At 35.9% G+C, this 72089-nt stretch overlaps 4 protein-coding genes across 4 annotated transcripts; 2 read left to right on the top strand and 2 right to left on the bottom strand.

The window, feature by feature from the left end:
• Positions 1 to 1278: 1278 nt before the first annotated feature.
• LOC133335456 (SWI/SNF complex subunit SMARCC2) lies at positions 1279 to 5595 on the bottom strand. The gene is made up of 6 exons (XM_061543734.1): positions 5394 to 5595; positions 5126 to 5251; positions 4102 to 5020; positions 2686 to 4050; positions 1574 to 2269; positions 1279 to 1511 (listed from the first exon to the last, which is right to left on the bottom strand). Exons 1-6 carry the CDS (start codon positions 5508 to 5510, stop codon positions 1279 to 1281), a joined length of 3456 nt encoding a protein of 1151 aa, XP_061399718.1. The 5' UTR covers positions 5511 to 5595.
• A 4888-nt stretch (positions 5596 to 10483) lies between these two features.
• LOC133335477 (TATA-binding protein-associated factor 172) lies at positions 10484 to 17786 on the top strand. The gene is made up of 10 exons (XM_061543753.1): positions 10484 to 10496; positions 10564 to 11474; positions 11537 to 11730; positions 11800 to 12344; positions 12409 to 13344; positions 13453 to 13946; positions 14016 to 14614; positions 14681 to 16155; positions 17024 to 17264; positions 17340 to 17786. Exons 1-10 carry the CDS (start codon positions 10486 to 10488, stop codon positions 17784 to 17786), a joined length of 5853 nt encoding a protein of 1950 aa, XP_061399737.1. The 5' UTR covers positions 10484 to 10485.
• A 3820-nt stretch (positions 17787 to 21606) lies between these two features.
• On the top strand, positions 21607 to 22384 carry LOC133335447 (uncharacterized). Its single transcript, XM_061543724.1, has 2 exons — positions 21607 to 21783; positions 21851 to 22384. Exons 1-2 carry the CDS (start codon positions 21607 to 21609, stop codon positions 22382 to 22384), a joined length of 711 nt encoding a protein of 236 aa, XP_061399708.1.
• A 12740-nt stretch (positions 22385 to 35124) lies between these two features.
• Positions 35125 to 55347, bottom strand: LOC133335488 (putative transcription factor capicua; the record flags this gene model as incomplete). The annotated part of the gene is made up of 21 exons (XM_061543764.1): positions 35125 to 35198; positions 35988 to 36192; positions 36316 to 36500; positions 36574 to 36669; positions 36761 to 36936; positions 37030 to 37390; positions 37829 to 38056; positions 38124 to 38286; positions 38421 to 40474; positions 40926 to 41246; positions 41913 to 42090; positions 42257 to 42490; positions 43357 to 43691; positions 43746 to 44014; positions 44168 to 45968; positions 47348 to 47478; positions 47559 to 48541; positions 48641 to 48811; positions 49575 to 49721; positions 49818 to 50571; positions 54596 to 55347. Coding segments are annotated over 21 exons (9618 nt in total), but the record flags the coding sequence as incomplete, so codon positions are not given.
• Positions 55348 to 72089: the final 16742 nt, after the last annotated feature.

The following is a 72089-nucleotide window of genomic DNA, read 5'->3' as shown; positions in this document are numbered from 1 at the left end:
AAATAGTTTTTTTGAGTAGCGCCGTTAAAACCCCAATACACGCCTACAAGTATGCCTTGAGAATAATTTATAAAATAATTATTACATTTAAAAAATAATTAATTACAAGTTTCTTGTAAGTTTTTTTTTTGTTCAAAATTAAAAATTTCACGAAACATTTGAAGTAAAGATGAATAAGTTTTTGCAAGAAATTCAATTTACAAAAATTATGATCCATGTGTACATAATTGAAATGACCAACCACAACTTAGCAAATACAAGAACCCAATGTTCGATTGGACCTTACAAGCAATGTTCAACAATGTAACGGAAGACATGAAGGGACATTAGCAACTACAAGAACCAAATATTTTGGTGCTCTGCGATGTAGCGAAATTGACAGAGGATCAATTGAGTTTTACTATCAATTGGGCAATAACATCTTCCCAACTATTTTATTTATACTGCCGAATTTGTCTATTTATATTTTACATTTTCAACAATTCGTATCACATATTCCCAATATTTATTTGGTTATTCGAAATGGAGCACACTAAATGTGGAACATGTTTCACATTCGAACAAACTCGAAATACAGAACATGGGCGATAGTCTGCGATGTAATGAAATTGACAGAGGGTCAATTGAGTTTTACTATCAATTCCCATCTACTTTAGCTGTTCTGTCGCATTTGTCGGTTTATATTTTCCTTTTTTCGCATAACAGGATGCCGTCACATAAGGTGATGCCCCGGTTCGGACCATTGTGAAATCAATCTTTCCTCCCATTTGATTCATCTTACCAATTTTTTCGTTTCATTTCAGTTTTCATAAAAAAATAAATAGAAATTTTGTTATTTTACTTACGTACAAGTAGACAAATACGTTTATTTAAAAGAATATTTTTTTTTTGAATGGTGTTCCATAGGTATTTGTTGTTGTTCTTGTTTTCGTATATGAACGTATCATTAGCGAATGTATGATTTTTGCGCTTATCATTATATGTTGATAAATGTTTATGGTAAATCGCATCAATAGTTTCAATTTTTTTACGGCTGTCTGTCACAGCATATAATTATCATCATTATTATTGTTGTTGTTTTTGCAATACCGTCGTTGGATGTAGGAAACGAAAATAAACCAATTTACTCAAATATTTATAAAAAATAAGAACCCAGATTAAAAAAAAAATCTATACAAATCTAATGGGGGGTGGAGTAAATCTAGAATTAAATACTAAATATCTAATGTTAATTAAAAGAGATGTGAGAGAAAAAATGTGTTAGCAATGTGTAGAGATTTAGGCAGGTGGTATTCCAGGGGCACCTGGTCCGACTGTGGCTGGTGGTCCAGCTGTTGGAGTGGTAGTGAGTGATGGAGCAGCAACATTTGGAGGTACAACTGAACCGGAGGCGTTTGTTCCAGCGGCTAGAGGTGGTTGACCTGTGGGGGGTGTGCTAACAGCTGTCGCTTCTGAAGCTCCACTGGCAGGAGGAATAGAGGTTGGCGGTACTGCGGGTGCTGGAGTTGTATCTACAAAAATAGGTAATATTTATTACAAATTTTAATTATTATATATGGTAAATGGTTATTACCCATTGGTGTAGCAGCTGGCGCGCTTGGAGGAGCACCTGCTGCTATAGCAGCATTTGCATTGGAGGGTCCTCCCACGGCTGCATTTGTTGAAGATGGTGCCCCTGGTGTCGCTCCCGATGCATTAGGTGCTAAGGGCCCACCTGCTGATGTTCCCGTTGTCGCACCTGGTGCATGAGGTGCTGTACTGGGTCCACTTGCCCCACCTGGTGCTGCTGCATTTGGTGGTGCTGTTGCCGAACCTGGAGCCCCTGTTCCTTGCCATTGCTGCTCCTGCTGCAAACGATGATGAGCCTGTTGACGTGCTCTAAACTCGGCTGCTTTTAATTGCTCCAAATGGAATTGTTGTCGTTCAGCAATAAGTTGCTGCCTCTGATACTCTAAACCTTCACGTTCTCGTTCCATTGTTGTCTCCAGCTCTTCAAAATGACGTAATTTTATTTCCAACTTCTTCATTTGTGTTTCAACCAACAGGGCTACTAAAGATTTTATTTTTCGTTCTTCTAAGGCCGCCAAATGTTTGGCCTTTACAGCGGCCGATGCCAAAGCTGCTGCTGCCGCTGTCTGAACATTGACTTCATTGAAAACTTGTTTTGAAGAATCATTTGCATCTTTGTTGGCTGAACCATCACCAGATGTGGTACCATCTCCACTATTCTCTTCGGTTTTTATATCCTTAGGATCCATTGCAGAAGTATCTAAACAATGGTGAAAAGAAAATAAGTTCAACGTTAAAAATTGTATACATAAATACTTGAGTAAGGGTTTATATTACTATCATCTTTTTTATCGCTATCATTCTCTGTTTTGTCTTTTTCTTTATCATCTGTTTTATCTTTGTCTTTAGTACTATCCTCAGTAGTAGCAGAGGTGTTGGTTTTGGTAGGATCTTTTTCTGCATGCGGGAGGGATTTTTAAAAATTTTGGTGTGGCAGCGGTAAGGAGGATAGCAACAAAATATTTAACGAAACCGAAAAAATAAACAAAAAAACAAGCATATAAGGGAATGGGTAAAATAAAAATATGTTGCAAAAAATATAAAATAATGCATAGAATACTGATGCAGGATTCAAATGTATTGCAGAGTGGACGAGAAGAAAATATCAGGACTTACCATCTTTCTTGGAAATGTCTTTCATTTCTTCATCCACCGTTCCTGGTGTAGGCTGTTGTGTACCTCCAACTGTGGGATTATTTGGATCTTCGTCTTCTTTATCAGTACCAGTACCAGCAATACCACTGCTAGCCAAACCATAACTGGGATTAAACTTACCCCCAGCTGAGGCCTTTTCAACGTTCTTCATGTGATTGTCCATAATTGATGCCGGTACTTCATCCTTGATGGCGGCGAATTCTTCCATGGCCGCCTTAGCTGCAGCCGCTGCCACTCGAGGATCTACCACCGAAGCCAAAAATGCCACTGTTGACATTATGGGATTGCCAGACTTACTAAATGGTATAGGCTGGCATCCTAGGGGACCCAAAAATCCACCATCATCCTCAAGATAGGGATCTTCAATCGGCAAACGTAGGAAATGTAGAATACATTCATCTTGTGTACGTGTACCCACATGTTCACACACTTTATTCCAATCATCCTTATACAATTCCAAACCTTCGAGCAAGAGTAAAGTCTCTTGATCGGTCCATTCTCTTGACATACTGGCAGCAGTACGATTTCTCATGGCGGCTGGCTTTTTGGCATATTGATCCAATTTCAAGCCAAATTGTCCGGTTGCGGGAGGAGGAATGCTTGCTCCATTCTCAGTGGGTTCTGTTTTAATACCAACTGTGGGTGCCTTATCCAACGAATCCTCCTTAATATCCTTGCTGGCACCGGTAGCAGCGGTTGCGGCCGCGGCAGCTCCACCTGATGGTTTCTTATCCAAATCTAAAAGAGTTTTTGCTGCAGATGGTTGTGGTGTCTTTTGTGGATTCAAAGACTGTATGCCTGAAGGAGTATCCGACAGAATGTGGAAGTGTGATGTTGGTGGTGGTCCCATGGGTGTGGGACGCAACTCAGCATCAATTTGATAGTTAATTAAACCCCATTGTTCAAGAAATGCATGGACCCTCATAATGGCGCAAACATCACCGGCCAAATTACGCCGACAAGCAGTACTTGTAAGATATTCTGTTGGATTCAGGCGATAAGTGTCAATCATGAAATTCCTATAGGCCATATAAATCTCGGGGGTCTTTGATTTATTCTTAGAATTGAAGAACTCAGGCATTGCACGCTTTTCAATAACATGAATGGAATTGTAATCGAACCATGCCGAATAAGATGGTACAATAATGTGATGTGTCTGCTCGGTGACATTGTCCTCCATATCTTCTTTGGCCGAAGAAGAAAATTCTTGGGTATTGCTATTGTCACTTGTTTTGCCAGTTTGAGAATTTTCACCATCACAGGCGGACAAGGCTTGGGTACCACTGCCACCGGTCATTTCATCATCCAAATCTGTTAGGGTGCCACCTGAAAATTAATTTTATAACAAATGGCAAGAGAATATATAATGGCACTTACCTTTAATGGGAACCATATCATTATCGGCCCTGGATTTACTACCCGGTGCTGGACTTGCAGTCGACTGCAAAGTGTTGCTCTTAATAACCTCTTGGAGATTTGTTTCAGCCGGTGGATCTTCCATATCACGAGTCAAATCCTCATCCTCCTCATCGTTACGTGATTTCTTATGTAAAACGGCCGGCGAACGCTTACGTTTACCCGGCTTGGATGAGCTGGGCGATGGAGAACGTCTACGTTTTTGTTTAGCCCCTGCTGGTGTAGCACCACCAGCTGCTTTTTTCTTGTCGTCAACACCACCCGACATAATATCATCTATGGACAATCGTAATTTATGAGTTTTCTTTTTACCCATTTCATCAACTTCGTAATCCTCTTCGGCCATCCATTCATTATATTGTTCCAAATCAATAATCCAGGTGGCCGAAACACGCCAACGTTCAACTGGTGATTCCGGATTTTCAAAAAGATTATCCGGCAAATCTAATGTATTCACGGTCCATGTATCATATGATTCGGGAAAATAATACCAATGCATCATGACATGGTTGCCACGTCTAAATACTGGACGGGCATATTCGTCGGGATGAGGATCCACTTCGGGATAAATTATATGCGTTGCGTCTTCCTCATCGGCGACAATTTCTACGCGACGTATTGCCAAAATTTCCTTCAAGCGTGTAGCCAGTTGTTTGTCTACCTCGGGGCGAATGTAAATATACGGAATACGATAGTGATCGGCTTCAATCAAGGCCTGTTCAATATCTATAAGTAATTGTACATTTGGATCTTTACGATTGGGATTTTTGCCAACAGAAAAATCTAATTTTTTGCCTCGTTGTTCGGCACGGAAACGAAACATAATCGAGAATATAATACAGAGACCACCTCCAGGCTTGAAATCCAAAAAGCAACGCATCTGATATCGAAAGAAACAAAATTACAATTTTAAATTTCATTTCGAAGCAGGCAGCCACAGATAGTGTGTATGCATGCATGTTTTTGGTGTTGTTGTTGTACTTACCGGTATACGCGTTGTTGGCTGTTCTTGTGAATTCTTGCCCAATCTTGCCTCCAAATACTGTAGAAATTGTATAAGCAACTGGGCCAAAGATTCCTTGGTGATGGGTTCATTGCTGCTGGCCAAATACTGTGAATAAAAAAGTAATTAAAAATAATAAAATTATAAAATGTAAGCGCCATTTTTATTCGTTGGTTGTTTCTTTTTCGGTGTGATGTTTAAGCTGTCGGTCACTCGCTTTGTTGTCGGCTGCTGGCTGGCCGTGTCTCACCTTTTTACAATTTTTTTGCAACCACTGTCGTATTGTCTCAAAGCCCTGTAAGGATTCAGCTGAATTGAAAAATTCTATATTAGGACTTCCGTCCTTTTTAGGAGCAAGTGTACACATAGTTTTTGTTACTTTTTATTAATTATTTGACACAATTTTAACAATTAATTCCACACACAAAATATTTTTCTCTACCAAAAACGACGCAAGAGCAGAAAGCGAAGCCAGTTGATGTTTTTAGAACGGCGTAGATTTGATTATGTCGTATTAGACGGCGTTACGCAGTAACGTTTTTTTCAACGGCGGGTCACTTTGAAACGCTAATTACTGAGAAATGATAACACAACTGTAGTATTGGATATCTAAAAATAATAAAAGAATAATGTAAAAATAATCGAAAATATTATATATAATATATATTTATCTAGTTTATAATGAATAAATTAAATACAACACGCAATTACACAATTTGTGCATGTTGGTCTCTGTTGGTCACATTTTAGTATATAGTTGAGGACAAAAATATGTACAGTACCGATTTGTTTATACAGTCCAAATTATTTTATTTAATTCGAATTTTACGATTTCTACAGTCAGAATTATGTATTTTTGATTCTTAAAGGATAATTTAAAAGTACTTTTGCATTATTATTTAGATTTTCTCTATATTGGACTTTAATTTTTCAAAAAGAATGTAATAAGGGTCGACGAGATGAAGGCAGCCTTTAAAGACGAGCTGAAGATACTATTTATAGACAAACTGAAATGATTCTTTATAGACGATACTTCTGTCGGGAAACCTCGTTTAATTGGTCAAGGTCGCACATTTTATATACTTCACCATTAAGGTGACATTTAATATAATTTAATTCGATCGTTATTGTTATTTATCAGTACGGAGGCCCTTTTATCTTCTGCGAAATCAAAATTTGCAAATTAAGGGATTTAGGTTTGAAAATGTTGATAGGACCTTCAACTTACCGAAAATGTTTTGGGACATTTATATGGAAACTATAGTTCCGTTCCATAACACAACAGAATCTACTAATTTTACGAGTTTTGCAACTGTTTGCTCGAAAAAGGTTCTTGAAAAGGTTCTCTTTTGTAAACTTTTTACGCGAGAAATTTGGCAGAGTAAAAATGGTAAACAGGAATACCTACTTCTGATTGGCTGTTATGTCGATTTTGAAGTATTGTCATCTAATTTTGGCATATTTACTAGATTTGCGTTCCTGAACTTTTCAATTTATTTTGCACTCTGAGAGCGAGTTTGAAATGTTTTCCTTTTACTAGCTTTACTATTAAAAAATTACTGGAATAGACCATATGTCGAAGCATGGGCTCATTTTCAATGTTTTTGTATACGAAGCACAATTTGTTAAAACATTTCTGCAATAAAACTTGTATCATTATTGGTCTGTTCCCGTACTGTAAAAATCTACTACTTTTTACTACGATAACGAAATTAAAAAAATATTAAAATTGTTCACTTAAATATAATCTAGTTGAATATTACCTTCAATTGGCACAGCGACGGCCTTTTACCGCCGTTAACATCAGTGACACGTAACGGCGTTGTGCTCTCTTCAGTGCCTTAAAACGAACGACACTCATTGGCTTGCTGTCAGTATAAATTTGGAAGTAACGCGACCATGGCTTTCCCTGAAAATTTTGAAAATTCTAAAATAATTAAGAAAATTCGAAGTATTTTTAATCGGCGTGCAAAACCCTATGTGAAATTGAAAAATTGAAATCCAATAGAAAATTCTGTGTATGTGACAATAATTGTGAATTAGTGCCAAAGCAGCAGAATAATATCCATAATGAAGTGGTATTCCAATTCGTGTGGCTATAGCCTCTAAATTTGCACGCAAAAATGTAAAGTGATTGCGGAAAAAAATCTATTCGTTGGCAGAAAGAGAAGAAGCAAAATCAGAAAAAAAGGAAAAAATTCAAGTGAAGCATACACAAATGTAATAGATATTGTCGTGTCGTGGGTATTTATAACCAACAAAAGTGGCAGGAAATTGTGCAAAGAATATTTGGAAAGTGATTTACAAGTGCGTAGGAAAAAGGAATTTTTTTCTTGGAGAAAAAATTTTAGAATAAGTGGTGCTATTAAAGTGGCTGAAAAAAGTAAAAGTACACACAGAGAAAAAAATCTATTAACAGTTGCTGCATTCTTTGTACACACAAGCAAAGCTCTCTGGTTCACTCACTCATACACATCAAGTTCTTGTCAACTCTCTATCGCACAGGCAGGCTGGCAGAGACAGCGCTGCTGTTATTGACATATCTGCGCTTCATTTGAAGTGCCAACGACAAGAAGGCCGAAAACAAAAGGTAAATATCCTACAGAATTTTGTGAAAATATAAAAATAACGAAGAAAAAACGTGTTCAATTCTGATAATGTTTTGTTTACTTTTTTGTCTGCTGCATAAATTGTACCGTTTGTTGGTTTTCCCCCTTTCCGTCATTTCGTTAGAGACGTTTTTTTTTGGAAGTAGACAAAACGGCAAGTTATGTTTGTGTGTGCGTACATATGCATGGCGTGGTTTTATATTTGTCGGGATCGGGATCGGTGTTGAGAGTTTCTCTCTCTTGAGAGAGTAATTAGAGTTGCGCTATTTTTAATTTTGTAACAAGCGTACTTTTTGTTCACAAAATGTACGAATTGACATAAACGTACCAAAACAAAAATTATATTTTTTATTATTCGTGGACACATTTACGCTTAAATTATAACATATATTATTTATGCAAACAACTGGTATAAATATTGGCCAATATTTCTCGATAATTATGATTTATTATCATTTGAAGTAGAATTTTAGGTACCTTTTCGTACTTTTTTGTTCCTACCTGTGGCAATGTTTTCCAACACAATTCACAATTTACCACTGAGAGAGAGAGAGACTCTCAACACCGATCCCGATCCCGGCAAATATAAAACCACGCATGAGAGTAGAAGCGTCTGTGTCATATACACCACTAGCATTGCCAGATTAACAAAATTTATTATGTATTCTGAATGTCGAAGCGAGAGAGAGACGCCAACCGGTAAATTGTGGGGAAGCGTTTATTGCGGTTATTGTTTGTTTGTATTTTTTTGCAAACATTTTTGAAATGTTTCCTTGTAGACAAATAGTTTCTAGTGTTACTTGATTATTACATTGATTTATTTATTTCCAAAATTGCGATTTGATGCCATAAAGACCAAATTCCATTAAATTGCGGCCATTTATATGAGGTGCCAAATGTCTTCTCACCTGTACTTCTAACCAGCCAGACACGCCAGAAGAGATTTTCCTGACTTGGACAAACCATAGCGGCAGAGGAAAAGTAGCTTCCCAGACCAACACGAGAAGTCTTAGGTCAACTAAAAGTAGGTTGGTGCAACCGTATCAATTCCTATTGGGAATGCATTTATATATCGATGCCTAACATATGTGGACAGGAGCTACCAGCTAAGTCCACTTACCGTTCTCGTAATTCCCTGTGGACACAGCATATTCATATTGCAACCTCCCTGAATTTAGATACAGAACCAACCATATATATATGGATAACAATTCTTCTTTGTTGTATATAAGTTGTGATTAAAATGATATGTATAGAAAGGACTTCTTATAACCTCTACAGAAAAACCTTATCTATTATATTAATCAATTTCAATTCTCATCATACTTAATCAATTTCAAACACAAATCCTAAGTTCATCATGGGGTTCAATAAATGATTTAAATACTATTTTCATTACTTTTTCTGAAATAGAGAGATCTTGTGATATGTCTTCGACATATTAGTTCAACATACAAGTTTAATAAAAAGAAAATTAAAAATAACACATTTTCAAAATTCCCAATAAGTGTTTTTTTTTTTAAATTTATTGTCGTTTCATATTTTTGTTTTAATTCCATTTCTTTAGATTTCCATCTTCATTTCGTACTTTAATATAGCTTTATTGTTTTACTTTTTATTTCATGTTCTTAGAATTAGAATAAGTAGTCGTCTTATCAATAAAACGTGTGTGTGTTTCTTTGCTAGCTGGCTAGCTCTCCCCACATTCATGCTAATTTGCATCGTTTGTGGTTTTTGAGGCCACATGCATTTTGTTTTCTTCTACTCTACTGATAACACCCGTGTTTGTTGGTGGTGAGCAAAGTTAGCAAGCTTGCTGGCTGACTGACTGGTTGGTGGGTTGGTTAGTGTATTGATGATGGTTGCCACTGCCGGCCATTGGTCGTATATTTGTGAATTTTAATATTTTTCCACAAAATGTATGGTGGCTAGCTAGCTGATGATGATTACGATTATGATTTGTGTCCATGTTTCTGATAAATATCAGGGTTAGATCCCCTGTTGACAGTGTGTGTACAGTACGTGATGTAAGGAGTAATATAACTAATAATGATGTTTATATTATACATCTGGTTTTTTTGTTTTGTTTTTAAAACTTTTAGTTACCTTACATGACCGCAGCGGAATTTATTTCAATACTATAGACATATTTCAAAAATAGCATTTATTTCAAACACATGATGAGGTAATTTTAAGTTTGTTTTATTTTTTCCCCTCTAAATATATACATGTTTCAAAACCTAATTTGTTATTGTTTGAATTGCAATATGAAAACAAATATTAGTAATGCAATTAAATAACAAAAATACAGGGAGACAGGGAAAGAAGGAAAATATAGCATTTTACTGCTCAGAAGCAAATAAATTGCAATCTGAAGCTTCAAGGCGCAGATAATAAAACCTTATACATCTATAGGTCGGTCTGTGGCCTACTATGTGTTTTTCTTATTAACTCAAATTTTCGTTTTTGAGGTTAAGTTCATTTTAAAATTTTAGTGTTTAGATATATATAATTGTTTATATACACATTTTATTAAAAAACCCAAAACTAATTATTAATGTATTTGTAATTTTTCTATGAATTCTCTCTCTTCTCCCTGCACTTGCTACTAAAAGTTGACAGAGAACAGCACTACTGCTGCTGCCATTGCTAAAGGTAGCTGGCATTTTTCCTTGATTCTTGTTTACGGGTGTGTGTGTGTGTCTTCTGGCCCAGTAAATCCATAAAATAGCAATGACATCAAGGTACGTTGACTATCTATCATTAAACAACAACTGTTTAAATAATATAACTTTTATTTCTTTCCCCCAGACTTGATCGACTTTTTATTTTATTGGAGTCTGGTTCATCGGCCGTAACACGCAGAGCTGCTGCCAAACAAATTGGCGAAATCCAAAAATTATATCCCCAAGAATTGCATACGCTATTGAATCGTTTAATTGGCTACTTATATAGCTCATCATGGGAGACGCGTATTGCAGCTGCCCAGGCTGTTGAGGCCATACTAAGCAATGTGCCCGAATGGAAACCGGAATTATATGTAACTGCGTCGACTTCTTCCGGTGGCGTTAAAAAAGAAATTAAAAAAGAAGAAACCGCGGATGAAGAGAATAGTTGTCAGTCGAATGCCTCATCGGCTACAACAATAACATCATCCGGCAATTCAGTCAGTAGTGATTATTACAAGGAACGTTATTTAACATTTGCCGAATTCAATTTGGAACAAGTGTTGAAGAAGGGTGCCCGTTTAATTGGTTCCGAAGGCATCGAATTCGATGATGATGCCAAAAGTGATAATGCTGGAGGAGGGGGAGGAGCTGATAATGCTGCCGAACGATTAAGCCGCCAAAGGGCTTTACTAAATGAAAAGCTGGGTCTAACACAAGCCTCAAAATTGGGCGTTAATCTAACTGATTTAATAACCGATGAAGATATGATCCGATCTGGTAGTAATTATAATGTCAATGAGGAAAAGGTACCGGTCGAACATATACTCAACATCAAACCAAATGCCAATTTGGTACCATCCAATGGTCAACAATTGAGTTGTCGCGAAATTAATCGAGCCAAACGCAAGGCACGACAAAATGCTGTGGCCCTATCAACTGCAGGCAGTGTTGTGGCAGCAGTAGGTGCCTCTACATCAAATGGTTCTTCAGAAGAGCCGGAAAAGAAAAAACTTAAAACTGCTGAACGGCAGGATATATTTTATAGTTTAAATGGTAAGGAGGGAAACAATTCAAATTTGTAGGAATTTCATTATTAAAAAAACTTTCTGTTATAGATCCCGTTCCGGATCTAACTGGAAATTGGGTAGATGCTGTTAATTGGCCCTTGGAGAATTTTTGTGCACGACTTTATGTGGATCTCTTCAATGCCAAATGGGAGGTGCGTCATGGTGCAGCCACTGCCCTAAGGGAACTCATCAATAAACAGGCTTCGGGGGCTGGAAAAAGTTTGAATATGACACGAGAAGAGGTAGGATTTTTCCAAAAACGATATTACCAAAATCCGGTAAATAAAAATAGCCCCCTTTTCTCCCCATAGATGCAACATTACCACAACCTCTGGCTGGAAGATGCTGCTCTGCGTTTATTATGTGTATTGTGCTTAGATCGCTTTGGTGACTTCATATCCGATCAAGTTGTGGCACCAGTCCGCGAAACATGCGCCCAGGTTTTGGGTACAATTGTAAAAGAAATGGAATCGAATAAGGTTCAAGAAATTGTCTATATTTTACGCACCCTACTCAAGCAAAGTGAATGGGAAGTACGACATGGTGGTCTATTGGGTATGAAATATGTGTTTGTGGTACGAGAAGATTTGCTGCAAATCTATTTGCCACAAACCATAAATGATATATTAATGGGTCTGTTCGATAGTGTTGATGATGTTGGGGCAGTGGCTGCCTCAACACTTATACCAGTTGCCACCTGGCTGCCGAAACTTTTAAATGCCACTCAGGTGTCGTCAATTGTGAAAATGCTTTGGGATCTTCTGCTAGATCAAGATGAATTGACCTCGGCTAGTAATAGTTTTATGGGTCTACTAGCTGCCATACTTTGTCTTCCAAATGCTTCCTCATGGATACAGTAAGTCGCGACATTAATAATTTACAAAAAACACATCATCCTAATTTGATGTTCTTTTCTTTAGAATGGAACCAATGTCAACATTAATACCTCGCCTCTGGCCATTCCTATCACACAGCAGTAGTTCTGTACGTAAATCCACTCTCGTTACCTTACAGACTCTTACGAAAAACACTCAAAGTCCCGTGAAAACAGAAAGTATGGATGCCACGGTCGCCACACTTGAAAAATCGTCTACAAATCTAACCTCAGACAATTTCAGTTTTGATTCGAAAAGCCTTCGACTCAATTTTGGTGTCATCGATTGGAATTGGAAGTTATTACAAGATGCCCTACGTCATTTATTTCAACGTATTCTAGTCGAACCTATGGTAGATGTTCAGGAAATGGCCAAATTGGTTTGGCTGAATTTAATTGCAAATGCCGACTTGGGTGCACTGCTGCATGCCGCCTGCCCCTTTGTATCATCATGGATATGTTTGGCAATGCAGCCACCTCGTTTAGCATTTGACCCCTCAATATTAATTCATGCAGTACAGCCACCGGGTACAGATACTACAACTACAACATCACCACAACAACGTAGACGTCAATGTAAATTGGCTGATGATTTGGGTGGTTCCAATCCACTCTGTAATCAAAAGCTATATTTGGGTGGCTCTGAATCTACACCCGTAGAAGTGAGGGAGAAAAATTATATACGTGCTCGTATAACGGCGGCCCGTGTCCTTGGTTCGCTATCACATTATTTGGTACAACCGGCACCCGGTGTAATTTATACTCCAGAGACTGAAAGTCCTATGGACTGTTATGCCAAAGTTTTATTAGGTCATTTAAATTCACGTTCGGCTGTACAGCGTTTGGTGTGCGGTCTAATTATAGCATTTTGGGCGAAAAGTGATCCGTCGGTGTGTCCTGGTCCGCCAAAATTACAAGAAAAATTGCGTCAATGTGTCATGGAATCGGTGTATTATGATGAAGTAGCTGTGGCATTTACAAGGTGAGCGAGCACAAACATATATAACAGATGAAAAGTAAAAGAGTTTAGGGGTTAAAACTTAGCATTTTAACAATTTACTACCTGTCTTCTCCTTTCCCCCCTTTTCAGACTGCACCAGGAAACTCAAGATTTTATAGCCACATTAAAACAATATAAAATTCCCATTAACGATTTTGGACAGGCGAAAATTTTAACATTAGATCAAATAGAAGCTGTAGCCTTTAGCCTTTCGGCAGACTTGCGAAAATATCCATTGAAAACGAAAATTCTCGAAATGTTGGAAGAACGTCGCAAGGGCCTACAAAGTTCATATCAACAAACATCAACGGAACAGGCCAATTATAATGTTAGTACTCAGGCAGCATTGGCTGGGGCTATTGTCTATCTGAAATGCCTGCCGGAGAAATTAAATCCTGTCGTCAAACCGCTAATGGAATCCATTAAACGCGAAGAAAGTCTTTTGCTACAGGAATTGTCGTGTGAATTCCTGGTGACCTTTATGGATCAAGTTTGTGATCGTGAACCTAGTCCCAATAATAAATTGCTGACAAATCTATCGGCTTTGCTCAAAAGTGATGCTGATTTTACACCGAAAATTGTAAGTTTGAGGTGTTCCTTTTTTTCCAGAATGGGAATATATAGGTATATGTTTTTTTCTTTTTAGCTTCCAGCCCCAGTGACTTTACAACAAACTCCTGTACATAATTCAGCTGCTGAGTGCGAATCATGTGCATATTATGGAATTCTATCCTTCAGTTTACAACAAAATTTGTCCACTTCTGGAAAAACTTCTTCCGCCAGTGCATCATCAACTGGAGGTGGTGGTGGCAGTATAACTGCTGGCGGCACTCCCAGTACTTCTCGTGGTCCCGGCAGACCACCGTTGAGTGAAACAATCGCTGCTGCTGCCGCCGAAGTTGTAAATGCACGCAATTTTGCCACAGAATTGGAATTGAAAAGGAATCGCATACAACGTATGGGTTCGGCTTGTGCCATTGTCAAGTTATGCGAACATTTTGGCAATAAATTAATGCAAAAGTTGCCGATATTTGAACAATTGATCTTCACGAGGATACAACAATTCATGACAGCCTTTCCCGAAATGAATCTACTCAACAATTGTATAATTGATGTCGCGCAAACAAATGATTTGATGACTGCTTTGCAATTACTTGAGGTAGCAGCTCCTCATGTCCACAGTGATTTGCATGATAAACTTTTTGAATTACTTGGCGCATTGGGTAAACTTATTGGACATCCTTTAAAGGCGGTGAGTTTATTATTTAGATTTTAATTTTTTTTAGCCCCAAACCAATCCAATTTTTTTGCTTTGCAGATTCGTCACATGTCTGCCAGATGTGTGGCCACTTTGGCCTCCCTGGATCCATGTCGTGTGATGGATTTTGTTGTCAATCACATTATGGTTTTACTACCCAAAGTTGAGAATCCCATTGAACGTCAGGGCGCTATAGAAACAATTGATAGGGTGGTTGAAAAGTTGCAAATAAAAATTGTACCCTATATTGTGCTGTTGGTGGTACCATTATTGGGAGCCATGAGTGATATAGATGAAAGTGTACGTCTACTGGCCACCCATTGTTTTGCCACCCTTATACAATTGATGCCATTGGATACGGTTGGCGGCGGCCAGGGTAATGGCATAAAACATGAAATAAAATCGGCTGAGTTGCAGGCCCGCAAAACCAGAGATCGTGAATTTTTGGATTATTTATTTGCTCCCAAGACAATTCCGGACTATAAGGTACCCGTACCCATTAGCGTGGAGTTGCGTTCCTATCAACAGGCTGGCATAAATTGGCTTTGGTTTTTAAATAAATACAACCTGCACGGTATCCTTTGCGACGATATGGGTCTTGGCAAGACTTTACAAACCATTTGCATCTTGGCCGGCGATCACTATCAACGTTTGGTGGACAAAGCAACACCCTTGCCAAGTTTGGTTATATGTCCTCCCACTCTCACCGGACATTGGGTCTATGAGGTGGACAAATTCCTTAAAGATCCCAAGATTCTAATTCCTCTACACTATGTTGGTCTACCCGTGTGTCGGGAGAAGTTACGCTGTTATATTGGTACCAAATGTAATCTAGTTGTCACCTCTTACGACACAATACGCAAAGACATTGAATTCTTCAGCAGTGTCAATTGGAATTATTGTGTTCTCGACGAGGGTCACATTATTAAAAATGGCAAAACCAAAAATTCCAAAGCCATAAAAATGCTTAAAGCCAATCATCGTCTTATACTGTCCGGTACACCAATACAAAATAACGTTTTGGAGCTGTGGTCTCTGTTCGATTTCTTAATGCCTGGATTTTTGGGTACAGAAAAACAATTTATTGCCCGTTACTCGAAACCGATATTTACATCACGTGACGCGAAAAGTTCACCCAAAGAACAAGAGGCCGGTGTATTGGCTATGGAAGCGCTACACCGACAGGTATTGCCATTCCTTCTGCGGCGTGTCAAAGAGGATGTTCTAAAAGATTTACCGCCAAAGATTACACAAGATTTGCTGTGTGAATTGAGTCCACTGCAGGAGCGTTTGTATGAAGATTTTAGTCGGGTTCACTTGAATGCCGAAATAAAAGACTGTCTGGAAAATGGAGGTGATTTCAATGCAAAGACACATATATTCCATGCATTGCGCTATTTGCAGAATGTCTGCAATCATCCGAAACTAGTCTTGTCACCAAAGCATCCGGAATATGTTCGTATAACGCAGGAGTTGCAGCAGCAGCAAAGTTCTCTTAATGATATTGAACATTCGGCGAAGTTACCGGCGTTGAAGTAAGTTTTTTTTTTGTTTGAATATAACAATTATAACATCCTTTGGTTCTCCTTAAGGGGGCATCTATGCATAGAATAATTTTCCATAGCCATATAACAGACCCAGAAGTTATTTGATCGTTCTTGAATACCATTAGATTTTCTATCTATACCCTCAGGAGACTCGGTATTTATAGATAGACCCCAGGGAGTCTTCAATGTGTATAAAATGACTTTCTGACGTTTTATCTTTATTTATCTTTCTAGTAGACCATCTGAGAGTTTATTTTCTATAAAATAATACGAAATTCATGGACGAGATATATCTCTGGACGATGCTCATAACATCATTTATAAATATTTCCTATCTATGTAGAATATCTTTGGAGGTCTTCCATCTGCACAGAGAGTTTTAAGGGACAAATATTCCTCAGAAAAACTCCATGGATTTCGTATTATTTTATATAAAATAAACTCTCAGATTGTCTTTTAATTATGAGAACATCCAGAGGTTTCCTGTTCGTATATAAATGTCTCCACTTGTATTAAAAACTCGGGAAGCAAAAATAATCCAAAAATGGGCATCTTGTATAGCTTAGACATTGAAGGACTCCAAAGACAATTAGTCCTGATAGCAACTCTCTGAAGTCCGTACATGTTTATAGAATGGAGGAGGCTCTCATGTCTCATATAGCAAAATTTCCTTAGATCTCCTGTAATTGACTTCCGAAGATTTTATATTTACTATACCGAAGAAGATTCAAAAAAGAGAGATTTTGTGCAGAAGGAAGTCTCTTCGGAATATCTTCAATGTCTTATGGGCCTTTTGCTATTATATCAAGGTTTCGAAAATTAATAATTTTTTATTTTTTTATATTTTTCTCTTTAGACAACTTTTGTTGGATTGTGGTATTGGCGTCCAAACCGAGTCTGTGTCCCAGCATCGTGCTTTGATCTTTTGTCAACTCAAAGCCATGCTGGATATTGTCGAAAAAGATTTGCTGAAGAAACATTTACCCAGCGTTACCTATTTGCGTTTAGATGGCAGTGTACAGGCTTCGCTGCGACAGGATATTGTACACAATTTCAATACAGATCCAAGTATAGATGTACTTCTTTTGACCACACAGGTAAGAGAGATGACATAAAACGATTTTTTGTTTAAGGAATTTTATTAAAATTTAAATTTGTTGTTGCCATCGTAGGTTGGTGGCTTAGGCCTCAATTTGACCGGTGCCGACACTGTAATCTTTGTCGAACACGATTGGAATCCCATGAAAGATTTACAGGCCATGGATCGTGCCCATCGCATTGGCCAAAAGAAAGTCGTAAATGTTTATCGTTTAATAACACGCAAATCACTCGAGGAGAAAATTATGTGTCTTCAAAAGTTCAAGCTACTCACTGCCAATACTGTGGTTAGTTCGGAAAATGCCAGCTTAGATACCATGGGTACGGGACAAATATTCGATTTGTTCAATTTGAATGAACGCAACAAGGAGAGTGAAAAACAATCCGCGCTCTCTTCTTCATCATCATCGGGTCAGATGTCAATGAATGCCATCATCGAAAGTCTGCCGGAGTTGTGGTCGGAACAGCAATACGATGAAGAATATGATGTTACGAATTTTGTACAGGCCCTTAAGAAATAATTGTTGGCTGAAAGAAGAATGTATTTTTTGTTTTCTATGCATGAAGTCATGTCCCGTTCTTTTTACAACTATTACTACTATTATTATTGATGAATTTTTTCAAGTCTTTTTAATTTTTTCACCAGTTATTTTTTGTTTTATTTTTTGTAATATACTTTTTATTGAAATTTATATTTTTTTAAGATGCAAAGAATTCATATTTATGAAATGCTTTATTTAAATGCTCTCATCAAACAAATAAAGAAATTTCAGTTAAGTGTAAAACAAAAATGAAACACCTCTGTTCTATTAGTTTCTATATATTTGAATTAAGGGAAATTGTTTCCAGGGTGGAGTGATGACAGTAACCTGGGGATTGACAATCAATGGTGGCAATTCCCAAATCTTTTTGACACTATTGCGAAATTGAATAAATATTACACTGTTTAGGTATTTATATTCTTTGTCTTCTTTCTGGCAGTTTGAGAAACACAATCTGCTGGCCCATAAAAAGCCAATAAATCTAAATTATAACCACACAATGTTTTAATAACACAATTATTAGAAATGAAAATTTCCTGATCTACATTGAACACACCGGGGCTTATCTTTATGATGCCTCTTTTATTAGTTGCTAACAAAAACAATGGCGCCCAAGAAGAGTACCATGAATCAGTGCCATTTGTCGTTATTTGGGAAATCATAAATATATTGTATTTCTTCTTAAAAAAAAGGCATTACCCCGAATTAAATTTCTTATTACTCGTGATAAATTGTTTTATCACATAGGGTGTGTGAGAAATTTGACACCATACGACGCAAGCAATTCATTTGGTCGTTCATTTGGTTGGTTTAGGTCGTATTGGTGATAGGGATTTACCAAATGATTTACATCTTTGGTAGGTTTTTTTGATCGATGCAACATTTAATGGGAATTCTGTGAAAGAGAATTCCCACCTGACTGGTGACTGCAGCGACATCTATCGATTATCAGTATACAAAATATTTAATTACAAGCAATTTAGTGGAAATAAAAAAATTGTGAAAGTTCCTAACCTAAAAAAATTGACCAATGTTACTGCTTTTCAATCATACACTACTCAGTACGAACACGCCACATTGGGCGCCATCTATTACGAGAACTTGCAGGGCGGCGTTAATTGGTATCATCCGCCAGCTTGCAGTATCTGGGTCTGGTTATCAACCATTTACCACTCAACAATTCATGACATACACGTCAAGTTGGGCGTCACCTGTTACGAGATACTTTAGACGGAATCATCCGCAAGCTTGTCGTCTCTGGTTTTGATTGCCAACTGTTCACTACTCACAACCTCAGGACGAAAATGCCATGTTGGGCGCCATCTGCTACGTAATTCTGTAGGCGGTGTCAATTGAAATCATCCATCAGTTTGCGGTCTCTGGGTTTAGATTTCAACCGTTGACTTCTTAACAACTCAGGACGAAAATGTCAAGTTGGGTGCAATTTGTTATGAGATCGTGTAGGCGGCGTTAATTGAAATCATGCATCTGTGTGCGGTCTCTGGGTTTGGTTTTCAAACGTTGACTACTCAACAACCCAGGACGAACATAACCCGTTGGGCGTCATCTATTACGGGATTATGTAGGCAGCGTCAATTGATATCATCCCTCACTGTGCGGTCTCTGGGTTTGGTTTTCAAACGTTGACTACTCAACAACCCAGGACGCCATCTGTTACAAGATTCTGAAGACGACATCAAGTGAATAATCCGGCAGCTCTGGTTCTAATTTTCAACTGTTCACTATTTCAGGGCGAAAATGCCACGTTGGGCGCCATCTGTTACGAGATCCTGTAGGCAGCGTTTATTGAATACATCCCTCAGTTTGCGGTCTCTATGTTTGGATTTCAACCGTTGACTACTCAACAACTTAGGACAATCATACCGCGTTGGGCGCCATCTGTTAAAAGATTATGTAGGCGGTGTTAAATGGGATCATCCGCCAGCTTGCCATCTTTGGTTCTGATTTTCGACTATTAGCTACTCAACAACTCAGAACGAACATACCACGTTGGGCGCCATCTATTACGTGACCCAGTAGGCAGCCCTTATTGAAATCATCTCTCCGCCAGCATGCCATCTTTCGTTCTGAGTTTCAACACCTCAGGACGAACAAGCCAAGTTCGGCGCAATTTGTTAGAAAGAATTGCTAGTCAATTATAACTAAAAAAACTAACTAATTCGGTCGAAACGTGCCCAAATACAGAACAGGTAGGTATTTAGAAAACACAAATATCTTTTTATAGATAACCAACCAAAGAACTTTAGGTCATTTCTATTAGACCTATTGGTTTTTTCTATGATAAGTCCCCATAAGAAGGTCCTCCATATGAACACCGTTCGACCATCTATAAGGTCTTTCCGTCTTCCGTATTGCATAATGGATATACTTGTTTAATATATTTACAGGCTTTATTCAGTATGAGATTCGTCAAAACATCACTGAGCCATTAAATTCCATATTTCTCTTCTTCAAATGTATTTTTGTTGTTTTATTCTAACCACTACTTACCAACATTAATAGCACGAATCTATCCACCCTGTCCTTTACATCATTTTTTTTTCAATTTTCTCTCCACATCAACTTGCGAGCACACACTCTCATGTCCTGTCAATCACGTATCAATTGATTTACATAATATTCATCCCTGTGGATTTTATTGTTTCTCAGCGGGTAGACAGGGTATGGGCATGTACGTCCACTTCCTTAATATTTTTGAACATTTTTCTTAAAGGATTCAACTTTTTGGCAAAGGCCTATAATTAATGATTTGCACATTGTTGCTAACCATTAAGTTGGGCGCCATTTAGGAAAAACATCCTTTAATCGACTCATTAATATGTGTATTTCATAATGGTGGTATATTGGGACGTAAAAGAAATACAAGATAGAGATTCTACTATCATTATGTGCCTTTAAATGTTGCTCCAACAAAGCAGAGTCCTTCAGAAAATATTCTATCTGTAGATGGAAGTCGTAAGTTTCATTTTCTCATTTTCATCAACTCAGATGACTTTAAGTGGGATCATCCGACAGCTTGTGGTATCTGGATCTTGTGTTCAACCATTGATTACTCAACATCTCAGGAGGAATAAGCTACATCGGGCGCCATCTGTTATGAGATCCTCTATGTGGAGTTTATTGAAATCATCCGGTCTCTGGGTTTTGTTTTCAACCATTGAGTACTCACAAACTCAGAATGAACATGCCACGTTGGACGCCATCTATTACGAAATCCTGTATACGGTGTTAATTGAAATCATCCGACAGTTTATGAAATCTGGGTTTGGTTTTAAACCACAATTCAGGACGAACATGCCATGTTGGGCGCCATTTGTTAAAAGATCCTGTAGGTGACGTTAACAGGGATCATCCGGCAACTTGGGGTCTCTGGGTCTGATTTGCAACCATTCACTACTCAATACTGCAGGACGAACATGCCACGTTGGGCGTCATCTGTGGGATCATCCGGCAGTTTGCGGTCTCTGGGTTTGGTTTTCATACGCCAAGTTAAACGAAATCTGTTATTAGAAAAAATGTTTTTTTTTCTAATAAAAATTATATTTTTTTCTTTCAATGCGATACGACCTAATGTCCCATTAATACACATGTAAATACTTATGCGTTTCTTTTTTTATGTGTTTCTGATAAAGGAAATATGGAAAAATCACTATAGGTTAGTACTCCCATATATAAAAGAATGGGCAAGTCTGTGCAGGCTTATCATTCGCAATTTCGTGCAACGAACGCAGACCGAGTAAAAAGAAGAAAGTAAAGAGAAAAAAATATCAAATTGGATATGAAGTGTTTGGTGGTGCAATCATTTGTTTTCCTGGTCATACTGGCCACCCTTGTGGATTACTCATGGGGTCATGGTATGATGCTGAATCCACCTGGCAGATCATCACGCTGGCGTTTTGATTCAACAGCTCCGATTAATTACAATGATAATGCCAATTATTGTGGTGGATTTGGGGTAAGTTTGAAAAAGGAATGTGGGGAATACTTTTTTTCCTAATCGCAATTTTTGATTTGATTATCAGGTTCATTATTATACAAATGGCGGCAAATGTGGCTTGTGTGGTGATAACTATGCGGATCCTGTGCCGCGAGACAATGAACTGGGCGGCAAATATGGTGGTAGTGGTGTCATTGTCAAATCATTTGTGGATACCTACACCGCTGTCATTGGTTTCAAAATCACGGCCAATCATATGGGTCATATTACCTATCATCTGTGCAATTTGGATGAATTCGGCAAGGAATCGGAAGAATGTTTTGCCAAATATCCGTTGAAATTTGCTGATGGCAGTGATAAATTTTATATTGGCCAAACACTGGGTGATATTGAAACGACTGTGGTATTGCCACCGGGCCTTAGTTGCAAACATTGTGTTCTGAGGTGGACCTACACGGCCGGTAATAATTGGGGTACTTGTGAAGATGGAACGGGTGCCATTGGCTGTGGCAACCAAGAGACATTCAAATCATGTGCCGATGTTAGTATTGTGGCTGCGGGTGCAAAAGAGGCAATTGCTGAGTTTGATATTTTATATGATGTCGTTCCAGATGTATAAAGTGGGACTGGAAATTGTAATAGTTTTTCCTATAAAACTTGCTATCATTACAGTGTGTGTATTAAAAGTTTACAGTATTAAAAATAATAAATTTAAATTTGAAAATGAAGATTAAACAATAAAAAAGTGTCTGTCGATATATACTCTCAGCCTCCGGTTTGCGGAGGTCTACCAAATTGTACATATCATATCTTATTATTAGTTGTATTAAAGATCCGGAACTTTTGGTTTTCTAAAAACCTATCTACAGAAAACAGGTTTCTTTCAGGACTCCATAAATGTATTTTTATCTTCTTCGAGAAGAAGGATATTTTTATAACCTCCATCAGAATATGGAGTGTATACATTGCTAGGATGTTCAGTATTGAACATCGGTATAGCCCTGATATAACGGTAATGCAAAAAAATTTGCGCACATTTTCGATCGAGTTGGTTGTTATTGACTAACAACTCTTTCTATAAAATTGCGATTTGGCATAGTCGTCCTATGGTGCAGTGTAGAAAATGATTGAGAACCAGACATAGAAGCCGCAAGCTGCCGGATGATCCCATTTAACACCGCCTACAGAATCTCGTAACAAATGGCGCCCAATGTGTCATGTTGAGTAGTGAATAATTGAAAATCAGAAAATGAGACGGCAAGCTGGCGGATAATTTCAATTAGCGCAGACTACATGATCTCGTAAAAGGTGGCGCCCAACGTGGCATGTTCGTGAGTAGTCAACGATTGAAAACCAAACTCAGAGACGGCAAAGTAACGGATGATTTATTGAAATCAATCCGCCTAGAGGATCATGTCATAGATGGCGCCCAACGAGGCATATACGTCCTGAGTTTTTGAGTTGTGAATGGTTGAAAAATAGACCCTGAGACCACAAACTGACGGATAATCTCACTTAACAACGCCTACAGAATATCGTAACAGATGGCGCCCAACGTGGCATGTTCGTCCTGTGGCTTATTGAGTATGATTGAAAATCAGAATCTCGTAACAGATGGCGCCCAACGTGGCATGCTCGTCCTGTGGCTTATTGAGTATGGATGAAAATCAGAACCAGAGACTGCAAGCTGACTGGATGGTTTCAATTAACGCCGCCAGCAGGATCTCGTAACCAATGGCGACCAATGTGGCATGTTCGTAGTTGAAACCCAAACTTAGAGACCGCTAACTGTTCAAAATTGTGGCATGTTCGTAGTTGAAACCCAAACTTAGAGATCGCTAACTGACGGATGATTTATTGAAACCAATCCGCATAGACCGCTTACTGATTTAACGCCACCTACAGCATATCGTAACAGATAGCGCCCAACGTGGCATGTTGAGTAGTGAATGGTTGAAAATGCGAACCAGAGACTGTAAGCTGGCGGATGATTTCAATTAACGCCGCCAACAGGATCTCGTAACAGGTGGCGCCCAACGTGTTGTTCGTGAGTAGTCAACGGTTGTAAACCAAACTCAGAGACCGCAAAATGGCGGATGATTTATTGAAATCAATCCGCATAGAGAATCATGTAATATATGGCTCCCTACGTGGCGCGTACGTCCTGAGCTGTTGCGTGATGAATGGTTGAAAACTAGACCCAGAGACCACAAGATGTCGATGATTCCAATTAACGCTGCCAAGAGGATTTCGTAACAGATGGTGCCCAATGGTTGAAAATCAGAACCAGAGACGTCGGATTTTGATCCGCATAGAGGATCTTGCATAAGATGGCGCCCAACGTGACGCATACGTCCTGAGTTGTTAAGAGCTGAATGGTTGAAAACTGGACCCAGAGAGCACAAGATGTCGACTATTCCAATTAACGCTGCCTGGAGGATTTCGTAACAAATGGCGCACAGGTAAGGTACTATTAAAGAATGATGGAAAATAAGTAATATTGGTCCACTTTTGATGCTGGTCCCCATATAATTGCCTGTAATTAAATATTTTGAATACTCATTGGGTAGAAAAATCTATATACAAAAATGTATAGCCAACACAAAAATTGGTCCAAGACCCAACTTTTAGTATACCGATTGCCATATCTTAACATGAGCTGAGTCGATCTAGACATTTGTGTCCGTTCATCCGTCTGTCCATTATAAATTGTAAACACAGTACAGGTCACACTTATGGAGAGTGTACGATTCACGAAAATTTAAATGTATATTCAGTGCGGCTCAAAGAAGACCCCTGTTGTTTTTGGTAAGGATCGGTTATCTTTACTGTGTCTGTTTTTCTGGTCGCTCTATAGACCACAGCAATCACTCGAACACAACGAAATTTTGAACGGTTCTGATCATGGAATAAAAATGGCAAATTTTGCATTCTATGGCATAGATATTTACTCCTGAAGGTCATAGAAGTTAACTTTTTGGGATAATGTAATAAAATTTATGTCATATACAAGCTGAGAAGTCTAGATTTTGGAAATGTATTCGTATTTTCAAAAAAAGGCAAACTTAATAGAGACCCCAGTTTTTCTTAGCCCACCTTATATGGGCCTTGATCCACAATTACAGTTCTGCTTAGCCCTCAAAGTCCATAAATAAAATGTCTGTGTTTTTTTTTTGTTATTTTATTTTGTATATATATTTATTCGTTTGTTATTTCATTCATTATTTTTTTTTTGTATTTATTTATTTTTTTACTTTGTTGCACATATTTTTTTTTTAATTTTATTATATCGCAGCAACGTCATCTTCACATATCTGCCGTTTTTATCATCATTATGATGATAATTACAATAATTATTTTTTATTATTTTATTATTATTATATTTGTGTATGAAAGTATGTATTGTTTTTCTTTTTTTGGTATATAAACGATTTGTTTCTTTATATTATTTTATTGTTAATATTTATAGAAATAAATATAATAATAATTTTATATTTTATTTATTCGTTTTTGTTGTTGTTGAGAATTCTTTTTTTTTTTGTGGTTTGTGGTTGGGAAATTTTTGGTACAGAAAATTTGATATATGAAAAATGTTTGTTTATTGTTTTCTTTTATTGTGTTTGTGGTAATGTGCCTTGAAGATAAAGAAAATTGAAGAAATAAAATAAATGTATAGAATATTTAGTATGTGTGTATGTATTGTTGCGGGAGGGTTTTGTAAGAAAAAAATATATGAAAGGATATATGGTACAAATGATATTGATATTAACATTACAAATATTCTATTCAAGAAGTCATATGAAATCATTGGGGTATTATATTCGGTCGACTTTCAGTAAAAGTCTATGACTTAGATACAGGGTTGCCCATATTCGACGGACCCATGTTTTTTTTTTAAATCAAAGAAAAAATCAATTTTTGAATATGATATCTCTCAAATGGCCGCCTCTGGCTTTGATGACGTATTGTGCCCTTTTTGCTGCATTTTTCATCGTTTTTGCCAACATTTCGGCCGGAATAGCGGCTATTTCTCCACGAATGTTGTCCTTGAGCTCTTCTACGGTCCTTGGCTTGTAAACGTAAACCTTTGACTTCAAATATCCCCAAAAGAAGAAGTCGGGCGGCGTCAAATCGGGCGAACGCGGTGGCCAGTCCAAATCACCACTTTTCGACATCAAACGGCCCGAAACAAATTCTTCAGAAAATCGATTTTTTGCGACTTGTGTGCGGTGGAGCGCCGTCCTGTTGAAACCAGAACTGCCTCATACGCTTTCGACGAATAATTGGCATCACAAAATTGGTCATCATGTCGCGATAACGCTCCTGATTGATGGTAACAGCGTGGCCATTTTCATTTTGGAAGAAAAACGGCCTAATGACCGTTTTTGCACTTACGCCTCACCAAACTGTGACTTTTTCATCATGAAGAGGCACTTCTTGAATCTCCTGAGAATTTTCAGTGGCATAAAAACGGCAATTTTGCTTATTTACGGTCCCATTCAATGTGAAATTGGCTTCATCGGACATGATAATTTTGCTCCAAAATTGCCCATTCCAATCGACGAGGCTTGTCCGAAGGCAACATTCTTTGCGTCAATTGAATTTTGTACGGGAACAAGTGCAAATCAATGCGAATAATCCGTTGTAAAGTGGGCCGAGCAATGTCCAACTGCTGAGAACCGCGTTTTTGGGTGTTCTTGGGGACCTCTCAACATTGGCTCGTACGGCAGCGATATTCTCGGCCGATTGCCTTGGTCGACTTTTATATGGCCTCTTCGGATTAGAAAGAGCCTTACCAGTCGAAAATTTTTCGTATAAACGCTTAATGGTGTTCTTAGAAGGCGCACTTCAAACATTTTTTAATGTTTTAAAAACACGTTGAGTTTTCACAATTGACTTCTTCTGTTGAATTTAAATTTCAACTATTTCAGAGCGCTCACGTGGCGTGTATTGGTTCATGGTAAAAATCTGCTTGGACTGACGCTTCAAACGCGGTATGTTATTAAGCGATGTGTCATATCTGTCAAAAGTTATGGCGTTGCCAGATGGGTCCGTCGAATATGGGCAACCCTGTATGTTATTTTTCCTATGTAAAAACCAGTAAGGAAAGTAGTAAAGTCGCACTGGGCCGACTACTATATGATACCCTTCACCACTTTGGGTATATGCTACATACTATGTATCCTAACAGACGTCGCCTTTTCGAAGAAACATTGACATGAAATTGAATAAACGTAGAAATGTGATCTTTATTTAAATGTAAACCGACTATCATCAATCCCTACACATACCATTCTGCAACCTATGCTAAATTTTGTTAACATGAATAGGTCGAAATTTTATATGGAAGCTATGCTATATCTAAATCAGAACCGCTTTTAAGGAAACTTGCCCGAAATTAATTTATATTTATTTCAGTACGTTGTGTCAATCGGACTAGCTGTGGGTCTTTAATTCACCATTTACTTAAAATCGGACGAAATGTATATGTAGGAGCTATATGGAAAACTGAATCGATTTCAAGAAAACTTGACACACGTAAGGTTATACTAATTTTAGTATATTGTAAAAAATTGTGTGTAAATTGGCCAAACTTTGGGTCTGTAGTGCACAAATTACCTTCAATCGGACGAAAATATATATGGGAGCTATATCTAAATCTGAACCGATTTTTTCTTAAACTTACCATACATCATTCTATGCCTAATTCAATACGCTGGGCGAAATTTCGTGCAAATCGAAAGATATATAGGGACATTGGTGCACCATTTACCTTAAATCGGACGAAAATATATATGGGAGCTATATCTAAATTGGAACCGATTTTCACGAAATTTAATACACATCTTTCTAGACTTAATTCTGTAAGCTATGCCAAATTTCGTGTAAATCGAAGGACATATAGGAACATTGGTGCACCATTTACCTTAAATCGGACGAAAATATATATAGAAGCTATATCTAAATTGGAAGCGATTTTCACGAAACTTAACACACATAGTTCTAGACTTAATTCTGTAAGCTATGCCAAATTTCGTGCAAATTGAAAGATATATAGGGATTTGGTGCACCATTTACCGTAAATCGGACGAAATATAAATCTGAACCGATTTTTCCCAATTTCAAAGGGTTCATCCTTGGGCCAAATTTCATCCAAATCGAATGATAAAATCGACATGTACTTTGTTCCAATTTAACATTACTGACGGACGGACGGGCGGACATGCATAAATAGACTTAGAAAGTGATCTATGCATATTCTCAAAAGGAATCATGTCTCTATCTCGTTTCCTTTTGCCTGTTACAAACATATGCACAAAGACATAATAACCTGTACCACAGAGTGGTGGCTTTATCCACCTCTAAAATACATTAAAGGATTTAAAAGAAATCCAATCCCTTAAAAATTTAAAAATATTTTAGAGAAGGTTTTTTTGTGTAGAACCTTAGGCAAATATTTAAACAAAAAATTTAAGAAATAATTTAAAATATCCACGCCTGTTGGTAGACTTTGAAAAAAATTTAAAAAAAAATCCTCACATGTTGGTAGACCTTGAAAAATAATTTAAAAACTAATCCAAGACTGTTGGTAGTCCTTAAAAAATAATTTTTAAAAAATCCACGCCTGTTGTTAGACTTTGAAAATAATTAAAAAAAAAATCCCTTTGGTAGACCTTGAAAATACATATTTTTTAATTCACAACTTTGCTAGACTTTGAAAAATTTGAAAAATTAATTTAAAAAAAATGTCAGAAAATTTCGCTTGCGTAATATCGTAATGTCCAATATTCAATTTGTACCATCTATCGACAAATATGAATATTATTTTGGCTCATAGAAAATAGTTATCTTATATTATGTACTATTATATATATTTTTTTAAATTTAATCCGTTTATTTATTTATGTTATTTAAAACCAGTAAATATGTTTTTTTTTGTTATTTTAAAAATTGTAAGTTGTTTTATTTTTTATTTCCATTTGTGTCTTATTTATTTGTTGTCTTCTTTGTTTTTTTTTTGGTTATAATTTATAAATTCGCTACTTTTTCTTATTAATATTTTATTTTATATAAATATGTATATGAATTTGTATTTAATATTTGTTTTATATATATTTACAACAATTTGTTTTTGTATTAAAAACTATGCAAAATATTTCGACTATATTCCATTATCAAATATTCAAATGTCTTCCCTTCCACCGATGAGGCGAAGACAATTTTTTTTAATTTGCTTGTTTCTTTTTCATTTTATTTTTAATAAAAATGATTTCAAACTAAAAGAATTTGTTATATGAGTGTTTTTAAAAATTGTAAAGGGTTGCGCTTGTGAAGTTTTGCCACATTTTTAGAAAAAAAAAAGAAAAAACAAACAAATACACAAATTGCTATAAAAACCATGTAAGGTGGTCAAATTATAATTTGTAAAAAAAAAATAAAAAAAAAACAAAATCAAAAAATACTTGAGAACCAATTTTAAACAATGCTTAGCATATTTTTTAATCTTATAGATTTGTTTAATTTTATTTAACAATATTTTCTTTTTTTAAAAAAAAATCTTTAAGACTAACAAGCAAGAGTATTGCCCAACATGTGAACAAATCTTGAACAATATTTTTAGACATTTAAATTAAAAAATTCAAATGATTACACAAATTTATTAGACAATATTACATCAGTGGCGCCCAACCTTCAATAAATCCAAAAAATTTAAAAAAAAAATTGAAAAAAAATACAAATTATAAAAATTCAAAAGTGAATATTTTGTTTCATCATTATTTCAATTTAACTATCAAAAAAAATTTATAATGAATTTTTTACTTCCATTTTTTTTTTTTGAAAAATATTTTTTATGTATATTTCTTTTATTCAATTCTTTTGTAGTTTTTTTTTTATTTTAAATATTTCTTAATAAAAGCACTTATAATTATACATGTATGTATGTTTGTTTTTAAAATATTTTGTGTGTGTGTGTGTGTGAGAGAGAATTTGTATTATATTTTTTAAACTACTATTTTTTTATTGTTTCATTTGTGTGTAAAATTTGTTTAAATTGTAATTGTGTGTTTGTTTTTATTTATGACAAAATATATGTATTTTTTGTTTGTTTTATATATATTTTTATATACATACCATAGATGCTATTTCCTGTGTTGACCACAATATTTGCTTGTTGGTTTGTGTGTTTATAATTATCTGCTGCTCACTCATCATTCAATCCATTTAATTTTTTCTATATATTTAAATTTAAATAAAATGTTTGTTAGTTTTATTTTTCCACTTTCATTTTTGTTTTTTTGTTTTATGTATATATTTTTTTGCTAATATAAATGTCATTTTTTTTTTTTGTTCTCATTAAAATATATGTTATATATATTTAATAATTTAAATAATATTTGGATGTCATATTTGTTTGTTTGTTTTAATTTAGTACCTGAATTTTAGAATTTTGTTTTTGAGTCCGAAACACTTTGTTTTTTTTTTTGTGGTTGATTTTTTTTATTTAATTTACTTTTCCTTCATTTTTTTGTTTAAGTTTGCCAAAAAATTTGTTTTAAAAATTTCGCTATGCCGAAAAATGTGATTTTTGTGTGTTGATGTTTTTTTGTTTGTATAAAGGTGTTGTTGGTATTTTAAAAATATAAAATATATTTAATTTATTAATTTTCATATATTTTTTCTTTTTCTTTTGTTTTATCATTTTTATTATAATTGTAAATTTGTTTTGTATTGTTGTTGTAATTTGTGTATATGATTAAAATGATTGGCACATAGTTTGTTTGTTTTTTTATTAAAAAAAAATAATAATACGAGAAGTTTATGGAATGGATATAATTAAATTAAAAAATAAAAACATTAAAGTATTTAAAAAATATTAAAAATATTAAATATTAAAAAATATTGCATATTTTAAATGAAAATAATAAAAAATATAACCACCATGTCATCTATTCTGTGGTAAAAGTTCTAAAAATTTAATTGCATGAAATTAAATTGGTCCTCTTTGTCCTCAAAAATAAGATTCCAACTTGCAAAAATTGGGTGGATTACAAAAAAAAGTTATATTTTGCTCTAAAAAAAATTTAATAAAAACTCACAATTAATTTGTAATGAATTAAAAAAATTATCTATTTTTAAAAAAATACCACTGAGCAGAAATCTCCATATTCCGAATTTAATTGATCAAAAGTGATTGATAGCGAATTGTATGAATTTCTTGAAATTTATAACAACGTAAATTGATCCTCGCCAACCTCTAAAAAAAGAAGCAAACTATCCAAAAAATTACTAACAACATTAACTAAATAAAATTTACAAAAATGTCCTGATTTTTTTCTTTGTTTTAATTAAATTCAATTTTTTGGGCACAAATAAAAGCCGTGGCTAGACTTGGAATTGAAAATCATTACTTACCGCAGTACAAAAAAATGTCAATATTAGTTACGGAAACATTTTTTTATAAGTTACGGAAACATTTTTTTAAGTACAGGACTTTCATAAGGAGTATCACCAACGGCACAAAGGGAAAACTAAATTTGAGTACAAGAAAAATGTCAGTATTAGTTACGGAAACATTTTTTTATAAGCAGAACGTAAGAAGAAAATTCTTAAAGGGTGAAATTAAGTACAGGACTTTCATAAGGAGTATCACCAACGGCACAAAGGGAAAACTAAAATTGAGTAGCAGACAAAGAAAATAAATCTATTTTAAAGAAGGCCAACAATTTTGTTTTTGAAATCCAAACGGCTTGTTTTTTGAAGACCAAAAGACCTTCTATAATTGAAGAGAAAAGTTGCTTCTCCTCTAGAAGGCCAAAAATTCTACGTCTAGAAGATCTAAATCTTTGTGCTTTGTGGATACCATATGCATTTTCGTATAGAAGGCCAAAATGTCATCTTATAGAAGACTATAAAAGGTCATCCCCTAGAAGACAAAAAAGCTATTCTCCTAGAAGCCCAAAAAGTCTTCCCCTTGAAAATAAAAAAATGGTCGTCAAAAAGGTGAAGGCTAAAAGGTATTCTTAAAGAAGACCCAAAAAATACCAATATCAACAAGAACTTGTTTTGAATATGCTCAAATTAATATAAAAATTTTTCTAAAAAAACAGTTCTTTAAAAAATAAAAAAAAACACAGATTTTTTCTTTCGTTTTATAATTTTTTTAATAATTGAAAATCACTAATTATTATGTATGTACTGTATGTATTTATATATAATAGATATATTTAAAAAAAGTCTTCAAGAACGTGCAAAACTTAATAAAAAAATATTAATATATATATATAGAAAGGGGGATGATTGTTGTTTGATATTCTAACTCGATAATTAAATTTAACAAAAATTTATAACAATTTAAAAACCATGCTTCTTCTTATAATTTAATAATTTTTGTTGTTTTAATGTATATATTTAATGATGATCTACAATTGTTTTCATTTTATTAAAACTGATTGTTGTTGTGTTCCATTTAAAAACAAAATCTACTATTAAATAAAATACACAATAAATCTAAGAAAAAAATCTTGTGTGAGTGTGATCAATCCAACTAAAACTAATTATATTTTTTTCTTTGTAAATTAAAGAGAAGCAAAAAATTAGATTTTTTATCGTTTTGTTAATAATATTGCAGCACAAGTGGAAGACAAGAAAATTTGTATTGTTTTTTTTTTCTAAAAGAAAAAATAATAATTATTATTATTTTTCATGTTTAAAGCATTACACAAAATATTATTTTATTATAAATTAGTAATGTAATTAGCATTAATATTTAAACAAAATTAATGGTTGTTTTTTTTCGTTTGTTGGTTATTGTTCCACTATCAACTGCAACAGTTTTTAAATGGGATTTTTCTTCTTTGTTTTCATTTATAAAACACTAAACGAGTTTTTAGTTTTCTTCTTCTTCTGTATTTGCTTTTTGTTTTTCTTCTTATAATCATCATTTATCAAATGCTACTCTATATATGTAAATCAATTTTGTAATCAAAATAAGAGAAGGCATTAGGGGTAACAGTGTTAAAATATTTTTTTTACAAAATTAAAAACAAAATTTTAAATTAATATAAAAACAGATTAAAAACTTAGTATGGATTTAAAAAAAGGTTAACATCAGTAAAATAAAAAAATGTAATTTAAAAAAAGTTTAAAAACGTTTTTTGAAAACGTAAGTTTAAAATGGGGAAAAGGGATGGTGGATTTGGCGGGTATGGGTTTCAAGAGGGTGGGGGGACTATAATTATTGTTAAAATGTTAAAACTTTTCTTTGTGATAAAATAATAAAAAATAAAACAAATTAAAACCAACTTAAAAGCTAATTAAAAAATTAGAAAATTCATAAAAAATTCATAAACAATTATTTTTTTTAATATATGTAATAATAATATAACTTCATATTAAAAATAGCTTATTAAAAAATAAATAGGAGACCCAGTCTGCCACTACTACTCGAGGATTTGAGATCGTCTCGAAATTAAAATAATAATAATAAAAAAAGAGCAATTAAAAAAAGAAACAATTAAAAATGAAAAGAGAAGAGAAAAACAGAAGAAAGGTAAATATGAAAGACATTAACAGGAATTGAATTTTGCTTAATAAACAATACACACACACATAAATTATTGTTAAATGGAATTCCTCTCTAATATAGAAGATTTCTAATTTAGAAGGTTTCTTTTAATAAATTATAGAAATCTTTAGATATTGATATTATATCTTTGTAGGTTACAAACTTTTACCACAAGTGAGGCATTGGTGTTCCAAAAAAGTTCAAAAAATTCAAAATAAAAATCGAATCAAATATGGTTATGGAACAGGCTATTTATAGCATTTAATCAATGGTCGATATTTTCTGTTCTGTAATCAAAAATGATTATTTTTGATCTCTGTCATTCATTAATTACTGATTAGTGATCAATAATCACTAATCATAGATCAAGCACTCTAATCAGAGATCAGTAGTAAATTGGTAAGTGATCAATAGTAAATTGATCATCGATCAATAGTAAATTGATCAGTGATCAATAATCATAGACCAGTGATCAATAGCTAATGGTAAGTGATCAATAGTCATTGATTAGTGATCAATACTCATTGAACAGTGATCAATAGTCATTAACAATGATCAATAGTTATTAATCAGTGATCAATAGTCATTGATCCGTTAATCATAAATCAATGATTACTGGCCATAGATGTTTGACCATTGACTTTCTTTGATCGATCAATGACATGGGTCGTAACTTTTTTCTCGAAATTTCTACAAACATTTGACAATTCCATTACCTGTCTCCTCTTGGAAAACTAGGCATATGTGTGTGTGTGTATTGTTCGGTATGTGCGTGTGTGTAGAGGTAAAATAAGAAAATAAAAAAAAGAAAGAAAATTATGGAAAAAAAGAATAAGAAAACTAGAAAGAACATACATTTTAGAAATATGAATACAATTTGTTGTTGTTGTGGGGGTGAAAGGAGAATAGTGTTGTTTTGTATAAATGTGTGTAGGGTAATTTGTTTTTTTTTTACAATCTAACATGACTTTAATTGTTGTTGTTGTGTATATTATTACTAAGATTATCTTCATCATTTTTATCTTCGCATTTCCATTTTCATATTTTTGTGTTTTTTTTTTGTTTGCAAATATATAATCGTAATTTTCTGCTTATTGTTTTTAACCTAAATAAAGAACGTTTGGATTTCATTGTTGTTATTTCAACAAATCGACAAAACTTTATGAGGGGAGGTTGGTTTTTAGGCCAATCTATTACATTACTTTGTTAGATATACTTAGCTTTTTTTGTTTTTGTAATAATTCGTTTTATATTTTGTTGTTCTTCTTGATTTCTTATGTAGCGTGTTTAACATTTGTTCACTTTTATATTTTGTTTTCTTTTCCTTTTTTTCGTTTGCTATTAATTAGAGGGGAGTTTTTTTCTACTTCTAAAAGTTTGTGGTAAAACTTTTTTTCATTTCTGTTTCTGTTTGTTTACTATTTCTTTTTTCGTTTTATAATATAATTATTAATGGTTTTGTATGTATGTATGCATATAATTCTATGTTTGTGTGTGTATATGTATATTGTTGTATTGGTAAGGGGGGGTTATAGTTAAAAAGATTCTTAATCCTTTTGTTTTGCTTAACCTTACAATGATATTGTTATCATTTTTACATGCATTTTATGCATGTTTTGTTGTTGTTGCTGAATTTTCTTCTTGTTGTTGTTGTGATTATTATTGTATTATATAAAGAGTTGTGTATCTGTGCGATATTTTGTCAATTTTGTAAAAAAAAGAAAAAGAAAGAAATGTGTTTTTCTAAATTGAAATCCAAATTCCAACAAATATATGTTCCGATTAACTTAAAGTTAACTTTGTTGGGATTGTTGTGTTTGTTGCTGCTGCTGCTGTTGTTGTTCTATGGATTGTTGCAATGACATTCCTGTAATATAAAGAAAATAAAGCAGTGCATATTAGAATTTTTATAAAAGAAATGCATTTTTTTGAGAATGATACAATAAAGGGGACGTTCTATTTTAGAGGACAAAAAAGAAGTTACTCTTCTTAAATAAAAAAGTCGTTAAGTTTTATACCCTTCATAATTAGTTGGACATTCAAAATGCCTAAACTCGGTCGTTATATTGATATGGAAAGTATCCTGATAAGTGGGGAGACCCAATGAGAATATTGGGGCTACACCAAAACGTGAAACGATTATCCCATTTTCAATATCAAACTTCCTAGAGGTAGTAAGATAGAAAACACAAAGATCTTTTGATATATATCCAAACATCTAGATGATCAAACTGTCTTACAGAGTAGATATTTGCTATGCCTTTTCTACGAGAAGACCGTTTGATGGTCTTCTATTTCCATAAGATGCTTTCGTCATCTATAAACTACATTTTGAACTTTTATGAGAATACCTTTTGGTATAAATCCATTTGGTCTTCAGTGAGAAAACCCATTTGGGCTTCTGTGAGAAGTCCGTTTGGTCTTTTTGACTTGTAGGATTATTTTTATACGAGAAGACCCACTTCTTTTATGTTTAGAGTCGGTTGGTTTAGTCCTCTTTTTCTATTGGAATATCAAAATGTGTAATAAAACATCGATGTGTATTCAAAATGACTACAAATAAAAACAATAATAATTACACTCTTTTTTAAAGTCCCAAATCCTATTTCTAAACGAATAAATCTATTAAAATTCCCCATGTTGATTGTCAACTTACCCGTTGAATTTGTATTGTTGTTGTTGCTATTGGAATTTGTTGGTATCATGGATGTTGATGATAACGATTGATTACTATTCTCCGATGGTGTTATGGGGCCAGCCGAATGTGGTGTATAACCGGATTGACTCATTTGTTTTTGACGTACTTCGCGTATTTTCAATTGCAGATCCTGGCGACGAGGAAAGACGTCAATGTGTTTTGTCTGAAAGAAAAACGATGTTTTTATTGAATAAATATACAAGTGAAAAAAGGAAAGATAAAGAGAGAGAGAGAGAGAGAGAGAGAGCAAAAAAGAAAGAGCATGTGTGTAATTGTGTTGTCTCACCTGAAATGCAATTGTAGCTTGGGCCGATGGAAATAGACCATGTTCAGCAAAAAGTTGCAATACCAAATTACGACGCTGTTCCAAAAGTTTGCGATGACCTTTCTCGCTGGCATCAGAGCGGGCACTTTGCAGCGGGGTTTGAGGGGTACGCGGTGAACGTCCCGTTTGATCCGATGATTCCAATTCTAGGTAAGAAAATAAATTTATTTTATTAAGGAAATTTATTACTGTAAGGAAATTTAGAGAAAATAAACTTACCTCTTAGAGTGTCAATATTAAAATCTGGACCAAAGAAACGCTGAGTCGGCGTTGGTGGTATTGAAGCCGTATCATCGGTAGCCTCATCTTCGCTTTCTGCTTTGGAAAAAAGAAGAAAATTAAAAAAGAGAAAATGATAATTATTTCGGTTTCAATTTGCATTATTTAATATTCGCTGAAAACATACGTATTCTTTGTACTGGTGGTGGGGCAGTAGCATTCTTCTTACGATAATTTGTACCATAGACACGCGGTGATGATGGCACTGCAATGGCGCTGGGCGATTGACAATCCTTTGGCTTGAATTGAGGCAAGGCCTCGTATTTCTTTTCAAAATCAGCCAATACACTTGAAGCAAGGGCACTAGAGGGATGGAGGGAGCGGGAGAGATACACAAGCAAAAATCAAAATATTAAAAATTAAGAATTCACTTAAAAAAAATTGTTTACAACTTACTTTGATTTCCCATCCGGTTGTTGCTGCTGCTGTTGTGCTTTCTTTTTTGCTCCATGCAGGGATTTTGGTGATTTCGGTAACGAACTGTTGTTGGTGCCGATCGATGCACCACTGCTACCACTACCAGCACCACCACTACTCGATGACGGTGTCAGCGGCAGCTGTTCATCACTGTTCGGCGTAGTAGACGATGAGGTAGGTGTTGGCAATGCCGATGTTATAGTCACCGTTGAAACATGTCCGATTATCGGAGATGATCCCTCCATTATGGGTGAATGTAAATTATTATTGGCACCATTGCCGCCACCACCTCCTCCACTATTGGAATTCGATAGAATGGTGGCGGTACTAAAATTACCACCTTCTTGTTTTATAGAGCCCATACTGCCCACAGCTAAATGGAAGATACAAAAACGAAAATTAAAAAAAAGATATTCTGATCATCTATAAGTATAGAAGACATTCTACTAATATTCCATAGGAATAAAATACCTTCTGGTTCCTTTCATTCCTATTCTACTCCCCTTCCCATAGAAGAAAAGCGGAACACCTTCTGGTCTTCTTTGGTAATAGAAGACCTTCTGGCTTTCTTTCGGAATACAAGTCCTGGTCTTCTGTAGGAATAAAATACCTTCTTGTCTTCTATAGGAATAGAAGACCTTTTCGTTTTCTATAGAAATAGAAGACCATCAGCGTGAATGAAAAACATAAGTTCTTCTGGTAACTACTGATCTTCTCTATAGCATGTACCATGTGGACCTTTTGTCTTATCTCCATATTTATTTATTGGATTACTTACACAAATTTTTACGACGTTGTAGCGGTGCTCTACCCAGTTGAGCGGGTGTTGGTGCCAATATGAATTGTTGTTGCATTTCATTGTTATCCTGTTGTTTTTGTACATCGCTGCCGCCGCCTTCATCAAAACTACCATCTGCTGTCGTGTTACGTTGGAAACTAGTTTCCGTTGCCGATTTGGGTGTCGTTGGCAATGATGTTCTGTGGGATGGTGATATTGGAAGGGGTTCTGTAATTGGGCGGGAAACCATTTAAAACTTTTCATAACAAGTGAGAGCATATTTGTTTCTACATACCTTGAGTATAATTGTGTAAAATTAAAGCATTCGGATTTGAGGTAGGCACGAGTTCACCTTGTCCATTGTGTTTCTTGAAAATGTACTGCATTTGTAGAGCATTCGGTTGTGGGGGATGTTGTGTTTGCTGTTGTTGTTGATGCATGGGTAATAGGGCAGCATACTGTAGAATATGAAACAACAAACATAGTTGTTAAAAATATTACTTTTTCTAACTAAACTTTTGTTTTTATAGTTTTTCAACATAACCTCAATTTTTTTGAAAACTTCGATTTATCTATTTTTTCTGTTACTCACCTGATGATGTGGCATTGCATTATTGACAGCAAACAATATCTGTTGCTGTTTTGGTTGTCCTCCATTACCGCCGGCGGTAGCTGCTGGTGATGATGGCACTGACGCTGCTGATGATGAAACGACCGTCAATGAAGTTGCCTGGGAACCTAAGGTTTTTATTGAAGTGGAGGGAATAGAAGAAGAGGAGTGCGTTGAAGTGACAATTGTATTACCCAAAACTGTGTTGGTGGTACAATTTTTATTGGACAAAAAATTTGTTCCAGTTGCAGCAGAGGAGGAAGAGCAATTGGTTAAAATGTTAGCAGCAGCATTGGATTTGTTGTTGTTGTTGGTGTTATTGCCCGTTACCACAATAGTGTTAGTTGTTAATTTGTTATTGTTAGTGTTAGAATTATTGTTGTTAGTATTGGCTGGAATTATGGTTATGGTACTACCACCATTGCCGCAACTATTATTGGAAAGTTGCTGTTGTTGTTTGTGTCCTGCATTTGGTGCTGTTGATGTTGCTGCTGCTGCTGCGGCATTGGTTAGTATACGAGCATTTGCCGGTATTGTTATTTTACTTATAAACGATATTGAGGGCCGTATTGTTGTGGGAGCCCCAGCATGTGCACTTTGGCTGACGTTCGATCCTGTTGTTGCCAATAAGGGAATTTGTTGCTGTTGCTGCTGTCGCATTTTATGCTGCAGCAGTTGTTGGGCAATACTTTGCTGTTGTTGCCGATTTAAACTATTGGCATCGGTAATCAGCAACATGGTTTGTGGTGGTGGCTGCTGTGTAATATGGGTGTTGGTTTTTGGTTGTACATCTTCTTGCAGTGTGGAGGAGGATGAGCGGATTGTATCATTTTCTTGTTTCACTGGAGATATGGTTTCCTCAGCAATATCGTCATCATTTAGGGTATCCAATACCAAGGCATCATAGAGTATGGCCGCTCTGCCGGTAGCCTTGGTGGCAGCAAATTGTTCTGATGGTGGTTTGTTGGCGGCAGCACCATTTGCATTTGGGTTGATATTTCGCAGCAATAGGGTTTTTGTTGTTGTTGTTTTTGGATTGTTATTATTATTGTTACAGGGGAAAGCAGTAGAGGTAGTAGTAGTTGTGGTGTTCATTAAGGAGGAAGAGGAGCACATTGTGGGATATTGGCTTTTAGTATCATTCAAATCATTTTTAAAGGATGAGGATGATAATGATGATGTGGTAGATGATAATGAAGCGGATGATGATGATGAGGACAACACTGTGGAAGCAGATGATGATGATGATGATGTTAACAATGATGCAGAAGGGGATGATGTGGTTTTTTGGTTTGATATGCTATTAACTTGGAGTTTAGGGTTTATTTCCGTTTTATTTGCCGTTGTTGTTGCTGCTGCTGTTGTCTTTTGTATGGTACGAAAAAACAAAGGAGGCGGCGTGGTCAGGGTCCTTATAATTGTTATTTGCTTTGGATGCTGATGTTGACTACTGTTGCCAACCTTTATAATTGGTGTTGGCGTAACAACAATACTTTGCCGTGTGGCTACTGTGTTGTTGTTGTTGTTGATGACCTGTTGATGTTCATGGCCATAGGGTGTGGGAACTCGGGTTATAACCGTGGGGGGTGTTTCCACACGACGAAAATGTAAATTCTTTAAGTGGCGATGTGGGGAGGAAGTGTGTTGTTGTGGTGTCATCGAACGTCTTAAATGTACAAAGCTATGTTGTAGTTGTTGTTGCGGTTGTCGGCTGGCAATTGGCGGTGTTATGGTATGTAAACGAATATTAGTTGTTGTTGTCGTCATGGTCGTTGTAATTCCCTGTTGACCACATGTTGTCCCACCACTTGTTTGTATTGTTGTTGTTGTCGTTGCTGTCGGTGTTGGAGTACGCGAAGTCGATGATATTAAGAGGGTTTTTGTTTTTGGTATGGTATAAAATTCAATATCATCAAAATCGGTTTCAGTTTCATAATCATCGTAGTCCTCATCATCATATAAGATGGCATCATCCGGATCATCATCTTGATTGGTATCCATTTTAATGGGCGGTTTTAAATCAGTGTCGGATTGATCTGATAGGTTAATGGTTTTTGGGTGGTTTTTGATGGGAGTTTGTATTTTGGAGGGGGGATTATGCGTTGAGGTTAGTTTGACAAAATGGAGCGCACATACACACATTAAAGAAACCAAAATAACCCAGCAAACAAATAAACAAAAAGAAAGCATTTAAATATTCGAAAGACAGAGAGAGAGATTGGATGGTTGGTTTGGCACAGTTGTTGTAATGACGAGGGTGGTTTGTGGGTGTAAGGTGGTATGCAAAAAATTTGTTAGAAAGAAGAAACAATATATATATGTAATAAATAACAGCAATGAATAGAAGAGGTTAAGTACGTTAGAGAGATGATGATATACCATACATATAAATATTAGTTACACAAATGAGATTACAATGAATTTTTTAATGGCATAACAAAACAAATATTAAGAAATCAAAAACAAAAACAAAAAAAGCAAACATACCACTTGTTGTTCTTGGATCTGTAGGACTGCGTAATGGTGGACCACCAGCAGTATATTGTGAAGATTTGTTTTGTTGCTGTGGCACATTAAAGGTAAAAATATTACCACCGCCACCAACTCCTGCGGATGCTGCTGACGACGATGTTGAATTGTTGGCATTTCCTCCTGCATTACCATTCAATTTATATGGCGAGGGTGGTTCTTGTTTAATATAGGCAACATCCATGAGATCTTCTTGTTTAATAATAATTTGTTGTTGTGATTGTTGTTCATCGTGTTTTGTACTCTTTGGACTTATGGGCATAGTCTTAAAAGCACCACCTAAACAGGAAAATATGAATATTATTATTGGTTGGAAAGAAAAAATGTGGGTATATTAAAACAAAAACAATCAAACAACAAAAGTGAATATATTTATCAAACATCAAGGGCATATATATATATATATATACTTATCAGGGCAAACGATTCTACAAATAAATGTGTTTTTTAAGATAAAAATCAATATGAAAAATACTTCTCAAAAAGTTATGAGTAGATTTATATTTATATATGAAGCATACTCTGGAAGAAAGGATAGGAACAAAAAAATATATATTAATAAGCCTCTCACAAGTATTTTAACTTTTAATAGCAATAAATACATTTCTCAGGATGCATTGACATGGAAGATATTCTATAGTATGACACATTCACTTCTACAAATAGAAACTTTAAGTTTTTCATTGGAAGAGTAGTAAATTCTCCTCTAGGCAGACTTTATTACAAAAATAACATTTAGTACCCAAAGGGTTTATTAGAAGGCACTTCTATAGGGAGTTTCTTCAACCTGACGAATTTCAGGTTTTCACATAAGAAAATATTTCTTAATATGAACAGAAAGCTCTTTGCCATAGACATTTAAGGAGAATTTCTGTACACAAGTAGTCTTTCACTTTTGTTATTTGTTTTGTTTAGTGTTTTCTCTTTTTTGATAAAATTGCTCGCCTGTGGGTTGGAAAGGTGTTACACCAATTGGATTTTTGGGACTTGGGTATGATAGCATCGACATTTGTTTAAATTTCATCATATTATTTTCCAAATTTGGTGGCAAAGCTTTTAACGGTGTTGGTTTACAGGTAGCCGGTGGTGTGGCCTGTTGTTGATGCTGCTGTTGTTGGTCGTCCTACAAAAAGAGAATATGAAAATAGAGAAGAAAAATAAAATATTTAAATATTAAATACAATTGAAAGCACCAAAAAAGCACAATTTGTTTTTTATTTTAAATGTTCAATACTTTCGTACCGATATATCTTATTTGATAAATATATATATAACACATAACTGCTTACCTTATCATTGACAGCATGACTAATGGCTGTGAGATTTTTACGATAATCATGACCAGTATCTTCGACATCGGAATCGGTAACACGTTCACGACACTTGAGATCAACCGAAGAGGAATTATTGGAATTTTGTGCTTCATGTTGTTGATGGTATAAATTTGTATTACTGCTGCTGTTGTTGTTGCTGCTACTATTATTACACATTTCCTGTTCATCATGATCTTCGTCAATGACCATCTAATAAAGTTGAAGAAAACAAAAGAGGATAATCAGTTAAGATAAATGGTCAAATCTTCTATAGAAAAAATTGTAAAAGTACGACTTTTCTACAGTAAATGTTGTTATCGGACATCATCTCTATAGAAAATATTGTTATCGGACATCTTTTGTATAGAATAGTTTGTTATCGAACATCTTTTCTACAGAAAAGCTTGTTATCGAACATCTTATCTATAGAAAAGGCCGTTATCAGGCAACTTTTCTAAAGAAAAGATTTTTATCGGAAAACTTTTCTATTGAAAAGGATGTTATCGTACAACTCTGCTATCGAAAGATTGTTATTGGACATCTTTTCTATAGAGTAGGTTGTTATAGGACATCTTTTCTGTAGAAAAAATGGATCTCGGACAACTTTTCTATAGAAAATGTTGTTATCGGACAACTTTTCTATAGAAAATGTTGTTATCGGACAACTTTTCTATAGAAAATGTTGTTATCGGACAACTTTTCTATAGAAAAGGCTGTCACCGGACACGTTTTCTATAGAAAATGTTTTTATCGGTCATATTTTTCATAGAAAAGGTTGTTATCGGACAAATTGTTTATAGAAAATGTTGTTATCGGGCATCCTTTCTATAGAAAATGTTGATATCAGGCATCATTTCTATAGAAAAGGTTGTTAACGGGTATTTTTTCTATAGAAAAGGTTGTTATCCGACAACTTTTCTATAGAAAAAAGGTTGTTATCGGACAACTTTCCTATAGAGACAAGCTTGTCACCGGACAAATTTTCTATCGAAATGTTTTTTATCGGACTTGAAATTTATTTTAAATAAACATTTTTTCTCTTTTTCGTGCCCAATTATTATACTCCTGTTCCTCACCTGTTCTTCTTCCGATGTAATATCCAATTTCATTGGCTCTTCTTTAATACATTTCTGTGCCGATAAATGATGACTATTAATTGTCGTTGGATCCGATTCCGTGCACGAAGTATTATATGTTGCAATGGTCAATGGAATAATATCAGTTTGCATATCATTTCCAGAATTCGGTCCACCGGCATTAGGGCCACCGACACCACCATTTGCAGCAGGATTACCATTGTTATTAAATGATCCAGAGCCGGTATAACAACCAGGTGTGGTGGGACTATGTTCTTGATCTATAGAATCTGAGCCATCAATGGAATCGAGACGATATTTTAAATCACCGTTACCTCCACCTGCTGTTGTAGAACTACCGGTGGCATTTGCGTTTTGGCCACCGCCACCAGCTGTACCGCTACCTTTACTCGAACTCGATGATTTACGTCGATCTTTATTACACCACTTCCAATCGGGATGTAATTTGAAATGGGCATCCTTATAAGAGGAAGCCAATTCATTGTAGGGTGCCTTCTCTTCTGGTTTTAGGGCATACCACCATTCACCTAAGATTTTACTAACCGTACGATTATCTTGATTCGGGTGTTTTTTGTGTACCAATTTACGATGTTTTTTGGAGAATATCATAAAAGCATTCATGGGACGTCGTATTTTGCTCTGTAGAAGAAAGGTTATTTCGAAATTAAATGTAATAATAATGTAAGGAAATAGAGTGAATGAGAGAGAGAGGGGAAGTGAACGACAATTGCTTACCTTTGTCATGGGACTCATGGGTTCCTTACAGCTATTACCCGATGTTTCACCAGGCCCATTTGCATTTCCAGCTCCTCCTCCTCCAGCTGCTGCAGCAGCATTTTGCTGTTGCTGCAAAGCACTTAGGGATTGGGAGCGCCTTTTGGAGGCCCCACTACCACCACCTGCATGATGATGGGTCGTAGTTGTTGTTGCCGTTTCACGTCCATCATTTACCTCATTGTTTCCAACACCTCTTCGACCACCACCACTCGTTGTTGTTTCACCTGCCGCTGAGCTACTGTAAATATTAGGCCGAAAACCTCCACTGCCCTTTATTATGTTGTTGTAGTGTTGCTGTTGTTGTTGCTGCTGATCATTATTAAAACGTTCCAGTCGTTTGTTTTTAATACTCAAATTACTGGCGGTCATGTTGACGCTGCCGCTGCTGGTGTTTTCGTTTTTCGGCGATGGCTCAAAGACATCATCATCCAATTGATCATCGATGTCATCGGCGGAATTTGTTAAATCGGATGCCGATGAGGCCATGGCTGAATTTTTATTGGCGTCACTTAAATTTAAGGGATTTCCGGAACCAGGAGATGGCATGGATTGTTTGATGGTGATGTGACCATTGTTGTTGTTGTTATTCACTGGCATATGTTGATGGTGATGGGATGCTGATGACGCTGAGGAGGATGGTGGTGGTGGCGTTGATGCTGCTGCCTCTGTGGTATTGGAAATGGTCGGTGAGGGTGTGGGTGGCACAATACCGGCTAATGAATAATTTGTGGCTGTTTGTTGGGTTTTAACGGGGGACTGATGGATATGAGGCAGCAGCGTATGCCAGTGAAAAATCGACCCCGCATTAATGCCGTTTTTTGGAATAGATTGTTGTTGTTGTTGCTGTTGATGATGGGGAGGTGTATTATTTTGTGCTTTAACCTGTTGTTGTTGCTGCTGTTGCAAGGGCAACAATGTTGCTCCACCGCCAACTGCTGCATTCTGCATTCGCATTTGATTCAATGAGATTGCTGCAGCATGGTGTTGTTGTTGTTGCTGCTGTTGAATACCCTGAATTGAGTTGAGTCCAGTATTTTGTGGCTGTGGCGAAGGTGATGATTGTTGCCGTTGTTGATGGGCCGGTAGCGATGGTATTAATTGTGTGGCATCCACAATAACGGGATGAAATGACTGACCACCACCAGCAGCAGCAGATGCCTGGGCCTGTATCAATGCTGCATTGGTCATGTTTGTGGCTGTAGTTGAGGAAGCAGCTGCCGCTGGTGATATCCTTATGACACTTGTGGCATGGGCCATTGATGTAATTGTTGCTGAGCCAGTTGAATGACCAACTCCCGCTGATGACGCCGACGACGATGTAATAACCATGGGAGGAGGTGGCGGCCCCGGTGATATTGAAGCCTGCAAATGATGATGCTGTTGTTGTTGTTGAGGTGTCAAGGGTAAATGTGGCGACATAATTGGCTGTTGTGGTGGTGTGGACACCACTGCAGGCTGTTGCTGCTGATGCATTACCATTGACACTGGTGATTGTTGAGGTGGTGGTGGCGGTGCTGGCACTGTTGTTACCGAACTACTGCTGTTATTGGCTCTAACCGATTCGGGGCATATCACCTGAGGACCATAGGCACCCATAACATTATACATGACCGGTGACGGTGTAGCCTTCCACTTGTTGGCGTGGGCGTCTTGTGAATGCGTTACCGGTCCACCACCAATGGGTGTAAAGAAATTCTGGCGGTTGGTGGCCACCACCGGTGGCACGGGAGAATTATTGGCATTCATGGGTGAGGTGCCATGATTGACGGGCGATGAATATGAGGGTGTGCCGGAACGGGAACTACCCAGGGATACTGCAGGAATAAAACATAAACATTAAAATTAAAATACAATTTTAGATTATAAAAAATATTTATTTTAAAAATCTTTTTGCACACATACACAAACACTGTAGATAGAGTTTTGCGCCCAAATCGAAATCCTGAAAAGCATGCATTTTCTTGTATTTTTCCCTTCTTCCACTTTTTGTTTGTCAAGTTAAGTCTACACAATTATTTTACAATTTTTAAGGATTCTATATCCAATTTTAGTTTTGAGACTTCCTTGTTCAAAAAATATAATACAATTTTATTTGTATTTTATACAATTTTTTTATTTTGTTAAAAAAGGGGAAAACTGCACTGCACTTCACTTCATTTTCTTCTTTTCTTGATCAACTTGTTCTTCTTCCATGCTTGCTATTGCTTTTGCCATTGTCCAAAAAAGTCATTGGCTTCTGTATTATTTTCAAAGGGACAGAGCGAAAAACAACGGGTTTTTTTTTGGAATTTGTCATTGATTGTTGCTGATTTGTTGTTGTAGTGTTGGCCAGAGTGTGATGGCATTATCACACCAAATCGAAAGCTATTAGTGTTGCCAACAACACTTTGGAAACACGAATATTAAAATATCAGTGATACCAACCATGATCAGACAACAGTTACCGAGGCTAATAAAGCCTGTACAAATTCAGTTTTTTTATTACAGAGGACTAAATATATACATATATCTTGTTGAGGCTCAGAAAGGTGCACCTTTAAAGTCTAAAGTTAAGATTAGGTTAAATGTGTGAAACCCTTGACCGGTCGATTACCAATAACGTAGTGTTTTTGCTGCTCGACTACGCATATTTCCATTTTATTGGCTACGTCAATATGCAATATTGTCCTATCTGGTACGGAAACCCCAAACGTTACATTTAAGAAGCATCTATATATTTATTGAAGAAGACCTTCAGCTATTCTATGAAGAAGACCTCGCGGCCCTTTTAAGGAAGACGACTTCCTGCTCTTTTATAAAAGAAGGCCTCCTGCTCTTCTATGAAAGTAGATGTCAAGCACTTCTATGGAAGAAGACCACAAATTCTTCCATGGAAGAAGACCTCCAGATCTTCTATGTAAGAAGACCTCCAGCTATTCTATGTAAGACGATCTCCTGCTATTCTACTAAAACATAATGATTTTATATGAGACTTCCTGTTCTTCTATGACAAAACCTCATATAAACCTTGACTAATATATCATCTTTTACAATGTCAGAACATTCTTTCTTAGAACAAATCAGCATCTACCCGTGGAACATCAGACAGTATCAAAAGATCTTCTATAGAAAGTCAAACATATCTTCGTCTTAGTTTTTTTTTTATTTTTTCTTTCTCAATCTATAATCAACATTTTATTTATAAACAACTCACCCAACATATTGGCGACATCCGTTTCTTCCTGATCAAAACGACCAGTAATACGATAATTTGGTGACGTTTCCGAATCACGAGATGTATCCTCATCGATTTGAGTTTTACTGCTAGAACGGCTGCTAATATCACTGGAAAAACGAAAAAAACATACAACCAAAAATTACTTTCAAACTCAATTTTATTATCTGCCGAAACCCTTATCCCTTACCTTGGAAAACGACTCGGTCCCGAGGAACGCAACGAATTGCCCTTCTGATTGAGATGGCGCGAACAGAACCCTCGACGTTGAGATTCTTTCGAACATAGCGAACACAATCGACGCCATTGTTTGCCATTGAATTTTTTGCGTACGCCCGATTCGGATTCGACAATATCGCCTTTTTTGAAGCGATGCGGCGTATTTGCTTGAGATCGTGGAGTAGCTGGATGAGATCGTGGTGTTAGCCTCTGTTCAAGTGCTGATGATGAGCTGCCGCGACTTTGCATACTGCTGCGTTTACTGCCGCCGGATAGCTTTTCCGGATCGGCATCGGTCAGCGATGCATAGCCGCCAATGTCAACACGTTTCAGTTCTTCATCGGAATCGTATGAGTCATCGTAGGCGGCGGGTGTGGCAGAATTTGATTGTGTGACAACTGTGGGGTTGGTGGTGTTGGAACGATGTTGTTGTGATTGTTGTTGTTGCTGCTGCTGCTGATGACGTATTTGTCGTCGATGTTGTTGTATTAGCAGTTCTTCAGATGTCTTAGCATCGATTCCACCAGCATGATGTGATTGTGTATGATGATGTTGAGTTTGGTGGTGGTGGTGCTGCTGCTGCTGATGATGATGACCATCACCCGCCAGCAACTGTTGTTCCGCTTCAACACAACCATTTGCAGTGTTTTGCAATATATAGGCATTATGTTGCTGCCCTCCACCACCACCACTACCACCTGTTGTCACCACCACATTACCACCACTGCCATTGACAATATTCCCTCCGGCCGTTTGAAATGGTGATGTTGCAATGGTCCTATAATAATCATCGGGTTTTTGTTGCGTTGTCACCGTATGCTGACCCGATGAACGTTGCAGAACTACAGTTCCACTGTTGGGAGTTACAATTTTATTATTGATATAGGTGGTCAATTGATGATGTGGGGGTTGTTGTTGTTGCTGTTCCTGATGATGTCCATGCTGCTGCTGCTGCTGATGATGTTGATAAATGTGTTGCTGTTGGTGTTGTCCATGAAGAGCAGTGGGCGTTTTATTGCCCTGATGAGGATGATGATTCATCGGATATTGTACCGTTGTCGTTGTGGCAACAAGTGTTCGTCGCGATTGTGGCGATGATACTGCCGTTGCGACTTTTTTGTTGCTGACTGTCGGTGTTATTGTCTGCAGTGGCGATACCTCATTTAGTTCATCCCACCAGGGCGGTAACAGTAAACGTAAATCGGCACGTTTTACAGTGTTTAACTGGAAGTTGGAGGAAAAAAAAAAACAAAAATCGATTAGTGAGGTTAGATCTACATAGTAGGTTAGGTCATGTATTTAATTGTTAAATAGTAAAAAGGGGCCTTTTGATCGCATATAAGAGAAGAAGAAAGAGAGCTTCATTTAAGGGTCTTCTCATAGAAGACCTAAGGGTCTTTTCATAGAAGGGTCTTCTCATAGAATATAGAAGAACTAAGGATGTTCTCATAGAAGACCTAAGGGTATTCTCATAGAAGAACTAAGGGTTTTCTGATAGAAGACCTAAGGATATTTCTATAGAAGACCTAAGCAGAGAAGACCTTTTCATAGAAGACCTAAGGGTCTTCTCATAGAAGAACTAAGGATGTTCTCATAGAAGACCTAAGGGTATTCTCACAGAAGAACTAAGGGTCTTCTAATAGAAGACCTAAGGATATTTTCATAAAAGACCTAAGAATCTTCTAATAAAAAAAGTAACTAAGGATCTTCCCGTAATAGACCCAACGGCTCTTCTCAAAGAAGATCAATTGGGTTTTCTCATAGATGACCAATGAAACCCAAAGGAAGATTAAGTTCAATGCATAGAATTGGCCTTCCTAATTAATTCCAAAAAGGTCTTCTTAGGGGCTATCAGAAAATCCCTTCTTAGAACTCCAGAATTTGTTTTCATCCTTCATACTAAAAAAAACTACAAAACTTCCTCCCCCATTCCCCCGCTCTTCTTTTGTCTATTATAAACATAAATCCCCAAAAAATGTTAACTTACAATTGCTGCTCCAGTTTCCGTAGTTCCAATTTGTACTGTAAACTGTTTCGTTGCTGGATGTACTTCGACAACGGTACCCTCAACAAATACACAACCATCGCGGCCCTCTACGGATGTTCGCACACAGACACGTGTATCCTCCAAAAGCTAAAAAAAACATAAGAAGAGGAAAATCAAACGATTTCATTTTTTATGTTTTCCTTTTGGGTGTAAAGGAAGATGATAGCGATGGGGATAACCTACATCAGCCGCTGGTGGACTTGCGTCCAATATCACATTAAAACGCCCACTATTAAGTACATCGGTATATAGGTGTGTACTATTTTCTGGTGGATCAAATTCGACAATAATTGAATTTGGTGGCACATCGATGATGGCGGCATTTGGCGATGTTGATGATGACGATGCGGACGTGGACGATGATGAGGACAACAGGGCAGCAGACGGTTGACGTGTTACACCCGGGGCATAGTAGTTTTTCAATTTGGCCAGTACCCGTGTATTAATCCAATCACTTAGATTAAGTACAATCTCATCGTTGGTCGATGTGGACGTGGACATGGATGTGGAAGAGGCGAAGGAGGAGGATGCGGTGGAACAGGACATAGAAGATGATGTGTTAACAACATTTGCAGATATTGTTATTGTGTTTGTTGTTGGTTGGGGTGCTGTGGACACCACACTTAATGATTGATGATGATGTTGTTGTTGTTGCTGCTGCTGCTGCTGTAAATGATGCGACATTTGTGACTGTTGCCCCCCAGTAGTGTTGTTGGTGTGGTTGTTGCTATTCAAAGCAACAACATGCATCTGTGGGTGTTTGTTGTGAGTTGTTTGCGGTTGTTGTTGTTGTTGTTGCGGTTGGTGTACAAAATTATATCGTTGTCCAGCAACATTATTTTGTTGATTACTATTGTTGTTGATGTTGTTGCTATTGTTATTACTGCCATTTGTTGGTGTTGTTGTGTTTGTGGTGTTCATAGAATTGTTGTTGTTGCTATTGCTACCGCTTGCATTGTTGTTGTCATTAATCACATATTGTTGTTTGCTGTGTACAGACGACGTTGTCGCACCACCTCCGCTCGCATGAGAACTGTAAGGGGAAAAATTGGAGAGAGAGCGTTTTAAAAAGGGAACAGTAATACAAAAAAGAGAAGGGGATGTTATTAACATAATAAGAAAAAAATTATGCGCTTCATTTAAATAATATAATTAATCCAAAAAATACATTATTTGCGATATTCAGAATGCTGTACATCGTTATCCGTAAAACTTGTATAATTTGTTTGAGTTTTTCTAATCAGATAAATGTCCATAAGCTGAGATATATGTTGCTAATATTCTATACGAAAACTAACATTAATATTTCATCCGACTATATTATCCAAATAGTAATTTATCCGTGTTATCCGGATGAGATAAATGCATCATTTAGGTTATCTGAATGAACCAAAGTCATTATCTAAGACCGAAAATATTTTATCCGTTTAATCCAAATAATGCAAATCGATTATCCGCGCTATCTAAATGACAAAAACCGCGTTATCCGCGTTATACAAACAATGTAAATATTTTATCCGAGGTAACCAAAAAGCGTATATATTTTATCCACTCTGAAAATCGATTAACCACGTTATCCAAATAATGTATCCGTGTTATACGTATTAGATAAATATTTCATCTGTTTTTTCTGAATGAGCCCAAACACAAATTTTCCAAATATATACATCAATTATCGACGTTATCCAAATAATTAAAAAAATATCAATGATATCCTAATTATAAATACGTTTTCTGGGTTCTCCGAATGAGCCCAAATCATGATCAAAAGTTGTAAATATTTTATCCACTTTATCCAAATAATAGAAATTGATTATCCATATTATCCCAAAAACGAAAAATACTTAATCCGTGTTATCCCCATAACACAAAACGTTTATCAGGCGTTATCCAAATGATGTAAAACATTATCCGTGTTATCCGAAAGGCATTAAAACATTATCCGCTTTATCCAAATGACGTAAAAATCTTATCCGCGTTATCCGAGTGTCATTAAGACGTTATCCGATGTATCCAAATGTTGTAAACACATTATCCACTTTATCCAAATGACGTAAAAATATTATCCGTGTTTTCTAAATGACATAAAAATATTATCCACGTTATCCGAATGACGAAAAATTATATCCGTGTTATCTAGATGATATAAAAATATTATCCGCGTTATCCGAATGAAGTAAAAACATTATCCGTGTCATCTAAATGATATAAAAATATTATCCGCTTTATCCAAATGACGTAAAAATATTATCCGCTTTATCTAAATAGCCTAAAAATATTATCCGCGTTATCCAAATGATGTAAAAACATTATCCGCGTCATCTAAACTAAATACACATATTATCCGCGTTACCCGAAGGTCTTTAAAACATTATTCCTTTTATCCAAATGACGTAAAAATATTATCCGTTTTATCCAACTGACCTAATAATATTACCGGCATTATCCAATTGACGTAAATATATTATCCGCGTTATCCAAATGACGAAAAAAGTATTATCCGCGTTATCCGTTTTGCCCAAATGATGTAAAACATTATCCGCGTTATCTAAACTAAATTATCCGAGTTATCCAAATGACGGAAAACTATTATCCCAGTTATCCAAATGACACTAAAAGGACGAAAGAAATTATTCGTCCTCCCAAATGACGTAAAACATTATCCGCGTTATCCGAAGGTCTTTAAAACATAATTCGTTTTATCCAAATGGAGTAAAAATATTATATGTGTTATCCAACTGACGTAAATTGACGTAAAAATATTATCCGCGTTATCCAAATGACGAAAAAACTATTATCCGCGTTATCCGTTTTGTCCAAATGATGTAAAAACATTATCCGCGTTATCTTAAGTAAATACAAATATTATCCGCGTTATCCGAAGGTCATTAAAACATTATCCGAGTTATCCAAATGACGGAAAACTATTATCCGAGTTTTCCAAATGACACTAAAAGGACGTAAGAATGTTATTTTAGTTCCCAAATGACGTAAAACATCCATTTTGCCCAAATGATGTAAAAACATTGTCCGCGTTATCTAAACTAAATACAAATATTATCCGCCTTATCTGAAGGTCAGTAAAACTTTATCCGCGTTATGCAAATGTTATTAAAACATTATCCGCTGTATTTAAATGGCGTAAAAATATTATCCACGTTATCCGAATGACATTAAAACATTATCCGGATTATTTAAATGACGTAAAAATACTACCCGTATTATCCAAAAGACGTAAAATATTATCTGCGTTATCCAAATGACGTAAAAATTTTATCCGCTTTATCCGAGTGTCATTAAGACGTTATCCGCTGTATTCAAATGATGAAAACACATTATCCACTTTATCCAAATGACGTAAAAATATTATCCGTGTTATCTAAATGACATAAAAATATTATCCGCGTTATCCAAATGACGTAAAAACATAATCCCCTTTATCCAAATGACGAAAAATTATATCCGTTTTATTTAAATGGTATAAAAATATTATCCGCGTTGTCCAAATGACGTAAAAACATTATCCGTGTTATCTAAATGATATAAAAATATTATCCGCTTTATCCAAATGACGTAAAAACATAAACATAACTTTATCCAAATAACGAAAAATTATATCCGTGTTATCTAGATGATATAAAAATATTATCCGCGTTATCCGAATGAAGTAAAAACATTATCCGTGTCATCTAAATGATATACAAATATTTTCCACGTTATCCAAATGACGTAAAAATATTATCCGTTTTAACTAAATAGCCTAAAAATATTATCTGCGTTATCCAAATGATGTAAAAACATTATCCGCGTCATATAAACTAAATACACACATTATCCGCGTTATGCGATGGTCTTTAAAACATTATCCGTTTTATCCAAATGACGTAAAAACATTATCCGTGATATCCAACTGACCTAATAACATTACCGGCATTATCCAATTGACGTAAAAATATTATCCGCGTTATCCAAATGACGAAAAAAGTATTATCCGCGTTATCCGTTTTGCCCAAATGATGTAAAAACATTATCCGCGTCATGTGAACTAAATACACATATTATCCGCGTTATCCGAAGGTCTTTAAAACATTATTCGTTTTATCCAGATGACGTAAAAATATTATCCGTGGTTTCCAACTGACCTAATAATATTACTGGCATTATCCAATTGACGTAAAAATATTATCCGCGTTATCCAAATGACGAAAAAAGTATTATCCGCGTTATTCGTTTTGTCCAAATGATGTAAAAACATTATCCGTAAAAACATTATCCGTTATCTAAACTAAATACAAATATTATCCGCGTTATCCGATGGTCATTAAAACATTATCCGTTTTATCCAAATGACGGAAAACTGTTATCCGAGTTATCCAAATGACGGAAAACTATTATCCCAGTTATCCAAATGACACTAAAAGGGCGTAAGAATATTATCCGCGTTATCCAACGTAAAAAGATTATATATTATCCGCCTTATCTGAAGGTCATTAAAACATTATCTATATTATTTGAATGACGTATATTATTTATCCGCGTTAACCAATTCAAGTAAAATCATTATCCGCGGTATTAAAATGACACAAAACGTATTATCCGAGTTATCCAAATTGGTCAAAATGTGTATGTCATTATTGAAAAAACGTTATCCAAATGATGTTAAATAAATTATCCACGGCATCCATTTCCAGAAGAAATATTATCCGCATTATCAATATGACATTTAAACATTATCCGTATTATCCAAATACTCTAAAATTATTATCCACTACTAAAAAAAATTATCCAAATGACGTCACAAGTTTATCCGATTTATCCAAATGATGCAGAGACATTATCCAAACAACATAAATCATTTATCCGTGATGTAAAAAAAAAACAAAAAAATTATCCATATTATCCGAATATCACAAATCGATTATCCCACAATAATCCATTCAGTGTTTATCCCGACTACTTACCTTGTTATAATTGTACGTTTTTCGGGTATTTCCATGCATGTACTGGCCTTGGAGGCAATTGATACCAGAGGCCCGCTACCGGTATCATTGTTGTTGTTGTTGCTGTTATTATGAGCCAAGGATGTTGAGGTGGCAGCACCACCCGTTGATCCACCTCCTGGAGATGGCGAACCAAATGTTGTTGTGCGCAATGTATAAATACCTAACCCACCGCTGCCTTCCCTGTCTATGGCACCATTTGTGGTGGTGGCGGTAACTGTAACACCACCATAGATTGTTGCACCATCTCTGGCATTGTTGTTGTTGTTGGTGCCACCATTACTTGAAGTGCTGCCGTTGCTGCTAATGGCTGTTGCTGCATCAACCACATTTGTTGTGTAGGAGTTGTTGCTATTAATTGAGGGGGAGGAGGTGATGGCGGTGGGGTTTGCAACAGTACTGGAGGATTTAATCTCTGTCGGTGTGCCACCATTACTGCTGTTGTGGTTGTTGTGTGCCGCATTTGTGTCTTGTTTGACCTGCTGCGGCTGTGACGACGACTGCTGTTGATTATCATTGGCCTCATCCAATTCGGATGGATCAAATTTACGTTTCTTTGGATGCTGTCGAGGTATAGAGGCGGCAGGGCCACTGCATGAAGACGATGTTGTCGCTGTTGTGGTGCTAGTGCTGTTTGCCTGAGTCGCTGCATAAGACGCTTGGGCAACATCTTGGTGCAGTTGTTGTTGCTGATGATTTTGTGGTTGCTGTTGCTGATGTTGGTTGTGGTGGTTACCCAGAGATGTCGCTGTTTGCTGTTGAGACGATAATGATGACGACGACGACGACGTGGTACTGCTGCTGTTGTTGTTGTTGTCATTTGATGCTGATGATACTGCTGCTGTTGTTGCCACCGCCGTTGATGGTGTTACCATTTTGTGGGCGTTTTGGCGGCTTTGTTACAACAGCAAGGCTGGTGTCCGATTGCCACACCGCCGGCTCTTCGGGGTTTGGAACCCAAACAAATAATTATTGTTGGCCGTAATGTGTCTTCTTCTTTGTTTATGGGAATTATTACTTCCAAGGGTTGCCTGCTATGCTCCGCAGCACAATAATTAGTTAATTATTTATTTTCTATTATATAATACTGATGATAACGTCCTCTGAAATCTACGTCCATGTGTGTGTGTTTCGTGTGGCATAGACTTCAGACGGGGAATCCAGTCGTAAATTAGAATGTTATGAGAAGTCGGGCATTGTAAGCAGCATTCGTTGTTGTTGTTGTTGCGACGACATTCGACACTGACGATATTGCAGCCACATTTTCAGTGCTGCAATAATCATGTCGTTGTTGCTGGGTTTGTAACAATCAACCAACGGCCAATCAGGTGATACAAGTTGTTTAGATATGGGTTCGGAATTTCAACATCTTGGATGTATGCAGATATCGAGAGAGTGACCCCGTTGTTTGTGATCCCTAGACACCACGGTAATCTGTAAGAGAAAAAGAGGAAGAGAGAATATTGTATTGTATGCAAAGAAAAAGATTTCAAAATTGTACGAATAAAACCAGTGAGCGGAGAAGTATAGTCGGACGGGGCCGATCATATGATACCCTATACAACTTCCACGAAAAACTAACTTTCTGTGGATCTATATTCTGAGCTTGGGCAATATTTCGCGATTTTTGAACCAACCAGAGGCCGACAATTATTACTAATGTCCAGTACAGCCCTTCTAATTACTTGTCCAGATTCCCTTCCCTTGTGTTGTGATCTTCTTATTCCCATTGGAGAATTAAGTTTTCGGTCCACTTCATCACAGTATAATTATCTGATCGTCGCCGAAAATTGTAGGCGTTATCCTTGGCCATAACTGGAACTTGATGGAACATTTTAAAGCGATCAGCGCTATATTTCCGCCCTCTAGTGTGGTAAAGGGTTACTAAATAATATCTTAATACATAAGCACCTGCAAATATTTAAGTGCAACTCCCACATCTGAGTACATATGACCATATAATTGGTATCAATTTAAAGGTCAAGCACTGCCCTTGGACGTATCAACAACTTTTTGGGTCTATGTCCTTCAGAGGTAAATATATACGCTATAGAATACAATTTTTGTAATTTTTCACACAAAAATCAGGGTCCATTTGACCCGCTAAATATTGACCGATCCTTATCAAAACAAGCATGGTTATTCTTTGGCCCGATCCCCTTCTCTATGTTTGGGTCATAATTGCGGCCTCTGGAGCGAACAGAAAACCCGATAAAAATGAAGTATTTGGTCCATTTGATCCCCTAGATATTAAACGATCTTTACCAAAAACAATAGGGGTCTTCATTGGCCAGATCCCTCCTACATGCAAAATTTCGTGAAGATTGGTCCAAAACTGTGGCCTGTATCGTGTTTACAAAATATAATGGACAGACGGACGGACAAACATGTCTAGATCGACTCAGCTAGTCGAGATATAATCATATTCTACATATAATCATATTCTGACTTAGCCCCCCTAATAATCATAATCGCGTCTTATTTTCGGTATTTTGAGGAGTTCCCTATGGACGCAGGCCATACAGGTTGTAACTTTGCTTATTTTGGAATCAGATAGACAATACATCATTAATTCTCTTGTTGTACTTCAGTTGCTACAACAACAACCACAACTAGTGGCAATTCTCAGTTGGCGAAAATTTGAAGTTATTTTCAACTCTTTCAGAGAGTATTGCTTCAATTTTTATATTTCCCATGAAAATACCTTCGAAGTTTTTTTATTTAAATTTTTTATTCATTGCTTTTCTATTTTCCCCAACTTTAGATGCAGTCTTTTTTTCTATTTCCATTTTTTTTTATTTTCCTCTCAATTCTATGACTCACTTCTCTCTAAAGGACTGGGAGTCCATGATGGTTGGGATGGTGATGACGAACCAACCAACCAACCAACTCATTATGTTGTATGATGCAAACACACAACAACAACAACATCAACCATATTTATTGACATTTTTTTTTCATAAAATAAATTATACGATGACTCAGCTCCATTTTACATCGATATTTCTATGTCATAAAAAATTGTTTGTGTTCATCAAAGGTAGTTGTAGTGTAAAAGAGACCTGAAGAAGTGAAATATGCCAATGAGTCACCCTTTTCATGCTTTTATTGAAAATTTTCCCCTCAATTCCAATTGGAAAACCATGTATAAAGAAATAATCTCAAGGCCCATCTCTACGAAGAAGATCCCCTCTCTTAAAGTTTTCTGCTGTTAAAAAAAACGGAAACAAAATGTTTTCCGAATTTTCTTACCCTCCACCATAGTATGGAGGATATATTAATGTTGTCATTCCTCTTGTAACTCATCGAACTATTCATTTCCTAACCTATAAAATAAATATATATTCTTGATCAGGGTAAAATTCTAAGACGATCTAGCCCTGTCCGTCCGTACGTCTGTTGTAATCACAATATCTTCTGAACGAATTGAGATAGGGTGCTGAAATTTTGCAAAGGTTTGTCTTTTATCTGCAGGCAGGTCATGTTCGAAGATGGTCCATATCGGTCGTCTAAGTTTAGGCATAGCTCCCATATAAGGGTTCACCCTACTTTTCGGAATTTCTTGGTTCTTGGGAACGTTTTTCAACCGAATTCGCTGAAATTTGATTCATTAGGTTCTTATTGGGTACTAAATGTCTCCACTAAAAATTATAAATATAGGACAACTTTTTTCTGGTACCCCCCATATAAAGGTACCTCCTAATGATCCGTATTTTGATCGTGTTTTTCCACCGAATTGGCTGAAATTTAGTATTTTGAGCTCTTAATAGATACCAAATCTCTCCACAAAAAAATAAGAATATAGATCATTTTTTTCGGATAGCCCCCATATAAGGGTTCACCCCAAATTTTCGGAATTTGTTGGTTCTCGGGAGTGTTTTTCATCTGAATTCGCTGAAGTTTCATATATTAGGTTCTTATTGGGTACTAAATGTCTCCACAAAAAATTATATGGTACCCCCCATATAACGGTACCTCCTAATTTTCAGTATTTTGGGGGTTTTTACCGTATTTTTCCACCGAATTGGCTGTAATTTAGTATGTTGAGTTTTTAATAGGTACCAAATTTCTCCACAAAAAATTAAGAATATGGTTCCATTTTTTCTAATAGCCCCCATAAAAGGGTTTTGGTTCTCTGGTGCGTTTTTCAATCGAATTTGTTGTAATTTGGTATTTTGTAGTCGTATATGGTAACAAATCTTCCTTCAAAAAATTATTTATAGTCGCCCCCTTTTAGGGGTAGTCCCCATATAACCCCCCTTCTTATATTAAAATAGTTACTTCCGTGTGTAGGAGTTGTCCCCTATACCATAGTATAGGTGATAGTCATTATTCGAAATAGGCAGTTTTGCCCTACATATTATGGAATTCTAAGACGATTTAACCATCGGTTGTAATCATTCCATTTTCTGAGGAAATCGTGATAAAAAACTAGAACCTGACGATCAGCAACGTATACAGGATTTCATTTCGGGAGGGGGAGGGGGGCCCTGTAGTACAAAATGAAAAAAAAACGCTGTTGCAAACATAAATTTACTGTGAAAAAAAATTCTTTTCGGGGGCATTTAACAACTCCCCCATATAATTATGCCTCCTGAAGAAAATAATTGAGACACAAAACAAAAATATTGGGTTCAAAATTGACTAATATCAGTCATTAAATAGGCATCATATAATTTTGTACAAAAATGTTTGTTTTTAAGAGAACCTATTTTTTCCTCTCTTTCTCTTCTCCTCGTTGATGCTATTTTTTTTTCAAATTTTTTTGATTCTCACTAATTGTGGATATTTCTTCCGATTTCTATTGATAAACTGTAAATTAATTTTGGCTAATGCTATCCTTATGGACTGCTGGCTGAATGGCTCAAAAGAACCTATTTGCAATGTTCATCACTGAAAAACTTTAAATACCAATAAATAATATCTCTTATTTATATTGTACTAATTCCAAAGAGTCATATACAGATGCAAGCCTATGATTTTCTACTACTCTTTTCTCATGTGAGAGAATATATATTTTGGCTGGTGATAATTCATTTTATTAGAGTTGATCATTATGCCAATACCAACTATTATCACACCGGAAGGTCATCATCCATCTATCAAAATAATTTAATTAATGTTTCTTCTATTTTTTATTACTAGAATAATTCTTTAAATGAAAAGAAAAAAGGCTTCTAAACGGGCTTACTCTTTATATCCCCCCACTTCTCTTACTATTATAACTCATTAAGCATAGAAACAGTGAGAGAGTGAGCAGCACATTAAGTAGGCTGCTGTGTGTAATACGAACTACACAAACAACACACACCCACGTCAACAACAAGTAACCATTGCAGAAAAAAACAACAACAAAAAACTACCGCAATGAGAGTGAGTAAAGCAGCAGTAGTAGTAGTGAGTAGTGGTGGAGTAACAACAACAACAATAAAACATGTTATGCATGATGATTATTTTGTTCCCCACCAATGGGACAGAAAACAAAAGATCTATTCATGTAATATAGAGAGGAGTGCTACAATTAGAGGGAGAGAGAGATAGACAAAGAACTCTCCATCAAAATCAACAGTAAGTGCATGCACATTGATAGAATCATAATAATGTATTGTTATTCAATTAGCAGTAAAGAAGGAAGAAAGGAGGGTGGGTGGAGGGGGGTATGTGCTGCTGCTCTCAATAGCGGTGCATAACTAAATAGCAAATAAAAAGCAACAACAACAATTAAATTCATGAAAAAACATAACATTTGTTTTCTTCTTGTGTGACACATTACACTACAGAGTTTTGTAGTTGTTGCTGGTGGCTCTTGCTGTTTGTTGATTATTTCTTTATAACTTCAAACCGGTGATGTTCTTCAACGTTATTTGTATTAGTTGTTGTTGTCGTTTTGTTTCGTTTTTTTTTGCTGTTTTGCTATATTCCACAAAGGTTTTTGACCTTTGCATTGACCATGTAGTAGCATGGGAGTTAGGAAGGTAGATATGTATGCAAATATGTATGGAGGTATGTACGTATGTTCGTACCCTTAATAGTAATATGGAATATACATGGTGAGTGAATAAGTTGACAGCCTTTTAAGGAGAAAAAGAAGAAGAACAAGAACAAAAAAAAAGAAATGAAAAACATCAACGGGGGACCGTTGTTGATGTTGTTATTGAAATGCAAAACTGTGTGTGATTTTGATTTCACAAGTCCCCACACACTAGAACAACACCACCAAAAACAACATGAAGAATAGCCAACTAACCAGAAAAATTAAGGCAATGGACAGTTTTTTTTGCAAACATTAAAGTTCTCAGAATATGCATAGGAGTAGAGGAGAGGAGCCTCAAAAAAGAAAATGTATTTGTTTGGAAACAAAAATACATGAAATCCAATATGCTTGGAAGGTATGTATGTAAGAGAGAAGAGCCTATATTTCCACATCAACATTGTTTGTTTATTCATGCATTTGTTTGTTTGTCCATTAGTGTTTGAATGATGGACATGGCAGGTCGGTTGGCCAACAGTCAGTTCATCAGCGGGGCAACCTGATCTTATTTAAACGTAAGCCAAAATTAATTTACAGTTGTATCGAACGAAATCGGAGTAGGTTTTTATGTGAACACAAACTATTCAAACACAAGAAGAAGAAAAAGAATACGAACAACAACAAATGCATAGATACCCACATTTTGATGAGAATCAAATGGAATTGGGAAATTTAGGCAGTAAAGATGAGATACAGATAAATAGGTCCTTTATATAAAAGATACCTAAAGAAGTTAGTCTTTCTATAAAGGACCTAGAGATGGCCCATCCATTTGTATATGACTTGTAGAAGACTATCCATTTACAGAGGACCAAAAGAAGGTCCTCCAACTATATAGGGTCTATATCAGGTCCTCTATATGTATAGAACCAAAACAAGGTTCTATATCTGTAGAGAATCTTAAAAAAAACCTTCTATCGACAGAGGACCAAAAAAAGGTAATTATTATTGAGTACCAAAAGATGATAATCTATTTATCGAGGACCTAAAGAAGGTAATTTATCTATAGAAAACCCATCGAAGATCCTCTATATATAGATAACTAATAGAAGGACCTCTATATATATAGGGGACCTGCAGAAGAAGGTCCTCCATATACAGAATTTCCTGTGAGGGCCTATGGAATTTTCACTGCCTACAGAGGACCTATAGAAGACTTCCAGGAAATAGGACTCCCAAAAGATGATAATCTTTTTATCGAGGACCTAAAGAAGGTAATTTTTCTATAGAAAACCCATCGAGGGTCCTCTATATATAGATAACCAATAGAAGGCCCTCTATATATAGATAACCCATAGAAGGACCTCTATATATATATAGATAACCAATAGAAGGACCTCTATATATAGTGACCTGCAGAAGAAGGTCCTCCATAGAAGAGTTTTAGGTCTTAATGCATAGAAAAGCTTTAGGTCTTCATGCATAGAAGAGCTTTAGGTCTTCTTCCATAGAAGAGCTCTAGGTCTTCATGCGTAGAAGAGCTTTAGGTCTTCTTCATAGAAGAGTTTTATGTCTTCATGCATAGAAGAGCTTTAGGTATTCATGCATAGAAGAGCTTTAGGTCTTCATACACAGAAGCGCTTTAGGTCTTCACACACAGACGAACTTTAGGACTTCATGTATATAAGAGCTTTAGGTCTTCATAGAAGAGCTTTAGGTCTTCATGCATAGAAGAGCTTTAGGTCTTCAAGCTTAGAAGAGCTCATGCATAGAAGAGCTTTAGGTCTTCATGCATAGAAGAGCTTTAGGTCTTCTTCCATAGAAGAGCTTTAGGTCTTCATGCATAGAAGAGATATAGGTCTTCATGTATAGAAGAGCTTTAGGTCTTCATGCGTAGAAGAGCTTTAGGTCTTCATGCGTAGAAGAGCTTTAGGTCTTTATGCGTAGAAGAGCTTTATGTATTCATGCGTAGAAGAGCTTTAGGTCTTCATGCATAGAAGAGCTTTAGGTCTTCATGCATAGAAGAGCTTTAGGTCTTCATGCATAGAAGAGCTTTAGGTCTTCATGCATAGAAGAGATTAAATCTTCATGCATAGAAGAGCTTTAGGTCTTCTTTATAGAAGAGCTTTTGATCTTCCTTATAACAAAGCTTTATAGAAGAGCTTTTGGTTTGATTTTCAGAACCTAATTATAGAAGAGCTTTAGGTCTACTTATTCATAGAAGAGCTTTTAATCTTCATTATAGAACCAGCTTTGGAATTTTTATACATTTCTTTTTTTGCATAGAAGAGCTTTCAATAATCATTATTTCATCTTATTCTTTTTAAATTCTAAAAAAAATAATTTCAAAATCTTTTAAATACATGTCGCCGGAAAATAAGACTCTCATTGCCACTACTGGTGCTGATTGGAAGCTTGACTGCATCCAATCCACTTGACATGTAAGAAGAATGTAATCCACACCATGTAAATATGTACGTAGGTAAGTATGCAGAAGTGTTTATATGTATGATTTGTCCATTTGATGGTAACATCCCCTAGGTTAGGGACGGCATTTTAAAATACGCGCGCACACTATGAAAAATCGCATCAAGTTGTAAGGGAGTTGTAATTCTTCCTTTTACGGGGAAACAGTAAATTTCTTCCTTCTCCCTATCCAAAACATTGCCTTGTCAAGTTCTAAGTTGTGCTTACATTTCTCCCTGCTGAGTCAAAAAAAAAAGTCTTTAAAAATACAAAAAGTGATAGAAATATCATCCATCCAGCTATGACTACAAAAAAGGAGAATATGAACAAGTATTGGTGTCATCAAGAATCATGCTAAATTGTGGCAACACCTTATATCCTGCAAAAATCCAACCGCAATAATAACAATTATTGCGTCGTGGGTTTTTTCTCATCTCCCTTGGTTGGAGTAGGAGTTACAAAAGGAAATCCGTAGTTTTGAAATTGTGATGATAAGGATTTCTATTTTTTTCAAAACAACCCTTGTTTTTTGTTCTATTCCAAGGCTCCCCCTTAAAGCAAAAGAAAAAAATTAAAAAAAAAATGCAATACTCGTGTGCACCTACACTAAACACTAAGCAACACTCCAGCATCCCTGCCAACAACAATAACATAAGCATTTCTCTTACTCGTGTTCTCCTCCCACCATCACTCACCAGACTCTCCCACCCACCTACACTCACACACAAAGGTTCCTTTTTGTATGTTTTTTTTTCTTTTCTTTTTTATTGACATTGTTATTGCCTTGCCTTGTGCCTGTGTTGTGTGAAGAGACGACTATGATTTGTTACTATCCGACTTTGTTTTAATGTTTGATATTGTTGTTGTTGCTGTTGGTACTTTGTTTTGTTGTTGCTTTGCTTTTAATCCATGTTCAACTCCTACGCGATGCTGAGTGTTGTTAACAATACAAGAACTACTCTAGCGTATATTTAGCTTCCTGATTTCGCAAAGATTTCCTTTTGCGCGCCGTCATACGAGTACATATCCAACCACTTTGGCTCCCCCTAACACTCTCCCTCTCTCGCACACATTCGCTGTCCTCATACTCACTATTGTAGCCTTTGTTTACATGTGAAAGCCCGACTACTGTTATGCAGCATGCATCATCATCACATTGATTGTAATCTCTCATCATTATTTTTTATTAAACAACAAAAATTCCCATAACAAAAGCTACTCTCTCGTGCGCTCTCAGTCTCCTACAACTCTCTATGAGTAATTGTAAGAGTACATTAAAAAGAATGGGGGGTTATGACGATTTATTTATTGTGAAAATAGTAAAAAAAATAGATTAGGGAAATGTTGAATTGTGAGTGGAAGGAGAAGAAGAAATTTAGAAGGCTGAACCACCCATAGATCAAGACCCTTATAGTACGTTTACATTTAACCGGATTTCGTTAACACAGTGGGGTTCAATTGTCAATTCCTTATCATGTATGTCAAATTAATCCTCATAAAGTAGGTTAACTCGGCAAAAAGTTCTAATCTATATATACCGTTTTAGGTCCATGAAAGTGTCTAATAAAAAAGTACTGATTTTATATATAAACCGTAGAAGCTCTTCTATAATGCCTAGATCGCTACCATGAAAGGCCACCTGTCTTTAGAGGATGTCCTTCTCTATCCATATCCAAATCAGAGGGCCTATAGAATGACCTCTATTTTCAATGGACCCAAATACTAAAAAGGTCATACTGAATTCCCCCTAGCATTTATATAAGGTCCCCAACCCAAGCTTTAGGCCTTCTTCCATAGAAGAGCTTTAGGTCTTCTTCCATAGAAGAGCTTTAGGTCTTCTTCCATAGAAGAGCTTTAGGTCTTCTTACATAGAAGAGCTTTAGGTCTTCTTACATAGAAGAGCTTTAGGTCTTCTTACATTGAAGAGCTTTAGGTCTTCTTCCATAGAAGAGCTTTAGGTCTTCTTACATTGAAGAGCTTTAGGTCTTCTTCCATAGAAGAGCTTTAGGTCTTCTTCCATAGAAGAGCTTTAGGTCTTCTTCCATAGAAGAGCTGAAGGTCTTCTTCCATAGAAGAGCTGAAGGTCTTCTTCCATAGAAGAGCTGAAGGTATTCTTCCATAGAAGAGCTGAAGGTCTTCTTCCATAGAAGAGCTGAAGGTCTTCTTCCATAGAAGAGCTGAAGGTCTTCTTCCATAGAAGAGCTGAAGGTCTTCTTCCATAGAAGAGCTTTAGGTCTTCTTCCATATAGGAGCTTTAGGTCTTTTCCATAAAAGAGCTTTAGGTCTTCTTCCATATAGGAGCTTTAGGTCTTCTTCCATAAAAGAGCTGAAGGTCTTCTTCCATAGAAGAGCTGAAGGTCTTCTTCCATAGAAGAGCTTTAGGTCTTCTTCCATAGAAGAGCTTTAGGTCTTCTTCCATAGAAGAGCTTTAGGTCTTCTTCCATAGAAAAGCTTTAGGTCTTCTTCCATAGAAGAGCTTTAGGTCTTCTTCCATAGAAGAGCTTTAGGTCTTCTTCCATAGAAGAGCTTTAGGTCTTCTTCCATAGAAGAGCTTTAGGTCTTCTTCCATAGAAGAGCTTTAGGTCTTCTTCCATAGAAGAGCTTTAGGTCTTCTTCCATAGAAGAGCTTTAGGTCTTCTTCCATAGAAAAACTTTAGGTCTTCATGAATAGAAGAGCTTTAGGTCTTCTTCCATAGAAGAGCTGAAGGTCTTCTTCCATAGAAGAGCTGAAGGTCTTCTTCCGTAGAAGAGCTTTAGGTCTTCTTCCATAGAAGAGCTTTAGGTCTTCTTCCATGGAAGAGCTTTAGGTCTTCTTCCATGGAAGAGCTTTAGGTCTTCTTCCATGGAGGAGCTTTAGGTCTTCTTCCATAGAAGAGCTTTAGGTCTTCTTCCATAGAAGAGCTTTAGGTCTTCTTCCATAGAAGAGCTTTAGGTCTTCTTCCATAGAAGAGCTTTAGGTCTTCTTCCATAGAAGAGCTTTAGGTCTTCTTCCATAGAAGAGCTTTAGGTCTTCTTCCATAGTAGAGCTTTAGGTCTTCTTCCATAGAAGAGCTTTAGGTCTTCTTCCATAGAAGAGCTTTAGGTCTTTTTCCATAGAAGAGCTTTAGGTCTTCGTGCATAGAAGAGCTTTAGGTATTCGTGCATAAAAGAGCTTTAGGCCTTCGTGCATAGAAGAGCTTTAGGTCTTCGTGCATAGAAGAGCTTTAGGTCTTCGTGCATAGAAGAGCTTTAGGTCTTCGTGCATAGAAGAGCTTTAGGTCTTCGTGCATAGAAGAGCTTTAGGTCTTCGTGCATAGAAGAGCTTTAGGTCTTCGTACATAGGAGAGCTTTAGGTCTTCGTGCATAGAAGAGCTTTAGGTCTTCGTGCATAGAAGAGCTTTAGGTTTTCTTGCATAGAAGATCTTTAGGTCTTCGTGCATAGAAGAGCTTTTATTGAAGAGCTTTAGGTTATTTTCATGGAAAAGCTTTAGGTAATTTTCAAAGGAGAGCTTTAGATAATTTTCAATGGAGAATTTTAGTTTAGGTCTTCTTTCATAGAAGAGCTTTGGGACTTATTCATGGATGAACAGTTTTCTTCCTTTCAAGATCAAGAGATCTTCGGCCATAGTTGTAGAGGTCGCAAAGAAGTATAACCATTGACCTCCCCCCTTTAAAACGTTATATTAAATCAGGTACCTTATGAGCGACTAACTGACGTACAGTAATCAAAAGTAATCAGGCATGCATGCGGTGGGCGAACTTAAAACAGCTTCTGTTTGACGTAATTTTTTTTTATTTACAAATTTCCTCCATCAAAGAGAGGGATACAAAAAAAATTTTTAAAAAAAAGAAAAAAATTGAGTCTTACAATGGAAAAAATTATATCCTACTGCAGTACTAGGCAGAGGGATAGAGAGAAACAAATGAGGAGAGTACTTCAAATGATTTTTTTTTTTTGTTATCGCTGCATGGCAACATGAACCGACCAGCTTGAATTTGCTTGATGTTTGCTGTAGTTTTGTTGCAATAAAACGAGATGAAAAAAAAAAACTAAAAAAAAATCTGTGAATAGGCCTACAACTCCTTTTTTTATTCTACTCTTTACACATAATCTCCCTCGCTAGCCTCTTTCTCTTCACCCACAAATACTCAATCAGCGACAACGATTGACTGACTGAGTGAGTAAATGACTGGATGGTTGGTTGCTTGGCTGGGTAGTCTGTGTTTACAATTATTACCACACACAACTACTATCGCCGCCATCAAATAACCCTCGCCGCCGCCGCCACCACCAAAAACTAAAGTAGGCATCGTGTAAATAATGCAAAAAAAAAAACACATTTTCCGCACACAAAAAAGGATCCAAATTTCAAAGCGCAACAGAGCAAATAAGACGAAATAAAAAAACGAAACGATGCACTCACACACAATTCAACAACAACTACAACCAAAAGCCATCATCAATGTGCATGTAGCACTCCTTGCACTCTTCGGAGCACACTTCGCGTATACGATGAAAATTGTAGAGTAGATGAAAAAAAACAGAACAGAACACACACACACAACAACAACAAAAAGAGTCATCATTGCAATAAAATGAAAGGATGCACATCCATCCATCCATCGTTTGGCGGGAGTCGCGACGGACGGTGTAATGCAATGTATGCAAGCTAGCATGCATGCATAGTCACAATGTTTACACATCGGGCACACACATACAGTCAAGACTCGGCTCCACACAACACAAAGACGATTGACTGTGCGGCGGCTGACTGCTGACTGAGAGAATAACTGAGTAAGTGTGCGGGGGAATAGTATTATTGTTTACATTTCATTTAATGGGGATATGTTGTCTTCGCCGTTGCTGTTGCTGCTGCTATTGTTGTTGTATGTAGGCAGCCAGCCAGTGTTGTCAATGATGCGTTTTTTGTTTAGTTTAATAATAAATAAAAAATAGTGGAATTTTGCCATGAAAATAGGCTCACAATTTTTATTTAAATAAAAATGTGTGGTTAATTATTTGGTGACTCTCAATGTTGTCAATGTAGCGTTTTTCGCCATAAATTAAAAAAAAGTAATTAGATGGTTTCAAAGTGAAAGTTCAAAACTAATGTGAGAAATTATTCGTAAAATTATAAAAATATATAATAATTTTGATTAAGATTTCAGTGAAATGAAAAAATATAATATAACTAAATTCTAAAAAAAATTATTCTGAAAATAGCCCTCAGAGAGAAATGCATTAAAAATAATAAATTAAATTCATTAAAAATAAATTTTTATTTTGGCATTGATATTGAAAAAAAATTACAGTCTATTGTTTGTCAGTGTTGCTTTTTTCCACAATTATTAAAGAGAGAAGGTCATCAATTTATATAGACAAGCTATAGAAGGTACTCCATATATTTTGAACCATTGTGCCAATGTTGCCTTTTTTTTTAAAAAAACTGATTTTTCCACAATAATTAAAGAGAGAATGTAATCTATTTATAGACAACCTATAAAAAGGTCCCCATATATTTTGAACATATAGAAGGCCCTCCACATATATAGAGAACCTAGAAAAGACCTATGGAAAGAAACTAATATATAGACGACTTATTGAAAGGAAAATTATAGGCGACCAAAAATAACCACCGAAAATAACCACCACTTAGTTTACAAATGGCAACGTTCATTTCATATTCACTTCACAAAACAAATATTTACCCATTAAAAATAAGCGAGAAAAAAATCGCACAATTGACAACACTGTTTTGTATGATCTTTCACATTAATTATTCTTTTTTTAACAAGAGATATTAATAAATGAAACAAAAATACAATCATTCAGCTAAAGAACCAAATTAAAATATTTGAAAAAAAAATAACCACCACTTAGTTTACAAATGGCAACGTTCATTTCATATTCACTTCACAAAACAAATATTTACCCATTAAAAATAAGTGAGAAAAAAATCACACAATTGACAACACTGTTTTGTATGATCTTCCACATTAATTATTCTTTTTTTTAACAAGAGATATTAATAAATGAAACAAAAATACAATCATTCAGCTAAAGAACCAAATTAAAATATTTGAAAAAAAAATCGCCAAAATTATCGCTTAATTGACAACACTGTTTAGGATTAGTTTCGCAAAAATAACCACCACTTAGTTTACAAATGGCAACGTTCATTTCATATTCACTTCACAAAACAAATATTTACCCATTAAAAATAAGTGAGAAAAAAATCACACAATTGACAACACTGTTTTGTATGATCTTCCACATTAATTATTCTTTCTTTTTAACAAGAGATATTAATAAATGAAACAAAAATACAATCATTCAGCTAAAGAACCAAATTAAAATATTTGAAAAAAAAATCGCCAAAATTATCGCTTAGTTTTAGTAATTATAGGATTAGTTTCGCAAAAATAACCACCACTTAGTTTACAAGTTGCAACGTTTATTTAATATTCACTTCACAAAACAAAGATTTACCCATTAAAAAAAAGTGAGAAAAAAATCACACAATTGACAACACTGTTTTGTATGTTCTTCTACATTATTATTATTTTTTTAACAAGTGATATTAATAAATGAAACAAAAATACAATCATTCAGCTAAAGAACCAAATTACAATATTTGAAAAAAAAATCGCCAAAATTATCGCTTAATTGACAACACTGTTTAGGATTAGTTTCGCAAAAATTACCACCACTTAGTTTACATGTGGCAACGTTCATTTAATATTCACTTTAGAAAACAAATATTTACCCATTAAAAATAAGTGAAAAATATCGCACAATTGACAACACTGTTTTGTATGATCTTCCACATTAATTATTCTTTTTTTTTTAACAAAAGATATTAATAAATGAAAAAAATACAATTATTCTGCTGAAGAACCAAATTACAATATTTGAAAAAAATCGCCAAAATTTATTGCTTAATTGACAACACTGTTTAGGAGTAGTTTCGCAAAAATAATCACCACTTAGTTTACAAGTGGCAACGCTGATTTAATATTCACTTTAGAAAACAAATACTTGCCCATTAAAAATAAGTGGAAAAAATCACACAATTGACAACACTGTTTTGAATGTTCTAACACATAAATTATTCTTTTTTTAACAAGAGATATTAATAAGTAAAAAAATACAATTATTCTGCTGAAGAACCAAATTAGAATATTTCAAAAAAGAAATCGCCAAAATTATCGCTTAATTGACAATACTGTTTAGGATTAATTTCGCAAAAATAACAACCACTTAGTTGACAACACTGTTTATGATATAATTCTCTTCATTGGCAACACTGATTTAATATTCACTTCACAAAACGAATATTTACCCATTTAAAAAATATGAGAAAAAAATCACACAATTGACAACACTGGGTCTTTTTTCAAATTAATTATGATTTTTTATTAAAAACAAGATTCTCAAATGATATTGAAAAAAACCCAAAACATTTTCTGATCACTCTCTTAAAGAAACATAATAACGAGAATTTAAAAAAAAAAATCGCAAAAATTATTGCTTCATTGACATCACTGTTTAGGATTCGTTTCGTTTTATTATTCTTGGTTTTCTTCTATTACTTTTGTTATGTGTTCATTTTTTATTCCATGTCGTTTAATTTACGGCTGCATTGTTGGCTTCGCGGCATAGACGGCAAAGAATGAAAAAAAGTCCAGAGAGAGAGAGAGAGAGAGAGAGCGGTGGGGATAGCGCCACTGTTTGGTGGGGAAGCTGTGAATTTAGATTTTTCCACTTCACAACGTCGACGAAGTTTTGTTTTATTTCAACAAACTCTTCTTCCAACCATCCCACCACTTCAGCATCCCTTTACCACTACGACTACGAGGAGTGCATTGTTGCATTGGCTGGGATGTGTATCCATCCATCCATCCACCACCGCCATCATCATCCATTCACCACCATGTGTCAGAAAGAGTAGGACCTAGCCTGAAAGTGTGCATGTGCATGCTTTCTTTCTGGAATACTTTTTTTCCGTCTTCTTCTTCCGCCTCATCGTCTTTACTCCCCCCCCTAACTTTATTTTTTTGTTTGTTTATTGTGGGAACCCCTTCATCTTCTTCGTCTTATCATCAATAGAACATAAAAAAAGGAATGCTCTTGTCGCCAGGGTGGTGGTGGTGATGGTGTTGCGCCCTCGGGAAATCAGAGTACAACCATTTTTTATGGACTTCTACTACAACTACTACTACCTACTAGGCCTCGGCCTACCTCCCTCCCGTCTTACTCTGTTCTTCTGACTGACACCCTCTCTTTCTTTCTTTCCTTTACTCAGATTCCTTTTGTGTTCTTCATTCTTGTGCTTGTTGAACAATATTTTTAGTTGTTGCTAGCTGAAGAATGTAGAAAAAGAAAGAAAGGAAGAAGAAGAAAAAAACACAAACCCATCAAACGGTTGTTGGGCTGTTGCAACAGCAACAACAACAACAACTAGATGAGAGATGTCAACTCACTTTGTGATGTTGTTGTTGCTGCTGCTTCGGCTGGCTGTCCATCTGTCTATCATTTAATGTGACAAGCAAAGCTTATAGTCATGACTAACCAACAGACAGACAGACAGACATGGTTGGGTTGACTGACTAACTGACTCTGTGAGTGTATGGATGCATGGATGGATACATGCATGGCCCAGCAACAACAGCAAAAGAATAGTTCGTTTTTTTGTTTCCTTTTTGTTGCAACATAAAATTGTCAAATAAAAGAAGCAGCAATGACAACAACAACAACAACAACAAAATAAACACTAATTAAGGGAAATATAATTGTCATCGTTTGTGTGGACGGCCATGTGAAATTTGATTAAAACCCCTCAAAGTGTGTGCAAAAGAGAGACAGTCACACGGAGAGAGAGAGATGGAGAGTAAACTACTCTCCCATGAGACCATATAGATCAGAGACTAAACACTTTTAATGCAAATTTGTCAAAGATGACCCCAATTAAAATGCATTCTTTGCCAGGGATTTGTCATCCAACACCAACTTCGGGAAGAGAAAAATGGAAAGGAAAG

This window comes from Musca vetustissima, unplaced genomic scaffold (genome assembly GCF_032173495.1).
Source record: "Musca vetustissima isolate MV318-11 ecotype Yass unplaced genomic scaffold, APGP_CSIRO_Mvet_v1 utg1838, whole genome shotgun sequence".
Taxonomy (NCBI): domain Eukaryota; kingdom Metazoa; phylum Arthropoda; class Insecta; order Diptera; family Muscidae; genus Musca; species Musca vetustissima.
The sequence above is the reverse complement of the archived record's forward strand: the minus strand, read 5'-3'. Positions and strand labels throughout refer to the sequence as shown.

What these genes read in the sequence shown, in the direction of transcription:
- LOC133335456 (XM_061543734.1), bottom strand. Translation starts at nt 5,510, where the DNA reads ATGTGTACACTTGCTCCTAAAAAGGACGGAAGTCCTAATATAGAATTT. An exon ending in TGCAAAAAAATTGTAAAAAG is followed by an intron (nt 5,252 to 5,393) that starts GTGAGACACGGC and finishes TTTTATTCACAG; the next exon opens with TATTTGGCCAGCAGCAATGA. An exon ending in TGATATGGTTCCCATTAAAG is followed by an intron (nt 4,051 to 4,101) that starts GTAAGTGCCATT and finishes ATTAATTTTCAG; the next exon opens with GTGGCACCCTAACAGATTTG.
- LOC133335477 (XM_061543753.1), top strand. An exon ending in TGAATATGACACGAGAAGAG is followed by an intron (nt 11,731 to 11,799) that starts GTAGGATTTTTC and finishes TTCTCCCCATAG; the next exon opens with ATGCAACATTACCACAACCT. An exon ending in AATGCTTCCTCATGGATACA is followed by an intron (nt 12,345 to 12,408) that starts GTAAGTCGCGAC and finishes TCTTTTCTTTAG; the next exon opens with AATGGAACCAATGTCAACAT.
- LOC133335447 (XM_061543724.1), top strand. Translation starts at nt 21,607, where the DNA reads ATGAAGTGTTTGGTGGTGCAATCATTTGTTTTCCTGGTCATACTGGCC. An exon ending in ATTATTGTGGTGGATTTGGG is followed by an intron (nt 21,784 to 21,850) that starts GTAAGTTTGAAA and finishes TTTGATTATCAG; the next exon opens with GTTCATTATTATACAAATGG.